Source organism: Alnus glutinosa, chromosome 6 (genome assembly GCF_958979055.1).
Source record: "Alnus glutinosa chromosome 6, dhAlnGlut1.1, whole genome shotgun sequence".
Classification (NCBI taxonomy): Eukaryota; Viridiplantae; Streptophyta; class Magnoliopsida; order Fagales; family Betulaceae; genus Alnus; species Alnus glutinosa.
The window spans coordinates 26,443,907-26,504,854 of record NC_084891.1 but is presented as its reverse complement, the minus strand read 5'-3'; the positions used below and the strand labels follow the sequence as shown (position 1 = coordinate 26,504,854).

The 60,948-nt window shown below is 36.8% G+C and overlaps 5 protein-coding genes and 1 long non-coding RNA gene across 8 annotated transcripts in view; 2 read left to right on the top strand and 4 right to left on the bottom strand.

Annotated features, from left to right (window-relative positions):
- Positions 1 to 529: 529 nt before the first annotated feature.
- LOC133871831 (alpha-(1,4)-fucosyltransferase) lies at positions 530 to 5,031 on the bottom strand. The gene is made up of 3 exons (XM_062309270.1): positions 4,245 to 5,031; positions 1,748 to 1,921; positions 530 to 1,588 (listed from the first exon to the last, which is right to left on the bottom strand). The coding sequence occupies exons 1-3, from the start codon at positions 4,716 to 4,718 to the stop codon at positions 1,019 to 1,021; spliced, it is 1,218 nt and encodes a 405-aa protein (XP_062165254.1). The 5' UTR covers positions 4,719 to 5,031; the 3' UTR covers positions 530 to 1,018.
- Positions 5,032 to 7,509: 2,478 nt separating this feature from the next.
- LOC133870555 (uncharacterized) lies at positions 7,510 to 8,993 on the top strand. The gene is made up of 2 exons (XR_009900751.1): positions 7,510 to 7,614; positions 8,644 to 8,993. It is a non-coding gene; the product is annotated as an uncharacterized LOC133870555 (long non-coding RNA).
- On the bottom strand, positions 8,643 to 15,832 carry LOC133870554 (phosphoenolpyruvate carboxykinase (ATP) 1-like). Its single transcript, XM_062307717.1, has 12 exons — positions 15,418 to 15,832; positions 14,637 to 14,830; positions 13,949 to 14,102; positions 13,730 to 13,814; positions 12,768 to 12,868; positions 11,294 to 11,592; positions 11,015 to 11,188; positions 10,821 to 10,886; positions 10,405 to 10,583; positions 10,128 to 10,297; positions 9,168 to 9,336; positions 8,643 to 9,064 (listed from the first exon to the last, which is right to left on the bottom strand). Exons 1-12 carry the CDS (start codon positions 15,660 to 15,662, stop codon positions 8,921 to 8,923), a joined length of 1,980 nt encoding a protein of 659 aa, XP_062163701.1. The 5' UTR covers positions 15,663 to 15,832; the 3' UTR covers positions 8,643 to 8,920.
- Positions 15,833 to 28,585: 12,753 nt separating this feature from the next.
- LOC133870517 (glutamyl-tRNA reductase 1, chloroplastic-like) lies at positions 28,586 to 32,788 on the top strand. The gene is made up of 3 exons (XM_062307679.1): positions 28,586 to 29,168; positions 30,553 to 30,794; positions 31,251 to 32,788. Exons 1-3 carry the CDS (start codon positions 28,931 to 28,933, stop codon positions 32,376 to 32,378), a joined length of 1,608 nt encoding a protein of 535 aa, XP_062163663.1. The 5' UTR covers positions 28,586 to 28,930; the 3' UTR covers positions 32,379 to 32,788.
- An 8,033-nt stretch (positions 32,789 to 40,821) lies between these two features.
- LOC133870627 (E3 ubiquitin-protein ligase WAV3) lies at positions 40,822 to 43,882 on the bottom strand. Its single transcript, XM_062307791.1, has 2 exons — positions 43,155 to 43,882; positions 40,822 to 43,065 (listed from the first exon to the last, which is right to left on the bottom strand). Exons 1-2 carry the CDS (start codon positions 43,485 to 43,487, stop codon positions 41,149 to 41,151), a joined length of 2,250 nt encoding a protein of 749 aa, XP_062163775.1. The 5' UTR covers positions 43,488 to 43,882; the 3' UTR covers positions 40,822 to 41,148.
- A 15,268-nt stretch (positions 43,883 to 59,150) lies between these two features.
- LOC133870433 (auxin-responsive protein IAA9-like) overlaps positions 59,151 to 60,948 on the bottom strand; it is a 5,180-nt gene continuing 3,382 nt past the window's right edge. For all 3 annotated transcript variants that reach the window (XM_062307557.1, XM_062307559.1, XM_062307558.1), the window contains 2 exons: positions 60,226 to 60,287; positions 59,151 to 59,578 (listed from right to left, as the gene is read on the bottom strand). In XM_062307557.1, the coding sequence (XP_062163541.1) occupies positions 59,541 to 59,578; positions 60,226 to 60,287 (100 nt within the window). In that variant the 3' untranslated portion in view covers positions 59,151 to 59,540. The remainder of the gene's footprint in view (positions 59,579 to 60,225; positions 60,288 to 60,948) is intronic.

The window sequence follows — 60,948 nt, the reverse complement described above, 5'->3', positions numbered from 1 at the left end:
GGACGAAGAAGAGCCAAATTCTCACTGATTTTTTTTTTTTCCCCTGGTCAAATGGTACAAAAGAACAAAACGGAGAAAAAAAGTTTAAAAACAAGAACTGCAAAGAAAAAAGCTAACAGGGGGGGGTTTAATGTCACTAATTATGAGGACCATAACGATGAGGCAGCGAAGAAATGAAAATGCTTCCACTAGTATAGTGGAGGCGGCCATAGGTTATGTAAATTGTTTGTTGTTTTTTTTTCTTTGTATTGCCTTTTCTGTTTGGGGTTTGTTGGTGGGGAGGCCAACCCGTTTTGGTTGGTTGTTTCCTTGTAACCCTTTTCTCATTATTAATTGAAAAAAAATAAATAACTAAGTTATGTACAGTCCAATTGCTTTCTCTTTTGTAATTCAATACGAATTAAATGACTTGTTTTGTAACATTACATTTAAAGGTTTTTGATTGCATGGCCTAGAATTGTGTACACCTTTTTGTTTTCCCAGTGGACAGAATCAAAGGAGAGGTAGAGAGCATTAGGGAGGCTCTTCATTGGAAAAGAAATCATTAATATGGTATTGATGAAAAATTGGTGTAGATAGAACAACATAAGCTAATTCCAAAATAAAAGAAAGGGATACATTGCTATAATTACAGGAAAGCATGGATTCAACAAATTGAATAGATTCGGGGATTTGGCTTAGGTGCTACAAGTGCTGTAGTTTTTTCAATAGTTCGAAATAATTTCTCTCTTGACGAAGCACCAAAGCTCCATTCGGCTTTATATGCTTTTGTGGCCTCCGTTTGCTGCTTACCTACAAGATGGGGCAGGACTGGCTTGATGCTATTGGCAATTAGTCTTTCTCATAAAAAAATTTGGAATTAAATCTAGATTAACATCTACTTTTTTCAACTGTAAAATCTATCTGTAATCCATTTTTGTATACACATAAAAATAACCCTCAAATTAGGATGCAAAATCCTAGGATCAACTATGATCAGGGTAAGAACAAACTCAAGAAAAACACAAAGCACTAAAATTCAATCGGCTCTCCAATTCCTCCCACCTTTTCTGCTAACAGCCTCGCACAACCGGCAAGGCAATGTGTCAAGGCTCATTGCACGGGTCCTTCCATAGTTACCCAGCACACCACATCTTCTCCAAGCATGGTACTCTGCATAGGCTGCAGGGTCATTGGCAAGGGCCTTTACATAAGAAGCCAATTCCTCCAAGGAGCTGAATTTAGTCCCATCTATGATTGAATGTGGCGGGACAAAGTCCCAGACATTGGGTGCACCAAAATATATAGGCACTGCGCCGGAGTCTAGCGCATAAAATAGCTTCTCTGTCACATAACTCTCTGTCATGGTGTTTTCAATGGCGAGAACAAACTTGTAGTGAGACATGGCACAATGTAAATGGTCCCACCATTTCGGGGCGACACTGGCATCAGTTGCACACTCGGGGTAGAGAGATAGGGCCATGTCTCGGCCCCCAACATTGTTCAAGCACTTGCCAAATGAGTGGTGAGGCAGCAAGCTCAGAAGTTGCTTGGCAAGCTGATTTCTTTGAGGAAGGCAGCGTGATGAAGACCAATATACAAGTGTATCCTTAAAACAAAGCAAGGAAATTAGTACAATATATCAAACTTGATGAAAGATCATATAGGACAGCGCTTTGTTTTTTTTTTAAAAATAAATAAATAAATAAATAATCAAGATATTATTAAAAGCGCATAGTGCAAGCATATAGGAAAGCTCAGTACTTACATTGTTCTTCAAAGAAGACACATGATAATTTCGACCATTATGAAAGAGTGCACCAGCATAGGTCGACTGAACATCATCTTTGGCGTGATAACTAATAAATAAATCCTCTACCCCTGACCGTTTCCTGCCAGCCTCAAGATCCATATATACACGAATCGGATATCCAATGCGTCTCTGACAAACATAAGAAAAAAAACCTTAATGAAGCAGGAAAACAAGTGTCCCACAAGTGATCTAAGCCATCTTGATAACCACTGATGTATTTTTTTATTTTTTGATAGATAGATAGGGAAGGGGGAAAGGGGAGACTAATCACCACAAACGGTTGACTTATAAACACCGATGTTATATTCTCAATGCAGACTCCTCTCTCTTAATTATACTCAAGCATTAGCTGGACAAGCTAATGAGCAGTCTATCTGCAGTTTTCACCTGAACATTATCCACATTAACTTCGCAGATGTTTATGTTAATAAAGGCAATCAATTACAAAATATTCCTTTATTGTTTATAACACAGGTTATTCTTATAAACACCAAAGAATGCAAAAACCTCCTAAAAAGGCCTCCCTAGCAAGGTTGAAAAACTTTTGTACTCGTGACTTAAAACTTGTACAGCAGAAATAGCATCAGTTATTATAACTTTAAAATTTAAAGCAAATAAACCCTGTAGGAAAGAGAAGAAATACTTCAAGGAGCTAGGTAGAACCAAACGAGATAAAGTATATTTAAAAGAAATAATAAAACTGCTGTAACTTTGGACAAGATAAATTCAAGGCACTTCTTTTGCACGTGGGATTTTCCTGCCAGCCTAAAAGAACATATTACCAGAAGAACCTGGGTGAAACTCTGATTATCAGAGGTCAAATCATGATAGCTATCTGAATATTCAAGATAGTAATCAATCCCTTGAACATCAAAGCTTTAAGAATGCAATCTAAGGGAGCCTTAACTTTTCTTGCTAGAAGCTCACAACAAAAAAGGGCAAATACTACTAATATAAGTTTTAAAAGGTTGCTTGTCACTGACTATATATGTATCAGCTAACATTCTCAAGATACTTCAAGATGTGTTTTCGGAAACTCTACTTCTAGGTCATAAGTAGCTTCAAGATTTTTTATTATTATTATTCTTTAAAAAAGCCTCTTTTTTTTTCTTTTTTTTTCACTCGGCAATTAACTCCTGCATCCAACAGGAATAAAACCTGCAACATTACCCACCACCCATACTTGGGGGACGAAAACTCCATCAACGCAAAGACCATTGGCCATAAGTAGCTTCAATATGAATTCCTTTGCTTTTGAAAGATCTTCCATTACTTGAAGTGTCTAGTAGGCACACATACCCATGTCTTGTGGGGACAGCTACTCTAGTGCAAAGCAAAGGATCTAGATCCAGGTATCAAAGCTTTTGCAATTTACATTACACTTAAAGTTTGTGATTCCACAATCAATTGTACTTTTCAGTCTTCTATAAACCAATATTTGTAAGGATGCAATTTCTCTGGTCATATAACCTCACTTAATAAGAGATCGCCACCTTTAAAAAAAATCTGCAACTCATTATCCTTTGTGCATTAGTATAATCTAATCATATTACGACCTTGCGAGATAAAAATGGCAGAGCATAGCTCCAACAGAATACTCACCTCCATTCCTAGGAAAAAAGATCTTCTAAAAGGCCGTTGGTCCCAATAATAACAAGACCTACCATATTTATTTTCATAATTTAGTTTTTCAATCACTAACATGGAAGACGTTATGTCATTTCAGAATCGGAGAACAAATAAGTCTCTCAATAACGTAATCTCTCATACTACAACCAAAAAATGCACTACTGTATTCTTCCCTTCATTTATTCCTCTATCCGTCCCAATCTAAAACCTTCCATTACTTTTTTGCCTTACAAATTTTGTTTCAGTAAAAGAAAAGTACATTTTTTCTTATGTTAAAACATCCAATCCAAAAGCTTAAGCTGGCAGGTGGAGATGCTCTCAAGTCCCGAACACAAACTGATCTGGAATTTATTGACACCCCTCTCACGTCCCCCCACAACCAAAACATAAACAGAGACAACTGGCCCCAATGAATCCACCAGAATCAAACTAAAAGTGATATAAGGCCATTCGAGTTTGGCACATGGATCCAAAGAACCAAAAAAAAATGGACTTTGATACCATACTAAGCACCGAACCTAAAAGCTTAAGTAGGTAGGTGAAGACTCAAATTCCGGAATTTGAAGCTGAATCGACAACCTCCATATGTAGATCACAAACACAATAAACTAAAGATAGTAAGCAGTACTCATCTAGAAGTCATATACGCAATGCTCCTCTTTTTTCTTTTTGTAGGTACGCAATGCTCCTCTTATTTGATTCATACCAGCAACCTAATCACCTAACTCTAATCAAACAAAATTTACAACAGAAAAAGAAGGCCTTTATGAATTGAAACTTCCAAATCCAATTACTTGGGCTAGACTGGCGAACAAAAGAGTACCTGAGGCGGAGGGGTAGTGGTCTCGAATAACAAGGCATCGGGCCTGTCAGCAAGAACAGAAGACTTAGTCCACAAACAGCTCAACCCGCAGCGGCACGAATACAAATTGTCCAAATTGTCAGGAATCCATGTCCACCCTTTCACCAAAACACTGACATGCTCCATTTTCAGCTCAGGGCATTCAAGTCCAAAATCTTGCAAAGAAGAAGACCCATTTGACTGAACTGGGACCAACGCTTTGTGCTTCTCCTTGAACCGAGCGCAACCCACCTGAGAGTCCCACTTCCGGAAAGCGCCGATCAAATTGGTAAATGGGTCCGGTCCTGATTTGGTCTCCGACGAACCGGGACGGTTGATGGGTTGGATGGAGCTCGATACGGATGGGAATTCGAGGAAACCGGAGAAGAAGAGGAGCAAGAGCGTGAAGCCCAACATGACGGCCACAGTGAAGGTGTTGAGAGGCTTCAATGGCATGGTGGGCGCTGATCTTGTAGTTTGTGTACTCTCTTTCTCTCTCTTCTGAAGAGAGAGCAGAGAGATAGAGAGATTCAGTCAAGAGTCAACGGATTTGATACCTGAGAATTCAGAATTGGAGACTCTGGGTTAAAAACTTTGTTTGATCAGAAATCTTCTTCTCTTGCGATCTCTGTCGCATTGATGGATCAGAGAAGTTTCAAAGTTGTTGGGGCTGTTTCGAGTATAAATACGAGAACCCCCGACTCTGACCCAGATTGATGGCGTTGGTTTGCTTTTTAAGGATCCTCCTCAGTTGGGTTCTGGACCTTCTGGTTGTACATCGGTGACTTACGGTTACAAAGACGCATTTAGTCTACCCGCATTCTTGTGTTTAAAATTGTAGTTTAGCCTTTAAAATTACAGTATCTTAAAAAAATCTAATTGTTTATGATTTCAAAAGGTAAATTTTCTACATTTAAAAATTGTAATTTTTTAAAAATGTGATTTCCAAATAATTCAATTTTTGTGATTTGATTTAAAATCGCACTTTTTGTCTACGAAATCGCAATTCCAAACACACTTTAAGTATTGGACAATCTAAGAACCGATCCAACCTGACCAGTATGATTAGGGAGCGAAGTTTGTTAAAATTTAGAAAATGCTAATAAATACTTCACCTCTATCATACCACATTTCACTTCAATCATCCATTGTTTAAAAAAAAAAAATCAAGGACTGATGTCATAGGTACTGCCACTTCAGCCCAATGGGATAAAGGTCGGTTGAGGATGTAATATGTAGCATTATTCGAAGGGTCATGCAACATAGCATATAAACATCCTACAGATATCTCACAAAGTTGATATGACAAGATCTAATAGTCCTTAGATCAATCTTCATAAGAAACAAAAAAAGGGCAACAAGACCTTTCGACATCAAATTTGTGGAAATATAGGCAAAGACGATGTGGCAAAGGCTAGTAGTCCTTGGATTAACCTTTGTAAAAAGAAAAAGAAAATATCCCAAATTATTAGAATTTGCCACATCAACTTTGTGGGATACTTGTGGAATGTTTGTGTAGTAAGTAATACTATATATCACACTACTATCTCATTACTATCTTATTATACTGATAGACATTGTCAATCTACTCTTAGATCAGTCAGTCATTATAAAAATATATAAAAAATCAATGTTGGATTGACAATGTCTTATCAACATAGTATGATAATGGTGTGGTATATGACATTTTTTCTAATGGCATGAGTGTGTAGTATATAACATTACTCTAAAATTTATGAAAACATGTTTGGATAATTATTTACATCTTGAAAATGTTTCAACTTTTAAACAACAAAAACACTTTTTTAACAATGGTGCCAAACATTTTGTACATTTCTTGTTTGAGCCGTTTGTACAATGAAATAGAGGATGAAGATTTATTCAAAATCTATATAGCCTTTCAAAATCAAAAATCCCATCATCAAAGCTAAGCAACCTAGCGCTCTCCTGAAAAAACCCCCCGAAATCTTCTGAAGGCGATCACGCCCATCCCTCTAGGGAGGAGGGAAGCTCAGAGCTTCCTTCCTCCCTTGCCCCCTCCCACAGCTTTCGCCTCTTTGGAGGCCTTTATCCCGCTAGGGATTGCTCTAGTACCCCCCGTCTCCCTAAAGACAATTTTCCCGCTAGAGATCGCTCTAGCTTACCCAGCCTCTTTGGAGGCTTTATATCTATTTCTGTCTCCAGCACCACAACCTTCAGCAGCCGATCTATTCATCCACCGTGCTTTTCGTCGGGGAAACTTAGGTTCATGGGTCGAGTTCTTAAAAACTAGATCTACGTTCCTCAGCCGTTCTCGGCAGTGCACACGCCTCCCCACTGAGCTCCCTGTTGTCTCACGTCTCTGCCGATCCCAGTGTCACAACCATCGGACCACCCCCCATCGGCGCGTGACCCGTACGCGCCAGCAAGTGCTTCTCACTTGCCGGCGCGTGATGGTCGCTCTCCTCACTTCCTTCGCTCCCCGCCACTGCTTTCGACGGAATTTGGTGGCTTGCGGTGTTTTCAGTGGGCGAGAGGTCTTCAGCCGCTAGCGCGTGTTCCTCATGTGTCGGCGCTGGCTATTCCCATTAGGCTTCTGTTGTGTTGTTTTGCTGTTTTTTCTAGCTTTGTATTTATGGGCTTTGTGTTGTATAGATTTCCCTTGTTATCTCCGTAATGATTATGAAACTGGTGTTGGGGTTCTTCGAACTCTGTTAACACCTTCAATTACTTTTCATGGGTGTTCAACTCTGATACTAAATTATACAAATTTTGGATAGAATTCATTTTTGAATACTGGCTTGCAAGGGAGAGTGCCCAAAAACTTATATACACATGCTTAAGATTGTATTTAAATCATATGTAACACTTAAGATCGTAACAATTTCACGTGTCACCGGGGGCCCGGGGCCACTGTAGTAGTGCTTTAACTATGACTACTATTGAGCTTTTTGGCGGTGGTTTCTCGCATCCGTGCGTCGAAATCTTTGGCCCGCATTTTTGAAAGCATTGACACCGCGTACTTTCGTTCTTAGGTTTATTTTCATGTATTTGCTATCTTTCCTATGGCCATTGGGTCGCCCAACCCAATTTTAATGTAATGTGATCTTGGTATCTATTAAAAAAAAAAAAAAATAGCCTTTCACTCTCCTCCTTTTGTTAAATCATCAATTGTCCTAAAAACTTGTTGATAGAAAATGATAAATTTAATTATTTAATTCAATATTCTAACACTCCACCTTGACAAGTAACCCAACACGTAAACTATTAAATTGAAATGAAAGGCGAATGATAGAGACATTGTTCGAACTAAAGACTTTTCACTCTTGATACCAATCATTACTTGTTCAAAAGTTTAAGATAATAAAAAATGGTTTAATTTTTTTACCCAAAAAACGGCCACTCGGCTCTTTCTAAAGAGAGAAACTCCAGAATCTTCTAGAGAGAGAAAGCTTCCGTTTTAGCATGCTTGCCGAGGGAGAGAGGCTCCCTGCCTTTCTCCTCCTGGTCTTTGGCCCTCCTAGCCTCTAGGAGGATTTTGTTCCTCCATGGCTCGTTCCATTGGAGGGTAGTTCTTCTCCTTGCCGTTAGGGCCGGGAGTTTTGTTTCCTCCCGGACTTGTTATGGTGGAGGTTTTGTCCTCCTAACCCTTTTGGGTTGAGGAGTTTATGTTCTTGTTTTCTTTTTTCTGACCGAAAAGGCTACATGCAGTGTTGGTTTGGAGGATCGGTCACTTCTTCTTCGTGTCTCCGGTGGATCTCTTGCCGTGCTCACGGTTTGCTTTCTGTGCTAGATCTGTTATTTTCTACTGGGTTCCTTATGACACGAGCTTCCCATCTGCATTCACTGTCGCCATCTGGTTCGGCCGACTCAAGCTGGTGGTCTTGCCGCTCGTTCTTCCCGGCGCGTGGTCTGCATGTTGAGAATGACTTCTTTCTTTGGTAGGCGCGTGTGGGTCATGCCATTTATTTCAGGCCCTAGCTGGTGGTGGTTGGTCGTTGGCAGTGGTTGTTTGCTGTGTGGGGTGCCTCGGGGGACGGCGCGTGTTTCGCACGCGCCATCTCTATTTAGGCAGTGGTCCTCTTCTTTGACGTTTGTTGTGTTGGTTTTTTGGTGTTGTATATTCTCTTGTTGCTTTGTTTTCACAGTTTGTCTATGTAATGCACAAATTTTACTAGGCTATTTGGTGTATGTGTAAGGAGAGGCTTTAAGGAGTGTCCTTGTAATTTTTGTGTATTAGTTTAGGCAGCTGCTTTTAAGTTAGACCTAGTTTTGACTTAGGATGTAGAAGTTTCTTTGTACCTCTAATCTATCCCTGTAATGCCTGATGGCTTTGTTTAGCTTTTAATGTAGCACATGCTGCATGTTCAAAAAAAAGAAAAAAGAAAAAAGAAAAAAGAAGATAAATTTAATATTCTAACATATTTACCAAATCATTTAAGAAAACAAACATAGTTATGGTCTTCCTGTAGATGCACATGAACCCTTTTCCCTCTATGAGACAGCTTAATATGAATAGATACAACACATTCACGTACCCTCTTCCCCCACCTTTTTTTCTTTTTTCTTTTTTCCTTTTGTAATACAGATAAGATTATGTAAAAATTGCAAAATAATGGTACATGAATTCTCTAATGTCCATCCGTTTCACCTTTGCTCCACCAAACACAGATTTATATTCAGAAGACGGGACCAGCTGCAAGGATCTCCTCAGTCAGCTTGTTATCCTCTCCAATCTTGTAATTCAGGAATCCCTCAAAATTCTTCTTGAACAGACCCCCTAGCTTCATTATTGTGTCCTTGTAGGCATCCTTGTCAGACCACTGCAATTCAAGAGGATCGTGTACCTCGTCAAAACAAATCAAGCGCATGCCAAAAAACATAAGCAGCATATATATATATAAAGGAAATAAAGAGCCAACTAACAGTGTTTATTGGATTCAGGATTCCTGAAGGCACGCCCTCAATTTCAGTAGGGATCTCAAGTCCAAACACTTCAGTCTTGGTGTAGCTTGCGTTCAGAAGGGTCCCCGAGTGAATGGCATCAATGATCTTCCTGGTATAAGCTAGCTTTATACGGCTACCTGATCCGTAGCTGCAGAAAAAGTAGATGTCAAAATTTACTCAGTAAAAATGAAATGCATGGGGAAGATTTTTTTTTATTTATTTATTTATTTATTTTTTTGTGTTTGTTAGGAACCGGGCCGCTACATACGGGTCTGGTTCCTAGTTGTTTAACAGGGAGCCCAATCAGAAGAAAGAGCATTCACAATCGGGTGCCATCAACCTCTCTCGATCACGAGTGAACAATTCCAATTAGCAATCGGGGTATGTCTTGGTGGTCAACGAAACCGATCGATGCGGGGATTGATCTGCTATTTAAATAGGTAAGGGGGCGCTGACAGTGATTTGACAAGATCTGACCCATAAAATGAATCTTTGGGTCATACCCTTTCAGGATCCCAATGTACAGACACGATAAGTACAGTAACATATTTTACTTAGTTATGATAATGCTGCCATAACTCATATGCATGACGGATCTAATAGTTGAGTCACCTAACTCAAGTATGGGGGAATAGCGGGGCATGGCCAGCACGGCCATCTAAAAGCTCAAGCGACTATATATACACCGGAGGAAGAATAGTAGAGAATCTTTATCTTTTTCTAAACCTAAACTCTTACAATTTCCTTAAGTTTTTTTTTTTTTGTTTTCAAACACCATCTGACTTAAGCATCAGAGTTATCTCCCGTCGGCCCGCTCTAACAAGTTCTTTTGTCTAATTTCTTTTCTTTTGCAGAGATCAAAGGCTAAAGATACCCCTTCTAAAGAGTTTAATCAAACACCCAGAAACTGTCAAGAGTGTTGTTTATAATATATCATACCTTCCACCTGACCAGCCAGTGTTAACAAGCCAACCGGTAGCCCCATGATTTTGCATCTTTTCAGCCAGCATTGCTGCATACTTTGTGGGATGCAGCATTATAAATGCTGCACCAAAGCAGGCTGAGAATGTAGCCTGTGGCTCCTTGACACCTTCCTCTGTCCCAGCCACCTATTTTCACAAGTTCCAGCAACAAAATTATGGCTAGTCCCATATATATTGGCAGCCTTGACAGCCGTATCCAATAGCAAACAACTATGCTAAATATATGCATCTACCAGAGCAGTGTAGCCGCTGATAAAATGGTACATGGTCTGAGCCAGGCTTAGCTTGCTCACAGGTGGAAGCACACCAAACGCATCACAGGCTAGAAGGATGACATTCTTTGGATGGGGTCCAACACACGGAATTTTAGCATTGGGGATGTACTCTATAGGATAAGCTGCACGAGTGTTCTCTGAAACAAACATATGTTGAATCAGCATGAAATGAGTACTGGTTTTGTGTCATTAGTACATGGAGGCAAAAATCTACATTTGATTCATATGATGTACATACACATCATTGAAATTTGTGCTAGTAATCCATTTCAAATTCAATGGTGATTTTAAAAGCCATATCAACTTTGAAAGGATAAAAAGATGGTCCATAACATTACTCATTCAGCTTATTCTAAATCAGGTGTGATCTTTACCTGTAACAGATTTGTCTGAGTAATCCACTTCTCGAGTATGCTCATCAAACACAACATTCTCTAACACTGCCAAAGACAAGCAATCATAGAGAAGAACAAGCTAGTAAGCAAATGCATATTCATTTGATGTGCCATTCTTTAAACAAATGATTTTCACCAAGTAATGTAAATGTTTTATTGAAAACTTAATGTACCAGTTCCAAACTTGATAGCGTTCCAAATATCAGGCTCCTTGTCCTTTGATAACTCAATGCACTTGGCATAGCAACCACCTTCAATGTTTGACACACCATTCTCGCTCCAGCAGTGCTCATCATCTCCAATCAAATACCTATTATGATCAGTAGACAGAGTTGTCTTCCCAGTGCCTAAGACAGACACAAACGTAGATAAGAACATCCTTAATAACAGAGCGATCGAAGATATTCTCAAATTATATATATATGTAATGGGTGCGATGATATATAGTATACCAGATAAGCCAAAGAAAAGGGCAACATCACCATCGTTGCCCACATTGCAACCAGAGTGTAGGGAGAGGACATGGCGCTGAGGCATGAGATAGTGCATAACGCTGAAGAGACCTTTCTTCATTTCCCCAGCATACTGAGTGCCAAGGATGACCATTTCCCTCCTGCCAAGATTTAGGTCTATGCTGGTAGAGGAAGTCATGTAGTGGGTGTAACGATTACATGGGAACATCCCGGCATTGTATATTGTGAAGTCCGGAGTACCAAAACTCTCCAGCTCTTCAAGAGTTGGTCGTATACACCTGTCACCCACCCCGTTTATTGTTTGTCCAATAAGCTAATAGTGTTCTACGAGAAATTCTATATAATATATTTTTATCACATAATTATATCACAATGTTGGTGTGGCAATTATAACTATTGGGACATAATGCCGCTCTCTGCGACCGCTCTAAAAACAGGCCTGTTGGGCGCGATGTCGAGGTTTATAGAATATTTGAGTTTATCTCTCTTAAAACCAATTAATTTTAGGTGGAATGGCAGCACATGCTCCAACAAATAGTATTTGAGCCAGGAAGTCATAGATCAAGTTGTGAGAGCATCATCATGAGGGAGAGATTGTTGGGACACAAGTCCGCTCCCTGTGACCGCTCTAAAAACAGGTCCGTTGGGCGTGAAGTCGAGATCCATTCCCTTAACACCAACTGGTTTTTGGTGGAATGACAACTCATAGTTCGACATTAACCAATCTTTGGATTTTTATTTTATTTTATTATTATTATATATAAGGATTGATCCAGGGGTTAGTTGAGACTTTTTTGTCAGCAGTCTAGGATAATTGTGACATAAAAATATAGTTTTTAGCATTACTCAATGCTGCTACTCCCCATGTATCCTTTTGAGTAATGCTACATATTACACTCTTATTCTTTTCGGCTGATGTGGTAGTAGTCATCAGCCCTTGAATCAACCTTTGTTAAAAGATTGTGCTTTAGACCTTATTTTTCAATTTAGTTAATTCAATACATGAGTTTACAAAGATTTTAAATGTAAGATCTCGAACCATTTTTCCCTCTCTCTTTTTTTTTTTTTTCTCAAATAAATAACAAAAAATAAAATGAAAAATACTATTATGCCTTTTTCATTAATTTTTCTTTAAAAAAAAAAAAAAATCAGACTGGGCCACCCCCTCCACCGTTGCGGCCACCTGGGGGTCTGCTTTTTTGTTTTAATGTTTAATGAGAAGGGCATAGTAGTAGTATTTTTTTATATATAATTTATTTTATTTATTTGACGGGAAAAATGGTTAGAGGTCTTAGATTTAAAATATTTGTAAACTCTGATAAAATCCAAAAAAAAAAAAAAAAAAAACACAGGAGGGTTATAAAATATTTTCCCTTAAATTAAAGAAGTCTGCAATCTGGAATAAGAGTAATATTTATAATGTGGGAAGTATTTTATTTTAATTAGTACTTACATGTTATGCATGAACAAGGAATGGTAAGCTCTGGCAGATACAATTCGGACTTTGATACGGTATTCTGGGTCCCAGTTCAAAAACTGATCATTCACATATACCTGAAACACAAATTTCAGCCTCATTATTCCTCCTAATTTTGTACAAATGATGAACATAGTCACGAAAAGTTCTAGCTGCTGGTCATTTTTTAGGATCATCTATTAATGTAAACGATAATAAGAGAATAACAGTATTTAATTCATCATTTGAAGAATAATTGTTAATTAAAGCCATTTGCAGCTATTGATTTCCCTAAAAATAACACAAATTTTAATTAGTATAAGAGCTCACTACAAAAAAAAAACCCCGGCCTTTAGGGTCGTTTTCTTTCACGTCGTTTAGCACAATACCCCGGTATCGTGGCCGAACTGAAACGTCGTTTTTTTTTCCAGATGTGTCGTCAAATGCTGATTTTTTTTTTTTTTAGTGGAGTGACAATTCGGTTCATAGGCCGGCTTACTTATTCGAACAAGTCTCGAGCAGCCGGCCAAATGAGGTGGCACCCTTTATAATAGGATGAAGCCTTGGGAATGTATGCATATCCCTTAGATTTAGGAATGGATAAAGTATCCTCAAAACTCAAACATTGAAGGAAAATTATTTGAGTTAATAAAGAAATATATACACCCCACCATTCACTAATAATACACATTTTTAAGCTGTCATAACCAGCTCATTGACACGTCCACCACAAGACCATGCATATCTGATAAGACTTGAAGCAAGGCAGGTTATGACTTTCTAATAAAAAAAAATTGGTATTTATATCAGCTGTCACCAAAAAGTAGGGTCAAATTAACAATAAAGACCAAAACTTCAAGATTGCTTTAAACTTAATTATTATATTTAGATGAATGATTCAATCTTTTGACCAAAAATAAAAATAAAAAATAAAAAAAAGAAGGGAATGATTCAAATACCTTATCCAACGAGTTTAAGTAATCCACTGCTCGTTCTCTGTTGATCAGGAAAGTTTGCTCGTCCATTTCAATATTGGGTGAGCCCCTGACACGTTTGCCGTCATTTTATAACAATTCATGTAACGTGTTTTAAGTGATTTTTTTTTTTTTTTGAAGAGATATTAGGACGAAAAGGAAGGAAGAAGGATATATGTAATATTAGCATGAAAAGTCACTTACTTTCCCCACCAAAGCTCATCCTCCGAAGTTTTCTCCTTCACTACTCGTTTGTCTCTCGGCGCCCGGCCTGTCTTTGCTCCGGATAGAGTTGCTAAAGCACCGGCAAATGTTATAAACGACCCTTTCTCATACTTGATAGCTTGCTCGTACAGTTCTGTAAACCATAATTAACATTAGATTGCGGATTAATTAGCCTTAATTAGAGTAATTACTGTCAACAGTATTAATTACTACAATTTTATTTATCACAAATTACCGTAAATACATACGTCGACGCAAGTCATTAAAATATAGACGGTTACGTGACCGTGCACGTGACGCTTATTATATTTAAAAATTGATGTGACATATGACAATTCACGTGACATTTATTTTTATAAATATGACGTCCCACATCGTTTGAGTATGAAAATGAGGATCCACTTATATGTATATTCGCAACCTTTTTAACACCATGCGTTTAAAAGCCGTGATTGCCATGAACTCAGTTAATTAGCATGCTTATGCAAGAGTAGTACCAAATTAAGTAACCTCCTGAAAGTCTGGTTCAGGAAAGTCAAAAGCAGACAATATTATTTTATTGGAGTGGTCGTTACAAATAAAATATGGAAAATCACATAAATTTATGAGAAAATATAATTAAATTGAAAATGAATAAAATTAAGTATAATGAAAATGAATGAATTACCAGCAGGAGAAAGATTGTAAAGGACGTGGGTGAACTTGAGCGCACTGTCACTGTTGGCCAGGGACAGAAGTGAGGGAGTGTAAGAGTGTTGCCCAACGTTGGTCGGCCCCCGCGGGCTCTCTGCCGTCCTTGCTGCCGGGTCCCCTCTCACCAACTTTGGCCCCGTGTCCCTCGTCAGCGACGCCAGCGAAGCACTAATTAACCAAAAATAAAAAATAAAAAAATACATGATTAAGAATTTATGAACATTCAAAGCAAATTAACTTCTGGTTCCAAGGTTGTCTTGAACTCTTGATATGTTATATTAGATTAAGAATTTGGCTCAGGCACGGTAAAAATACATGATTTTGGTCAAATTTTTCTTTCTCTTATTCAGTTTATTGAATTACTATTTATTCTAATAAAATGTAATTTTACTTGAAGACCCAAACTTTTACTAATTAGGATTGTCTATAGTTATTTGTCTGAATTTATAAGAATTTGAAAAGGTCATTGTAAGAGACCACTTATGGGACTTACCTTAAATAAAAATTAGGTTCTCTTACTACTTATCCGATCAGATGGTTTCTATAGTTATTTCCCATAATTCCCTGTCAGAATTTTTTTAAATTCGAATTAATAATTATAAACAATAATTTAATTTTTACATACGTTAAATAGATGTGTGAATTTAATAACTTAGTTGGAAACAAGGTTTTTCCATTAACTTTTGGTTCGAAGGTTGCCATGATATTTTATATTATGATCTAATTATCAGAACGTTTATTTCATGACAGCTTACCTAATGGACTGGAGTTGCTGTTTCTGGCGTGCCTCTTCGGACATAGGGGTAAAGGCACCCTGCGCTCCTCTGATCGGAGTCGTCGGCGCCGACCTCTTTTTCTGAAGGGAGTGGAGCTCGTCGATCGTATGAGCTCTCACCGGAGGCGTGCTGTCGTCGTGGCACACCTCCCAGCTGCTTGTCTGGTTCCTGGGCATTTGGATCTTCGGCAGCCCCTGATTACGTACAGGTCCGTTGTTCTCCATCTTTTTCTGTCTACGTGACAATGAAGATTGAAGATGACAAATTCAAAAATATTCTTATTCTCGACGAAAGACAGAGAAAGAGATCGAACCGGAACCTTTTAACGGTGACAGTTTACGAGATAGAACTGGAGACTTTAAGGTTCAAGGCACCAGCGCCTGGCAGAGTACGTGTGATGTAAGGGCACACAAGGCTCGCTTTTATAGGCTTCATTCCAACACCGAAGCTTAACTCGGGTTTAGCGCTTTAACCATGGTTACAAGTCCCAAGATAGATATTTTGGAAAGTTGGAACGTGAAATACACGTGGGATAGTTCAGGGCAGTGGCCGGGCACTATCAATTTTCTTTGCAAAAATGATAGTCAGACACACGTCAGCAAATTAATTTCAAAATATATAAATTTTTTAATTATTATTATTCTATGTTAATGAAGAATGAATTACCAATTACATAAATCAATGAACTAATTCTCACTTTTTTGGTGTAAAATTAGGAGCGACAATTCGGGTTATGTGTTAGCATCAGTTCGGGTCGATGTATGAGTATAAAATTATATAGGTTAATTTTAACTCGGCTCATATAATTAAACGGATCAGACCTTTCAATGTTAATTCATTAATTTTGTGTTTGTTGTATAAAAAATTGCAAGCACTGATATTTCGTGTAGGTTTTGGTAATGTTAAAACATATGTATAAGATTATGAGATATGTTAGCTGCACAACAATGCTCATGTGTCCAGCATTTTCATTTTTTTTTTTTTTAAAAAAAGAAAAACTGTTAGACACATCAGCATTGTTGTATAAAAATTGTGCAAATAACATATCTATAAGACTATATAAGTCAATCATAATTCAACTTATTTAATTAAACGGTCAAATCCCTCGACCCTAATCTATTAATTAATTAGATGGTAATTAATTTATTTAATCATATATTAAATAACTATTCCTTTTGGAGTACATAATCTATTGGTCTTACTTGCAACCTGTACCTGGGGTTCTGTGCTAGATACATGTCATTAGCAAACGACCATGTCAAAACGAACAAAGTATTTTCTTTTTTAATTGAATAAGAAAAAAAAAAGTCTTATTATTTTCTAAAAACAAATGTTTTGGGTAAAGGACACATTTTGTCCCTACTACAACGGAAGACTTTTATTTAAAAAACACAAACAAAAGAAAAAGGTACAATTGAAACAACCAACTCCCGTGAGTTCTGCGTTTGCCGTAGCTGAAAGTGTGATGGGCGTGATATGAGTCATGAAATAGAAAATTAATTATTTTTTAGGATAGCAAAATAAAGAGATAATTTCATTTAAGGATATTTAATTATCGGCTTATTTGATTTAAGGGTACTAAACTTCATAACGGCAAAACGTCTCAAACTAAAGTATTCAATTTTTCAAACGTTTCAATTACAAATATTCCGTTAGGATTTGCTGTTAAATTCTGTCAAAATTCTCAAAATACTCATTTTTTTTTTTTAGGAAAAAAAATTGCTAGGATTTAAGTGTAGGTCAGAATTTAACGAAATTTGCAAAAATATCAATGCCTGAATTTTTAAAAAAAATTATAATTTTTTTTTTTTTAAAAAAAATAAACACTTTAGTATTTTGAGAATTTTAATAGAATTTAATGGCAAATCCTAACTGAGTACCTGCAATTGAGACGTCTTAAAAATTGGATACCCTAATTTAAGACGTTTTGAAGTTCAGTACCCTTAAGTCAAATAGGACGATAGTTTAATACCCTTAAGTGAAGTTATCCTAAAATTAAATTTGAGGAAACCTAGACTTCCATATAGGGACCATTGGACCAACCTAGAGGGGCGGGAGGGGGCTTCCAGCAAAAACAAATTGTTAAAAAAGTTTTTATTTTATTTTATTGCCTTTAAGTTAGTTGTTAAAAAAAAAAAAATAGGTATATATATATTTTTTAATTTTTACTTTGAGCCCTTAAAGTTAAATTTTTAGTTTCGGCCTCTCCATTGCAGGGTAATTTGAAATATTTTTACTTTTGATTTTTTTTTTTCTTTTTATGATTATTAATGAACGTATACTAGAGTGCTTTATATAGGCTTACAAGAAATATTGGAATAAAAATAGCATACTTATCCCTAAGAGTCTAAGACTCCTAATAATATATAACCTTAATCCAAAAGAAAAAATCCATATATAACATTGAGATAATAGTCTTCTTTTTTCTTTTTTCTATCCAAAGTGAGAAAATGGGAAAATTACAATAAAATAAAAAATAAAGGAGATAGAAGCATTCTTAAAACATTTGGGAATATGTCAAATAAATGACCCGACCCATCAAATGAACAGGGGCCACCGACAAATTAAAGCGGTTCAAAAATAGGCAAAGTTTCGAAAACGGAACAAAAACTAGGATCAACAGGAGGTGTGAAGGAGCATGACTGTCTCGAGACCCTTCAATCCTTTTCGAATCCCTAATACAGAAAACACAGATAAGAACATAACCATTTAAATACCCTTCAACCGTATCCAACCTTACATCCATGTAATTTTTTCTTTCTTATCCTTATATTCCTCGCATTGGTAGCTTCCTACACAGTTTATGCTTCTCACATCCATGTTAGTCCGCAACAATTCTTAGATAGATAGACTAGTAGGCTAGTACATTTTTTTTTAAAAAAATTATTATTATTATTATTTAAATGATGAAAGGGTTGCAAAGGAATAGATTAGTATAGTTTGAACGTCCGAAATTTATTTTATTTTCTATCATAATTTTTCTCTTTTTATCACTCTTTTTTTTTTCTTTTCTTTTTTTAAATCTCTATTTTCCTTTCGTAAAAGTCATAGTAGTCTAGCGTAGTGTGGGGATCTAACCATATTAAAGCAACACACACACACACACATATATATATATATATATATATATATATATATAATGATTTATTTTTTTATAGATAAAAAAAAAAAAAATAATAATTTATTTTTTTATAGATAAAAAAATAATAATAATAATTTAGAAATGAAGAAGATCTTATCATCATAATCAGCACCAGCGAAGCCACCATGTTGGTGGACTTAATAATAGAAAAGATGGTCAAAGAAGGCAGCCACGTGGCCCACTTCTCTCCCGGAAATTGCTCCCTTTTTTTTTCTTTTTTCTTTTTTATTGGATAATTAATCTTCCGACTTTTTAATCTTTGTTTTATGATGAATGATGATCACCGCCACCAAAAATATTTGAATAAAAAAGGAGGAAATTGTTACTAAATCTTTAGGCAAAAGGCTCCAGCTCTCTCTGCATGAACTTTAAGGCTGATGGTCTATGACCAACGATAATGAGGAGGCCAGGGGGAATATGGGTGTCATTATATCCAGTTATCCATCAATGGCAGAAGGTTCATAATTCACAAGATGGACTTTCTATGTTTGCCCTCTACCTCTACGTCCAAGAGATAATTATAGCAAGCAATGTCATTATTAATTCCGATTCAATAGGGTCACATGCATTCAATATTCCGATCTCTTGAATTTTATGTCCGAATTTAAAATTTAGATAGTGATTTAGAGAAGGAATTTTGGGGTATGAGATATTCGGATAGGTCAGCCATACACTTCGAATTACTCAGATAGGCAGACACCTCGTGCCTATGAGAATCTCTATCTTATTTCCTATTCAATTTTTTTGAAATTTGGACAAAAAGTTCAAGAGTTTTAATCGGGGCATTCAAATGGATATTCAATTTAAAGTGAATAAACAAAATTTTATGAAGGACCCTCTTCTTCTTTGGAATTTTTTATACTTGATTTTGGCATAATAAATTGAAAATCGTTTCCCACATAGCCCTTTAAAAAATAAAAAAAAATAAAAAAAAAAACCAAGAAAAAAAGGGGTTGCCGGCATAGACTACACCAGTTGTTGGGCTTGGGCTGTGTTCAAGGTGCAGGTCTGCCATTTCATACCCAGCAAAAGGCCCCCAACTCAATCTGTAGTCCAGCCCATGGCTTGGGCCTAAGACTTCCATGTGCGGCCGTCACTTGGCTTAATTTGTGAAGCTTTTCGGCGATGTAGAATAGATTTGAGATCAACACTAGGAAAGAGAGCAGGGCTACCGAGATTGTCCATAGTTTTATATGGAGATGTTTGAGCGGAGGAAAAATGCTTCAAAATGAGGTACTTGCGGATTTTGTAAATACCCGAAAGTTTGTTTGACTCACTCGAGCAAAATTGCTATAAGTTTTTTCACTTGAGCGTCGCTCGAGCAAGATGCTACGGGAGGCAAATAGAAAGTTAGCTCGAGCAAATTTGTAATAAAAGTGTACGAGTATTTCAATAAAGGTCTGTTTTGTAATTTCATGCCCGCGCCCCTAGCTTCTATTTAAGCACAATAAGGGAGGTCTGGCTACTCAGTTGTTGTTAATCTTCAGTTCTATCAATTAAAAGCACTTTTGAAAGATTTTTTTTTTTTTTTTATTATTATTATTAATATTCATTATTCTCTATAATTTTAGAGTTTTCTACGATTTATAGAAAAATTATGTAAAGTCTAATATGTACAAATTTAGTTTTCCACTACCTATATTGCACTAATTGGTATCAGAGACTAGTTATAGTCCAATCTCATTCTTGTAGTCATCGTCCGATCCCAGTCTTGGAGTAATGTCATAGTGGTGACCCCAACTTCCTAGAGTCCCTATAATGCTCAGGCAAATAGTCAAAACATTAATAAAATAACTAAATTTATTTCTATCTTCTTATAGCTTAAATTTTAAAATAATTAATAATTATATGAGGTCGTCACTTTGAATCAAACCCCGACCCTCGTAGTTTTTACCTCCATTTTTCATTTCAAATAAATTATCATACGGATTCAATTCAAATTTTATTCCACTTAAACTAATTTATTGAGATATTTGGTAATTTAACGCAAATATTGCATTAAGAGGGCTGCTACACTCACCCAAAAGCTTACACCAATTTTTTACACCCTGATATGACACTCCACATTAGTTTTTTCTTTTTATTTTTTTATGATTTTCTTCTCAGGCACACAAGGAAGATCGATGCCCCCGAACCCTCCAAGACAGTCACCGCGGAGCGTCCATTTTCAGCCGAGTGTCCATTTCCGAATGTGTAACAGATATATTAGTTAATGGGTCTCCTTAGCAGTTTAATGAGCCTTGGGCCTTATTAGTTAGTGGCCTATTAGTTTAGTAGCCTTTAGGTGGGTCTATATAAACAAGACTAGTTAAATGTTTTAGGCAAGAAAATTGGTATCCAGCCTTTAGACTAAATGGAGGGAGAGCTCCTCGAAATGCTCATGGAGGTAGGCACCCTCGAAGTTACTATATCTGTAATTTTCCATTGATTCAATGTTAATTCCATTTCCGGATTCATCATCTATCTTTGATTCCATTACCTTCCTCAGTTCATCATCAATTTAATCCCATTCCAATTTCATTTTACAATTCTGAAATATAAACCCTAAATTCCTAAACAGATAATAAATCTGTTACAGAAGGCCATGGACGGGCAGCGACTGAGCTCGGGAAAATCCGGCCAGTACCCACACATACCGACGTGGGTTTGAGAGATTCGGCCAGAAAACCACGTCGTCCAGATCCCGAACAGCCTAGATCCGGCCAAGCGTCCCGATCCAACCAGAAAACCACGTCTTCCAGAGCCCGAACCACCTAGATCTGGCCGAGCGTCCTGACCCGTCATCCCAATCCCGCTGGCCTTCCAAATCCTGTCGTCCCTAGCTTCTTCGCCGGTCGGAGAGAACGAGAGAGAGAGAGAGAGAGAGAGAGAGAGAGAGAGAGAGAGAGAGAGAGAGAGAGAGAGAGAGAGAGAGAGAGAGTTTGGTTTTTAAAAAGAAGAAAACAAAAGAAGGAAAAAAATAAAAAATAATCTGATGTGGAATCAACATCAAGGTGTAAAAAATTGGATGTAAGGGTTTGGTAGTAAGTCTAGCTTTTTCCTTGCATTAAAATTGTACTTATGAACTTTCAATGCAGGCAAGATGAGGACATCAATAATCAATGTTAAATTAGGACTGTCAATTTTGACACGACCCGATAATCCGACACGAACACGATACGAAATTAGCAGGTTTGGGTCATAAACGAGTCGACCCGTTTATCTTGGCTTGGTGGGTCATGTCACGGGTGACCCGCCAGACATTATTATTATTATTGTTATTATTTTTTTAAAAAAATATTATTAATTTATTATTATTAGCTGAACGGTGAAAACACAAAAAAAAAAAAAAAAAAAACACTAACTTCTTTAAGTTCTTTCCTTTTTCCTTCAACGCCGCCTGGCCCGCCCCCCTCTTCTTCTTCTTCTTCCATTTTCTTCTTCTTCTCCCCGTCTCTCTACTGCGCCGTCGTCCTTGAAGCCCCACAGTCTCCCCAATGTTTCCGTCTCTGCTAACTCCCCTCACCGGTCGTGGTCTCTATCATCGTCGAACTCGTTCAAGCTCAGGCCCTGGTCTTCGGTCCCTACACCTGAGTCCGATCGCAACACGAAGAGCTTGGAGGTCAGAGCCACCTCAGTACCCGAAAGCACTAGCAAGAGCGCAGAATCTAGCAGCTTGTTCAAGACGTTGGAGACTTGGAGCTTAGGGCGTTGTTTGGGCTATGGTACATCTTGGTCATTTTCAACATCTACTTCAATATTTACAAGAAGCAGGTGAAGTTCTGATGGATTTTGCGATCTGATTGTCGATTTGATTTTGTTTTGACTGCTGAAAGTGAAACATTTAGTTGAAATTTGAGGTGCTGATTGTGGAATCGTGGATTTTGATTTGATTTTGAGATAATGGCTTGCCCTTAGCTTTGAATGTTCAAATGGGTCGTGTCGGGTCGTGCCGACCTGATACGACCCATTATGCTAAACGGGTTTCATGTGTCGTGTTGGGTGATCGGTGAAATTGTTGTGGCGTACCGTGTTTGGAGCCCTGACCCGTTAACATAAACGGGTTATGGGTCTTAACGGGTCGTGTCGGGTACCTGTTTTGCCAGCCCTAAATTGCTAATTAATGCTACAATAATGGTGACTAGTCACTGTCCATGTTTTACTTTTAGTTAAACTAAACTAAAGGTCGGTTTGTGAGTACGATTTTGTAGGTAAAATATTATAATTTAAATTAAATCGTAAAAATTGTATGGTTTGAAAATTACGTTTTTAAAAAATTGCGATTTGAAAATGTAATTTTTTTTTTTTTTTAAATCACAGACTAGGGGTGATTTTTTGAAAACGCAAAATTTTAAAGGTCAAACTGCGATTTTTTTCAAATGCTTAACTTCATTTTTAAAAATCACTTTTTAAAATTACACATTTTAAAATCGTTATTTTAAAATCACATTTTTTAAAATCGTAAATTCAAACAATCCCTAAGAGGCTAAGTGGAGTTTTTAATATATATTGGCCAATGGCTAATTGAGTTTTCATTATAGTCAATACATGGTCCTTACCTACTGCAGTACTAGAATGAAATGAAATTCCTTCTGTCCATTTGTCCACTAATAAAAAGTATAATGTTTTTATTGAATACATAATAGTTTGATTCTTTTCATATAAGATGTGTTGAATATATTTTGATTGGGTATGTAACAATCCAAATGAGAATAATGGTTAGTCTAAGGATGAGGAAGAATACTAGCACTAGTTTAAATTTTTTCTCAATTTAGGAAACTAAACAACTTTTTGCTTTTTTATTTAAATTCACTCCACAATATATAGCTTCCATTTTATCATTTCCCAATACCATTTAAATATTCTTTAAATTAAATGTTAAGAAAAAGAGAAAGAAAAAAATAAATCATTTGAATATTGTTTCAAATAAATGCTAGCTAGAGGAATGAGAGAGGAAATATAATTTTTTTTTTATATTAAAATAATGTTAAGGGAATTACTTTTGTTTCCCTAGATCTAGGTCAGGGTACAACTTTTTGTTCCCTTGGTGTTTCCTTAATTCATGGAACAACAAAAAAATTTAATTCAATGAATTTTTTTTCAGGAATTTTCCCTATATTTAGGGAAGAGAATAGGATTTAGAGCATTTATAGTGAAGTCGTAAAAATCTGTTGTATTTTAGCTACCTAGTTTTCAAAAGCTCTAAATACCAAACTCCCTAAATATTATCTACTTTAAAATAAATCCTATTTTTTTTTTTTAATTAACCTTTCAACCAACCAACCAACTAAAAGATCAAATCCAAACTTCTACTGGACCCAACCCCACTTCCACTAGACCCAACCTTCGACAACCAACGACTTCACAACTAGTGGAGGCTCGACGGTTGGCTGTTCATCGCGAACCGGCTTCTTCGATGACCGGTGGAGGCTCGACCTTCTCTGCTTTGACGATCGGTGGTGGCTCGACAACCAATGGAGGCTCAACCTTCTCTGCTTCTAGATTCATTGGAACTAGTTTTCCACGACGACCACCTTCTTCGACGGTTGGCATCTTCTCGATCGATTTTGCCCTCGACTGGCTTTCTACCTCTGACAAACGACCTTCGCCCGCGAAATTGAATAAAATATTGTAAAACAAGAAGAGACGATCGACTTGCCCTTGTCTCATCAAACGAGGGTTTCTGACAATCAGCAATTTCACTGTAGTGGCAGAGAGCTTGTTGGAGACGTGATTTTGAGCAAAATCGTCTGATTTTGGTGATTTCGTTTCTTTGATGACTTCACTACAAATGCTCTTAAGGAAGTTGTTATTAGTGTTTCTAAGAGTTAGGGGTGGGTATGGGTTGGACGGGCCGGTTTTTGCAATTTCCCACACCCCGCCTGCAAGTAACGGGTTTGAAAACTATGATACGCAACCCACAATCTAGGATGTTAATCCGTTAGGTGTCGGGTATCACAAGGCGGGACGGATTCTGGGCAGTGTATTCTCTGATTTCAAAGATGAAGCAAACGAAGCTGTAAAGACAAAGATGAAGCAAAGGAAGATGAAGCAAATGAAGATGAAGCAAACAAAGTCGGTCCTTGAAACTAGGGATCGAGGACTCGTGAATGAAGGACAAGTGGCTTAATTTGCAAAAGGCATTAATGAGGCGTTTAAGTTACCTAGGAAAGGTGTTCCAGCTATTAGGGGAGAATCGTAATATTTCGACATTTGTTGCTATACTTTAATTGTGGAAATGTGTTCGAGCAAACAAACAAGGAAACATAAAGTCAACTACTGCCACTACTCCTATTAATGATCTCACTTCTCCGCATTATTTCTCACTTCTCCATATTCGGCGCACACCTCAGCTCTTGATTACATGCGACAAATGCGTAACAGAGAACAAAGGTTATATACCAACCATATGCATGTGCGGGGCGGGGCGGGGCGGGAGAAATCAATTTCCACAAGCCACCCCAAGCTTGATTTCGTACGCCAAAATCTTTTGATTCAAGGTAGTTACATTTCGTAGAATCAAATGGCCAGCTAATTGAGAGTTAGTTAGAGAGAGAGTCTTCCAAGGAGTTTTGCATTGTTGGGGAGGGAGGGAGCCTCCCCCGGTAGTGATTTTGTCCCTATCTGGTGTTAACCAATGGAGGTTAGTTTTCTCTCAACCATTAGGGTTGTAGAGCTTTTGTTTCCCCCAGTAGATCCGGTGGTGGTTGATTTTCCCCTAACCCTTTAGGCTATTGTGGTTTGTGTCTTTGTGTTTTTTTGTTTTTTTGTTTTCTTTCATTTCGTTCAAGCAGGAAGGCTCAACTCAAGAAGCCCAGTTTGGGGGAGTGGCTGGCTTTTTGTGTCGTCGTCAGAGTGCTTTGGTTGATTTTTTCTTCGGAATTTTGAAGCCAGATCTACACACATCCGCCGAATTCTGCTAGACACGTGCCACCCAGCCGCGTTCCCGGTCTTCGTCCGCACCCTTTGCCAGAAGCACAGGTCACGTCGATCGTCGGAGCTCGGCGCGTGGTCTTCACACTCCAGAGAGCCTTTTGCTCTTTGGCGCGCGTGACAGCCACACTCCTCCTTTTTTGGCCGTGCACGGTGGGGAAGGGGTCTACGGTATCCGATTTGCGGTGGGGTGCTACCGGTGACAGCGCGTGTCCTCCATGCGTCGCTGTCTCCGGTGAAGTCAGCCTTGTCTCCACTACTGGCGGCTTGTTTGGGTGTTTTTCTGCTTTGTGTGTTGTATATTCCTCATATTTCTCCAGTACATTATGTCTATGTATTGCTCATATTTTATAAGAATTTTTGTTAGCTTGATGTTAGATCGACCCTCTTTTATTTTAAAGTGAGCGTTAATGTAAGAGAAGCTCAAATGTAATTCTGGTAAGATTTGTTATTTCTGCTTAGGTAGTTGTTTTTTTAAGTCAGATCCGGCTTAGAGTGTTGGAGGTTCTGTCCCTCTATTCTTAAATTGTAAGCCTTAGGGCTTTTTCAGTATTTATAATAACACATGCTATTTGTTCCAAAATAAAAAATAAAAAAATGACCAGCTAATTAGTTATTATTACATTCCCTACTTGCTACTTCAAGCAGGTGAGACCTGCACCAGTAAAGCCTTAACACTTGAAAGAATATAAACACGACTGAATGTCTGAATTTCGAGAAAGATCACGCAAACAAAGCATTAAAAAAACAACAACATGGGAAACCTAGCTTCCTGTTCACCTCGCAGAAATGTCTACATTTTTCTAAGCACATTTACAGCAAACACAATGTCCTGAGTGGTTGGAAAGTACGTAGCTTAATTTTAATTTGTGCACTAAATATATTCAACTCCTTATTATTTCTTGCATAGTGTTTGAAAAGAAAAAAAAAAAGAAAAAAAAGTAGGGCCATAGCCCAAGAAAATGTTGGGAGCAAGTTGTGCAGCAATCTTGGAATGCACACCAATCATGGGAAAAATTCAATTGAAAGATTGTCTCATTTGAAAACCCTAATTTCATTATGTTAACACAAAGGTGACAACTATTAGACACGAGTCCAAGTATCAGTCGGACATCTGCTCTAGCTTGTCTTTCTTTGTTTGTAAAGTACAATGGAGATAGATAAGAAAATGCAGCTTTTTAAATTAAGCTGATATTCTTGTAGGCAATCTTCAGCATCCCGGCAAGACTGTCTGGTTTTATTTGTTACTATGAATATCGATTTGAGGGTTAATTCTGAAACAAGTTGCCTGTTTGTCCAATTTTTCTTGTGTTTTTTTTTTTTTTTCCTCCTTATTTTGGTCATGAATCTATGATCGAGGCAACAGATCGATCATTCAATTTTTTTCTCAAGCAACGTACCCACATGAAGTAACTTGAAATCAAAATCATAAACAATGTGTTTATTATGCGCATAATAAGCGTGTTTATTAATGTTGATGGCAAATATTTTATAATTATGGGATTAATTTTATGGTTTGTCGACACAGGTATCCTATTAATTATTATCTTTTCTCTAAATACATATCGTACTTTAAAAATTAATGATATTTGTGATCTATAAATTCACTTATTTAATTTCTGTTAGAATTATGGTAATTAATGTGCATGTGCATGTGAATGTGAGTCTAGATATATAGTTATGTCAATTTCTTAATTTTCACTTAGAGAGTTAGGGGCCGGTAATTAATTATGTCGGGATATTAATTAAATAATTAAAATTATCATTTTTTTTTTTTATCCATTTAAGACTTTGAGACAAAAATTGATTTAACATAGTATCATGCATGATGAACAAATACGTACATTTACAAGGATTAAAAAGCAGTAGGCCGGAGAAACAAGAAAGAGTAAAATTAATCTTGAAAATCATATCCTGAAATGTGCGCATATTTCTTCTCCACGACCATCTCAATAAAGTTGTGGCAAACACAAGCCCTGAAATCTTCGCAGGAAATCTCTATCACATCTTCACGCCCCACCTCTCCCCACCTTATCTCTTTCTTGACTGTATCAAGTTTCACTCTTTGAGAAGCATGTATCTCTCCTCCTTACCAAAATTAGTAGAGCCTGCAGCCGGCTGCCGTGGCACTTCTCACGACCACTGGATTTGGGTTTGTCTTGATCTAAGACAGCAACAGCCTTATTATTGCATGTTGGTACTAAAATTGTTACAAGATTATTTAGTGTCGAAATTCTGCATATATATATATATATAGTGATTATATTGAAAAGGGCATCCAGACAAGTGACAAGTAAGAGATAGAATCAAAGGAACATTGATAGTTTGATACCCTTATTTGATTTTAGCTGCAGTTCATGTCATTGTCGGGCTTTGTACCCATCCATCAAGGCAAATACAATTACTCCCTAATCGCATGCATGCACCACCATTAATTAACTAATTAAATACTTAATTTCCTAAGTTTCAAATCATATTAAAGTTATCACACTATATTAGTCTCAAATTTAACTACTTATGAATAACTTTGGTATTATATATCTTTTGTCAAAAAAAAAAAAAAAACTTTTGTATTATATATCTACGACTTGACTAGATTATAGGTAGTTACTAGTTCCTAGTAACTAGTAACTAGTTGACTAAATTACTTTTAAAAAAAGAAAAAAAAAAGTTAAAAATTACAACTGCACAGTAAACTCAATCAATGAATTCTAACGCAATTAAGTACATTGTTTTAAAACACCAAACTAACCCCCATAAAGCCTAATAAAGAGGGTAATTCTCCCATGGTTCCGTCCTGGATTGTTAAGTAGTTAATGAATCCTGTTATCAATTACATAAATTAAATAGGCATAAAGATGGAGTAAAAAATAATTTGCAAAGTCAATTATTAGTAAGCAATTGGGGGTGGTTTGATTTTCCTTGCCATTCTTACACCAAAGATATTAATTAAAAAAAGAAGAAAAAAAGAGAGAGACCAAAATCCTTAATTCAATAAAGTGGGATCCAAGTAAGGTGGACAGGCTGAAATTGAGGCTGAGGGAGAGAGATAGTGGATGGGAAAGAGTGTGGATAAAACGTGCACTCCCACCCGCCAATCAGAACTCAAAGAAATCACAATCCCCCACCCATTCTCAGCCTCCCAAATCCCAAAATTCCCCCAAATTTTCTCGGATTCCCAATTTAGGTCTAGGCCAATTTTTTGGATTTAGGCATTTAGATTTAGGGCATAAGGTCAAATTTTACTTCTGTACATTCTACCCACCAAACCAAACCAAACCAAACCAAACCCCCTCTGATTGACTAATCAAACACAACGAACTCATATATAGTTATATACTACTCGTTGAACAACTCCACAGGGTCTCAATCTCTCTTTCTCTTTCTCTGTGAAATCTCGGGTTAGGGTTTGGACTAGCGGTCTCGGTGGCTGAAGCGATGGCAGTCTCGACGACGAGCTTCGCCGGTGCCAAATTGGAGGCTCCGTTCCTGAAATCTTCGTCGGCGTCGTCGTGGGCCTCGCCTTCTTCTCATCTTCCGATTCTCTGGAAGCGCATTCGGAGCAGAAGAGCTCTAATTCAGAGGGGAGTGAGGTGCGAGGTCGCTGCCTCCAATGCTTTGGTTCAGACCGATAAGCTCTCCGCTCTGGAGCTGCTCAAGGCCTCCGCTGCTGACCGTAATAGCACGCATTTCTCTCTTTTTCTGTGGCTTTGGTTCTTAGATAATTTGAATTTTTCCTGTTTTGGTTTCCACTTCTGTTGCTTTGGTGAATTGCATATCTAGATATTTCGATTGTTGTGGAATCTATGATGGTTTTTATGATATATGTATTTGTTTTTGCATGTTGAATGTTCCTCTTAAGATTGTGTGCTCTCGATTATTCTGACATAACCATCTATCTTTGCCTTCAATTATGTAGGGATCCTATTATAGGTGAGAAGTATGGAAATTGATGATTCTCTTGCATCTCAAGAAATCATAAGAATATTGATGATAGCTATGACATGCCAGAAATCATTTCCTGAGAGATTTTGTGGTTTCTAACATCGGTTTGAATCTTAATGGCTGCATCTCTGTGATTCACCGGCTCCAAAGCCTCTTCATTCGTATATATGGTTATTAGGATATTTTTGAAGTCAATTATAAGAAATTTATTCTGCCTGCAGTTTAATATGATTATGCTTTGACTTAACTTTTTACTCTTTCGTCTTTGTTCTTAGTCTAGAAGATAAAACATTATTACCATAACGTACAAAACCTCTGGACAAAATTAAAGTAGGCTATTTGCTAGTATACTTGCTTTCTGGTGCATTTCAAATGTTACTTTGCTAGCTGATGGGCATTTGGTTTCTCACACATATACCGCTTCCTCTTATGATGTTTCGTTCTTTTCAAACGGTTACACAATTTTGTTGATTATATGTTACCTTCTGCCAATGGAAAGTTGACGCTTTATTATTGTTTGAACTCTGGGTTTTTATTTTGTAAAACAATGTTGTTGCTAATTTTATTAATACTGTAGCCAATTAAATAGAGTATTATCCTGCATCCTTCTTGGTTCCTGGTGAACTTAAAAAAATGTGTTTTCTTTACCAAATAATATCTTTAGATTTAAGATTAAAGCTGGGGATGGGGGTGTGCAGAAGTAAGTTCTAAAATCCAAGAAAATTATTGTGAGCACTTCCAAAATCTGTGATAAGATTTACTAAAGACTGAGTCCCAATTCACAGACTTATGATTTTAACTTTTAGATTTTGGGGTAGTAGGACTATTATACAACATCATCTGGGCCATACCTGCAATTTTATATCCACCAGATATGATAGCTTGAGTATAAGTAAAATATAAATCCTTAATATACGATCTCTTTCAAAACAATCAATAGGGATATGGGGCCTAACTCTTAATGCACGATTTCTAGTTGTACCTATGCAACATTGATTATTTTGTTATTCTTTTAATGCTTTATTGAGGGTTCTGCAATGCTTTTGGGAATACAATACATTAAAAGCTTTTAGTAACAAAGCTTTACTGAACTGTTCAGACCTTTTTTTTTCCAGGATATACAAAAGAAAGGAGTAGCATTGTGGTAATTGGGCTTAGTGTTCACACTACCCCAGTTGAAATGCGTGAAAAACTTGCCATTCCAGAAGCAGAATGGCCTCGAGCCATTGGGGAGCTGTGTAATTTAAATCATATAGAAGAAGCTGCTGTTCTTAGCACCTGCAATAGAATGGAGATATATCTTGTAGCTCTCTCTCAGCATCGTGGTGTGAAAGAAGTGACTGAATGGATGTCAAAGGTGCTCTCCTTCTCTTGATCAATATGTGAATTGGTTTAGATGCCATTCAAATTGTTGCACCTTAGAATTTCTTTTAACTTGTCCAATAAAAGAGAATTTCCTTGCGTGATGATGTCAAACACAAAATGGATTGGTCATGTATAGAATTTTGCTAAGAAAAGTCTGCAGATGGCTTTCTGATTGAGATCTGTCATGCATGTGACCTTTTGAACAATTTATTTAACCCAATTTGTCCCAGTGGTTTTTGTTGTCCAATGATTTTACTTCTTATTATCATTTACCATTATATTTTTCTTACTCTTTTTCCTTTAGTGATTTACTGTTCAGCCATGTAGTTTGCGGTCTTTTCATTCACCAAGAGTTTGTTGATACTGTTTAGCAGTAATGTGCTCTTATCCTATCACAATTTCATGATTGTGATTGTATTAGTAAAACATTCTTGCTTGTTTTTGGCAGACAAGTGGGATCCCTGTTTCAGAACTTTGTCAACATCGGTTTTTGCTTTATAACAAAGACGCTACACAGCATATTTTTGAAGTATCAGCAGGTCTCGATTCTCTTGTCCTTGGAGAAGGTCAGATTCTTGCTCAGGTTAAACAAGTTGTCAAAGTTGGGCAAGGAGTTGTTGGCTTTGGTAGGAACATTAGTGGGTTGTTCAAGCATGCAATCACAGTCGGAAAGCGTGTTAGGACTGAGACTAACATTGCGGCTGGGGCAGTTTCCGTTAGCTCTGCTGCTGTCGAACTGGCCTTAATGAAGCTCCCTGAATCCTCGCATGCTACTGCTAAAATGTTGGTAGTTGGAGCAGGCAAGATGGGGAAGCTTGTGATCAAACACTTAGCAGCAAAAGGTTGCACAAAGATGGTGGTTGTAAATAGAACCGAGGAGAGAGTTGCAGCCATCCGTGAAGAGTTGAAGGGTGTTGAGATAATATACAAACCCCTCACAGAGATGCTGATTTGTGCTGCTGAAGCAGATGTTGTGTTCACTAGCACAGCATCAGAAACCCCACTGTTTTTGAAAGAGCATGTTAAGGACCTTCCCCCTGTTGGTCCTGAAGTTGGGGGTTTGAGGCGCTTCATTGATATTTCTGTTCCTCGTAACGTCGCCTCATGCATCACAGATCTTGAAAATGTGCGAGTTTACAATGTTGACGACCTTAAGGAGGTAGTGGCTGCTAATAAAGAGGATCGCCTTCGGAAAGCAATGGAAGCGCAATCTATTATTGCTGAGGAATCAAAACAATTTGAAGCATGGAGGGATTCTTTGGAGACCGTTCCTACCATTAAGAAATTGAGGGCTTATGCTGAAAGAATCAGAATGGCGGAGCTAGAAAAATGCTTGTCAAAGATGGGTGATGATATTCCAAAGAAAACAAGGAAAGCTGTGGAGGATCTTAGCCGAGGTATAGTGAACAAGCTCCTTCATGGGCCAATGCAGCATCTGAGATGTGATGGGAGTGACAGCCGGACCCTGAGTGAGACCCTTGAGAATATGCATGCTCTTAATAGAATGTTCAGCCTCGACACAGAGATATCTGTGTTAGAACAGAAGATTCGAGCCAAGGTTGAAAACCAGAAGTAAGCTCCCTTGACAAATTTCATTAACGGCACACACGTCTTTTACTTCCTCAAAATTGAATAAGAGGAAAAATTTCCTCACCTTGTCATTAGAGTGCTGGCACTGTTGTTGTAATCTTCAATTGGATAGATAAATGGCGTTGGTTCCTGTTGGGGCCGGGGGACCTCTATCAATTCATTCATTGGTGTAAAAGACACTTCGTCCTAACTGTTATTTGAGGTTCCTTCATGTGTCTGAGCCTGTTTTTTAGCGGCCTTTCGGCTATGTAGGATACAAGTTGAGAAATTGTAAGGTGAGCTTAATCCATGTAATGTTTGATTTCTCCATAGAGTCTATGGTATGTATCTGGAATACACTTTATCCTTGTAATTAATATACTGATTATTTCAATATGGAGATGAGCTTGTAACTAATATCGTCCTTGGATTTATCTGGTGATTGGTGAATGTGATTAAGTTGGCATCTTTCTATTACTAACTAGTCTATGGATCTTACATGGATTTAGCGAATTCTACCGAGTAGATTTTCCTTTAAATCTCAACCATCTTTTCAAATTAAATGATAGAAATTGTCAGATTAATATTTAATTACTTCATCATTTATCATATTTATCACTTCATATAGTGCATAATGAGGTAATAAAGGGTGATAAATAGTGTCGATACAGTGTGATGGCACCGGAAGAAGGCTGGAAAAAGAACCAACAGTGAGGAAGGTCAACCGGAAGTTCGGCACAACCATCTCTGATAATTAAGTTTGAATGAGTAGAAAGAAGGACAAATTGACAGAGTGAGGATGTAAAAATGACCGTGTACGAGATGATGAAGGGTCTTACCTTGTTAGGACTCTCGAGACCCTGACCAACGGGCCTCTTCCTAGCCCGTTGACTGTTGCTCATTTCGACATGCACTCGGGCCCATCGGTAGGTGAGCCTCATGGCCTCTTTAGTAACGAAAGACTTTTGGCTGTATTTGGGCCTAAGGAGCCCTTTGGTTGACGGGCCTCTGGGTCCTAGTGGTGCTGGAAACACCAATAGCCCCATATTCCTTCGAGCTTAGGTACACCAAGTAGCTAGGAAAGTGATAAATAAGCCAGAATTTCTTTTTTGTTTTGTTTTTACTAACGCTTGATAGCTTAGTGATCGAAGACCATTGTTTGAGGTTGGAGTCGAATATATCCCAAGTCATTGTAGCCCAACAAGGCAGCGAGCAGAGACAACAAGAGGTCGAATAGCGCGCTCTCGGACAAATTAAGCCCTACCATTGAGGGTCCATCTTCGCCATGAACAGGACCACCTGCATTTCCTGAAATGGTCAAATCTTGAAGGCAAAGCATCTTCTCTCTCTCTCTCTCTCTCTCTCTCTCTGTGTCTACAGTGGGTACGTGCATGGGCCATGTTTTGTCTACGGTTAACAATCATTGATAGTAAGTTGGGTGAGGACGAGCGAGGCAATTCCAATTAATTACTCTGATGCTGTATGTTGGTCCCCCATAATAATCCTCTGTACATGGATTGAGACTCGACTTCTCCAAATAGCTTCGCAGTGATGCCAGTACCCTTTGAGAAATAGGTGGGGAAGCCTCCTAGATATATTGTAGCTAGGTGGGGAATGGGGATCCCATATAAAATCGATCAGTTAAATGTTAGAAGAGATCGAGTTTGGTTTGCATCCAGTTAAAAAATCATTAATTAAGCATTTACTGTGCAAAAATAAACGGTGGAGATTGCACGGTTGAGGAAGAATCTCCAACTTTTTTCACTTGCGGTAAGCCAAACTCTTCTACTTGTATATTTTATATTATCATAAATTTGTGCAATGCATATGTTAATTTATTAAAAAAAAATAATAAAAAAAAAATAACAATATTCATAGCTAGAATATTATTAAGTTTTAATAATAATGTAAGACCTTTGGATAAATTTTGGAACTAATTAAGTTTCAACGAAATCGTTATTTCATATCTCTTGTTTAGTACTCGTTGAGAATATAATTAGTCGAAAATTCATAGTCAAGTTCAACCAAGCATGCATGGAAAGGACAGTTATTTTCTGTAATTGATCAAGCGTAATCGTTGTTTTAATATATTTTTTTTTTTATCTATTTAATTTAACTAAAATCACTAGATAAGTTTTAGGAGTATGTGAAGAAATGCAAGAAATATAATTTGAATAAATTTTCCGTAATATTTTAGCCATCCAATTATAAATTTGAATCGCTAATTAATGAATAAATATTGATAATTGATCGAGTGAGAAATTAAACTAGAAAATTTTATTAGAATCGACAAAGAATTCAACCTTCTGTGCTTAATTAATTGTCCACAAACAAACACACATACAAACAAAACATACATATAGAAAGAGAGAGAGAGAGAGAGAGAGAGAGAGAGATCACTTAAATGATTTCATTTGGATTGGAAAAACAGCCTTTATTGAAGAGACTAATCGTTAATGTCATGAATTTTTTCAGAGGATACGAAAAAGATTTTGAAGACTTTGAGGGCGACCATGCCCCTTGATTTTTATTTGGCTTTGTCCTATAGTATTACTCAAAGAATAATATTATTTAGTAAACTATACATTATAGGACTAAACAATATATATAACTTAGACGATGTAGTAGTGAAAATTGGTCACTGATAATTTTTTTTTGAGATGTGTTATTTAGTATTCTCGTGTGTCCTTCTCTTATCATTCTCTAGCTGTTGACATGACATTTTCAATCTCCTTTTAAATTAATCTTAATTAAAAAAAAGAAAAAAATCAATGATAAACTAGCAATATATACCATATCATAGGAGAATGACGACAGAAAGATAAAAAATTACAAAGTAGCATTTTTTTTATTATTTATTTATATATTTGTTGATCCAATAGTTAATTATTTTTACTCCAACATTAAATTATAAACAGTCTAACAATCTACTAATTAAACATCATTAGTCTTCTCTTAACACTTGATACAACCTGATTCCCTTTCATTCTTTTTGGCCCTTTAACTAGGGTTCCAATTTGAGCTCACTTTCTCCATCAGCATCAGAATACCCAGACAGTGCCCGCTCAACCGCGTGCCTTGACAAGGACAAATAATTCAACACTTTCAGGGAATTGGGCCCATCCACTCCCCCCATTCTTGATAAGAGAGTACTTGTTATAAGGGCTTTCTCTTCCATGCCAACACAGCATATATTTCGAGTCAAACCTAACAACCTTTTTCACGTGCCTCGGCCGGATTGGAATTCACAACAATTAACTGTCTAAATTGTTTGAATTGAACAACTATGATAAGAAAATTCAGGCGGAGATCCAGTTGTCCCGATTACATTTTAGAATGATTAGCCAATTATCCGGACAGCTTATCAATAACTGTTCAAATTACTAGCCACTATTATAAAAGAGTTCATGTGGGATCAATCGAGGGACAAATTCTAACAGCTTATCAATAACTGTTCAAATTACTAGCCGCTATTATAAAAGAGTTCATGTGGGATGGATCGAGTGACAAATTCTGAACTGTACGGCTATATATCCGGGCAGAAAAGTTTCCACACGTGAGCTCTGATCTTGATCAATAATTGATCGAATTATTAGCAATTTAGACGACTATTTGCTTGGATACCAATCGGCCACTTAGCTTCTTCACAAACGTACGTACATGTTGTTAAAGTCATGCAGAAGCGGAGCTAGCTGGTTGTAGGTGTTCCCAACAGAGGAGAAAACTTCGCAGCGTGAATGATGTACGATCGAAATGAAGATGAGAAAAACGGTCCCCGGCCCCCATATAGTCAAAGTCGACTCACAAGAGTTTTTTATCTACATTTGTGCCGGCCTGTTTGATCCAGTGGCTGTAACGTCGACGTCCCCACCGTTGGTCGGTGTAAGTTTCATTGATGTATGTGGCCCGTGCATGCCCGTGGGGCATGAGCTGGGACGTGGACTAGACGATCTCCCACTGTTTTCAGTACAGCTGAGAGAGAAAGAGAAACACAGAGAAGAAGAGAGTTTCTGATGCTACAAACATATATAGATAGAATTGCTTTTGGAATCAATCATAGATGGCGATAGATTGGACAAGTGAGTGCTGCTGCCTGCTGGGATCCCTTGTGACCATCGCTTCTGAGCGTGCATGATTTGCTTTCTTTCTTTCTATATATACTGAAACTTTTCCAGAGGTTTTAACTCTTCTATGTAACACATAATTCGGTGGTTCAATTATTAAAAATGTTAAGCTGAGTTATAGATATAATCACGTAAATTCTTCTGTCTATTTTTTTAATTGCGCTTTTTTTTTTCTTTTATATATATATATATATATATATATATATTATCTTTTCTTTCAAGAAAAGGAAAAAAAAAGAAGCTTGAGTGGTTGATGAGATTTTATTTTTTATGTTCTCTTTTTAAGATTTAAAAGTTATCAAATGACTAGGTTAACTTTTTAAGGGTGACAAGAGACACATGGTCATTTGGCCAGGTCATGTCCAATGAAAAAAAGACATGTCCATACTATTTAGTCAATTAGCTTATATTAGACACACCACGGTGAATGAGCCACGTTAGCCTAGAACTTAAGAAACAAACATGTTAACCAAGCCAAAAAAAGAAAACCATTAGCTCTTTGGGAGAAGGTGGCCAGCCACATGGCCATTCCTTTTGTTGTAGGAAGGGGTTGCCGTGCAGCACTCACCCCACCAATTATAGGAGGGATGGTCGCAGGCCACCCTCTCCCACCACGGATGGGAGTAATCACGGGGCCACCCCTTCCCCACAATAGAGGGTTAATTTTTTTTTTAGTTCTTTTTGATGTGTCCAATTTTTAAGTTTTTGGTATGACATGTCAATTAATGATGTGTGCGCGTCCAAAGTCGCGCGTGCTTAATGTAAGCTATTTGACTGGATGGTCTAATTACCACGTCTCACATCAAAAAGTTAATGATAAGAGAACGAAATGAATTATATCAAATAACGGTGCAAATCTTAGGAAGAGATTTGATGACTTTTAAATCTTAAAGAATAATATAATAAAAGTCAGCTCTAGCCATCTCTCAGGTTTCACCTCAAAGTTTGATAACTTTTAAATCTTACGGAAGGAGCGATAGAATAAAAGGTGAAACATCATAAACCATTAGAGTTTTTTTTTTTATTGGTTTATATTAGAAAAATAAACCAATTGATTAAAGTAAAAAAGAAGCAACTCCAACATAGGAACAACAAACAAGGTAACAAACACCAAATCGTATGACCATAAAAAACAAATTAACTCACCAATTAGTCCACACATAAAATTCCTGGACGTGTGGAAGGATCTGTGGGTGCCCAAATTAACTCACCAATTAATTTCAAACCACGCCAAGAGTAGGTATCCCATCACAATCTAATATTGACCAGACAATGGGATGAAAGAAAAAAGAAAAAAAGGCTAAGCTTTTATCAGGAGAAAGGATAATTTTATTCTTGATATACACTTGTTCCAAGCAACTTTAGATAATCTTATGATTTATTTGGGTGTCAGATAAAAAGGAGCTGTTTTTAATAGAACCTGCCTATGGAGTAGACCCACTTTATGGCCCTTTTTATCCCCAAGACTGATGAGCAAAGGATTTGGTTTAGTTGTTATATATATATATAAATAAAATAAAAAAGAATACAATAGATGTGTTATAGTTTTTTCAACCGTTTAAATTTAATTTTAGTTCTTTTAGTAGAAAAAAAATTTGGAACATTGAAAAAAAAATTAAGAAAAAATACACATAACCCCCTTAAACTACCACTTTATTGTCAATGTCCCTCCTAATGACAAAAACATCCTTTATAAAATTATTAAAATTTAAAAGAAACTAAAAAATTATTAAAAAAAAAAATCTAAAATAACAAAAGTTATCCCAAAAAAAAAAATGGTATTTATTTTTTTTCGTTTGTTTTTTTTTTTTTTTTAAAAAAAATATTTTTATAATTTTCAGTTTTTTTTTTAAATTTTTTGAGGTAATTATCTTTTCCCCCATGAATTATCAAAAAATGCGTGATGCCCCCATGAATTACCAACTCGACAAAAAAGAGCATCTAACTACCAACTTTACACATTTTGCCCCATTCTGTTAGTAAGACCCGTTAACATGGACGGAATATGCCGATTTTGAACGTTAATTTTGATTAAAAGACAAAAATGCCCTCAATTGATAAAAAAAAATTGCTTTATTAATTTGGTTTAAATTTATTAATAAAAAAATATAAAAACTAATTTTTTTTTTTAAAAAAAAAAAAAAGCAAAGAGAAAAGAAAAGAAAAGGGTGGAGGGTTAGGCGTGTGAGCCACCCCCAGAGGTGGGTCTGGTTACCTCTGGAGTGGCTTGCGGCCACCCCAGCCTAAGGAGTGGCTGTGCGGCCACTCTCGAGAAAAATTGGGGTGGCCGCGTGACCCCCCAAGTTGCGGGGTGGCCGTGAGCCACCCCCTCCACCTAAGGGGGTGACAGCCACCTCCTCCGGCAGCACCCATTTTTCTCTTTTTTTTTTTTTTTTTTTTTTTTTTTTTTTTTTTTTAAAGTTGAGGGCATTTAGGTCATTTTATAAATTGAGTGAGGGTATTTAAGTATTTTTACGAGTTAGGCTAATAGAGTGGGGTAAAACATGTAACTGTGGTAGTTTGATGCTCTTTTTTGGTCGAGTTGATAGTTCATGGGGGCATCACGAATTTTTTTGTAGTTCATGGGAGGAAAAGGTAATTACCCCAATTTTTTGTTTTTTTTTTTCAAGTTTTTAGTTTTTTGAATTTCCAATGACAGTTGAGTCTTCTTGAAAAAAAATTTAGGGTTATTTTTGTATTTTTGTTGGTCTTAGAAGGGACATTGGCATTTTTTTAGAGTTTGAGGGGGGACATTGACACAATTGATAGTTTTTTTTTTTTTTGGGGGGGAACATTGACAATTGAATGATAGTTTGAGGGGGTTATGTGTACTTTTTCCAAAAAATTATAACACATATATTGTAGTTTTTTTTTACAGCACCTAAGTCAAATTTATAAACAAGAAATTAACAAATGATTAAGAGTAGTTTTGCGTGTTTTAAACAAAATCACGAAAACTGTATCGTTTGTAAGTGCGCTTTAAAATCGCATGCATGGGTGTGTTTTAAAAAGATATGATTTTTAAATCCTAAACTGCAATTTTTTCAAACGTTTAACTACTCTTTTAAAAATTACGTTTCCATTAAGTATGTATTGATAATCTGTATTATTTCAAACTGGATGTTTAGAAGCTGATAAACCAACCAAAGAAAAGTTGCTAATGTGAAAAATTGTACGTCAGGCAAATTCATGGTTGGTGAATTTTAATGAGGGAGAGGCCGATAAATAAAGTGGACCGCTGTGGACATTGAATTAAAAAGTATAGTAAAATATTATAATTCTAAAGATTAAAAAATTAATCAAATCAAATATCCAATAGTTTTAAAACTTTTAAATAAATTATTAGGCCCTAAGCATAATCAGATAATCTCAAAGGCAAAAATCACTGAATATGAACCATTAACCATAATTTTTCAAGGCATTTGAATGAAGTCTCTAGGTCATTCTTTTTTTCTTTTTTTTTTGAAGGAAAGTCTCTAGGTCATTTAATGCAACAATAGCTCCATCGTTTTCCAAAAACTAGGTGCCCTGGCCTCATGTTTAAGTTTAAATAATAATTCCATATGGGTCCAATTCCCTCCATGAAAGTAGCAATCCATTGGAGGAGCAAATATATTTTAAAAAGAAAAAAAATTAAAAGAGCCCACCATATCTCTACCATGTAAGGATTTTTGAAGTTTTTTTTTTTTTTTTTTTTTTTTTTTTTTTTTTTTTTTTAATAATTTAGACAGTATATATAAGAAAGTTTAGGCAAAATCACTTGTTCAAATAAATGATAAAAACAATTCAAAATTTATTTAAACAAATAAATCTCATTTGTTACTATCAATTTGGATATGATTTGCTCATCATTCAAGTCCAACCTACCGCATCATGTTGTCCTACTCTTTTTCAAAGTTTAATCTTTAACCAAATAGTCCTTACTGGACCACCCACCAAAGAAGGGCATAACATATATGGTAAGTGGCTTAACATTATTATTACAAAATAAATGATTTTGTAAGCTAAATAATAGTTCTTAAGGTTAAATGATAATTTTATTAAATACTTAATTGTATTTGTGTCTAAACATTTTTTCAAATAAAAAATGCCCTCAAAACCCAATTAGCAACTATTTTTTTAAATTGCATATTTTAAAGTAGACTAAATCAAACAGGTGAAATGTTAGAACATCTCCTTGTATTATTTTAAAATGGCATAAATGTAATTAAAAAAATTACATTTATATCCTTTTGAATGAAAAAATTACATTTATATCATTGCACGAGAACACCAAGAAAACACAAGGAGATGCTTTAACATTCCTCGTCAATCAGAGACTTAAAAGACAACATAAAAAGTTGGTTTTACATTCAACAAACAGACAAACTCCATTAGTTACACTAGCATTTACACCTCATTTTTATGTTATGGGATGTTTGTTCATCATAAATCCCTACCAAGTACAAATGGAGTCCATTAAAGACAGGTGTCAAGAGATGTGGATTAGAATTGAATAAGCAGAAAGACAAAAAAAAGACAAGCTGCCCTTATCTCATCCTCCTCTGCTAAACCGCCGCGCCGTCTCCTGCAGCTTGTCCCTATTTATCTCCCTCTGTTACTTTTTTTTTTTTTTTTGAAAAAAAAAAAAAATATTTTTGGGACCAAAAATTATTAAAATCTGGCATTTTCAAAGCCGTGCAAGTCACTGACTCGATTCAAAGACTTCTTCATGATGGCTACCTTAGCCAGCTTCTCAGCCGCTCTCCAAGCCGATGTCGGCGTAAGCGGCTCCCCATTCTCATCCACAATATTCGCACCCATCGCGTCCCTCTCGTGCCCTCTCCTCCGTTGTAACATCATCGTCATCATCTGTTGCTGTTGTTGCTGTCTCCTCCACTGCACCTCCGCCAGCTCAGCCTCCAAGCTGCGAACGTACTCCTCAGCCGACTCCGAGCTCGACTGCAACAACAAGGCTCGAGCCGACGCGAGTAATTGGTGCGCGCTGGACAGCTCGTCGTGCTCGATTAACCGCCTCGATTCGGCCATGGCCCGGGTCGTGATGAACAAATTCCTCAACCGTTCGATCCTGGGGGTGGACGATCGGAAGCCGTGGGGACGCGGCACTAGTAGAGCCTGTTCTTTGCCGTATACCACCTCTTGGGTCGCCGGGTCCTTGTAAAGGCACCGAAAAGACATCACGTGGTGGGTACCCACGTTTGCTGACGTGGGAACCCTAAGCTCCACGAGGAGCTCCCTCTCTTCCTCGGCGTACATGTCGCCCAGCCGCACGGAGCCCGAGCCGAGAACTGTGGGCCGTCCGTTGCAGGAATAGATGGCTGAGATCTCCGCAGGGGATGGGAATCCAAGCTGAATTCTCAGATCCTGGACCACCACGCTCAACAAGCCGCCGACGCATTTGGCGAAGGAATCCTCAGCCGCCTCGTGCTCGTTGTCCCCGAACCCAAACTTATGAACAGGTATCTCAATGTGAGCAAAACGAGTGGAAGACACGTGGTTTGAAGCTTGACGTTGATTGTTATTAGCGTGGTGGACCCTCCTCCGCTCATCATGATCTTGACCGTCCGATAACAGCATGATACTGGCAACAGGGTTTCGCTCCCTCCGATCCTCGAGTACCTTGCTGGCTTTCCTCAGAGCGTCTCCCACGCTGGTCCCTTCTCTGCACACGAGCCGGTCAACGATGCGCCGAGCCGCTCGCTGACCTTGACCCGTCATTCTTCTCAAAGGCAACAGTCTCTTAGAAGTAGCCGAGAAAGCTACTATAGAGAGCCGATCAGCCGAGCCGAGCGAGGAAATTACCAAGCGCATGGCGCGCTTCAGCATGTGCAACTTGGCGCCGGTCATGCTGCCACTGACATCGAGCACCGTCACTAAATCGATGGGCGCGCGGCCCAAAGGTGCCGACGCTGCCGTATTGCGAGCCGGCGGAGCCTTCACTCTTAAAGCCACCACGTGGGTCTCGTGGGACCTACCCACCGATACTAGTGCGGACTCGGGTAATAATCTCACCCGGACGTTCCGCAAATGATCTCTGCCGCTGCTTGGTGGCGCTTCTTCTGGGTCGGAGTATGTGATCGATGAAGACGGGGGGTTGGGATTATTGACGAAGAACCCTTGAAACTCATCTTCGACGTCGTCGGCCTCGGCATTCTCATCCGCCTCGGGGATCGGGGTAATCCGAGACCCGGCAGTAGGAGAGAGAAGCGGCTCGTCGTCATCGTAGGATCTCGAATCGGAGGATGTCGGTTTCAGTTGTGTTTCAGGCTTGGGTTGAAGGGCTCTGGGTGAAGAATCAATCATCTTTTTCTCTTCGATCTTTGGTTTCGTGTCGTGGTTGTTCACGGCGACGACATCGTTTTGGTCAGGGGATTGGGAGCCGAGGGTCTTGTGGATGGCGAGCAAAGGAACGTCTTTCCAGGTGGTGTTGCAGACGGGGCAAACGAGCTTGCCATGCTTGCGCACGTGGTCGGCGATGCACGGGAAGTGAAATGCGTGAGCGCACTCCGCTGTGTAAATGGCCGTGCCCTGACCCGTCTTCACGCTGTTCAAACAGATTCCGCAGCTACTCTGTAGAAACAAAGAAAAAAACAACCCAATAAGTTTCAAACACTTGTGTATGATTTTTCGATTGCGTGTGATGGTTTAGAAGTGCTTACTCTGAATTTGAAGCTGTTCTTGAAGAGCGACAACTTGAGAGGGGATCGAGGGGAGGTTTGGTTTGAGGCAAGAAGTGCTCTTGGGCTCTTGGAGGAGGTCTTGGGAGTATTGCATTCATTGAGAGTGGGGGTTTTTGGAGTCTCTGATGTGGTTCGGCAATGCAAGCGAGGCGTGGAAGGGTTGCTGCTACCACCAGAGAAGAAGCCCAGCCTGGTGCAGCTTCTGGGGCTGGGGCTGGAACTAGGGCTTCTCTGTTGCTTTTCAGATACTGAAGAAGAATCTGGGTCTCGAGGGATCGTAGTACAAAAGGCTCTTCTCCAACCAGTACCCATTTTCAGAGACCAAATGATATCTCTCTTTTTTCCTTTTGTTGATCTTTTACAGAGACGAAGAAGAAGAAGAAGAAGAAAAATTAAGAAAGAAAAGTGGTTTTGTTTTAATCGATCTGAGGAGGCTTCCACGGAAGACAAAAAGGCAGGATCGGAGATAGCGAGAAGAGCATGGGATCAAATGAAACAAAGCATAGTGACAAAGTAGTGGGATTTTTATAGATAGAGAAAGAGAGCCCCAGACCCCTTTCTCTGTTCTCTATCTTTCTCCGTCGTTGGCTCTCATCACCCTTTTTTTTCTCTTTCTATATTGCTCTCTATTGATAGCCCCAAAAAGATCCCTGCAACAAAAAGGCTTGAGATCTACCACTCTCTCTCTCTGTGTGAGATACACAGGCGAGGCTTTTCTTGTATCTCATATTTATATTCATTGGAAAAGGTAATTCAGGAAATTACCTGGGCAACCGCCACGCGTTGGTTGATTTTTTTTGTTTTGCCGGTCAACGTTACACATCCTGTTCGTAAACTTGATATACATATATGGTCCAATGCCTCTTATCGATATTCCTTCCCCACGCGCCAGGAATGACGTCCGTGATAGAAACACTTGCCCGTTGCTAGCAAATATAATAATATAAATTTTAAATTCTGAGTCACCTATGGGTTTGGATTCCTTTGTGATGGCATCATGAGCCGTTGATTAGGTGGGGTGAAATAGGTGATGATGATCCCAATTACTTTTAGTACGTTCACGGGGGAATCTCTTAGGAGCATCTAGGATTTGCATGCACTTTGCAATGCAATTGAGGAGGGGTAGGAACCTAGGACTGAAGGGTGGTCTGGTCTCCAGAGTAGAGTGGTAATTTTGGAGTAAAAACTTGGAGTGTCAGGGTCCAGCTTTGCCTCATCACTCTCGAAAAGTAAAAGGAATTAAAAGCAAAGCAGAGAGAGGACCAGGACATCAGACGGCTCTTAGGGCTCAGACATGGAGACAACCCACTTGACCGGTCCTTTCTAGCCGTGTCAGTGTAGTTCGGAGACCACCATGCACACCCCCTCTGCTTTAGGCTTTAGGGTACGACCATGTCATGTCCCTCGAGTGTACGTCTACAGACCACTGTCTTGGAACCAAAATTCCTGGTTCATGAATGAACATATATAGGCTTATCTATAGGCAGCTATTTTTGTATTAACGAATGTACTTAATTACCTAACTCTTCTTAATTTCCTTTTCGGTTTGTAATTAACCAGTGTGCCCAAGATTTGTTTTAAGGAGACAGTCTCAATGGAGAGATGAGTTTGGTACCTTCCCGAAAAGAGAATCACAGGGGGGAGTGATATTGACAGCAAGGAGGAGGGGTTGAGTGTGTCATCAACAGTCAATAATTCCGACACTCACGTGGAGTCCTTTGTAGGTATTTCCGATTCTAACGCCATTTACTAAGTTTGAGCTCCCATGCTGACGTTTCTCAGGCATAGGGAACACCCACTGCTGAACTGGGTTTTGTCAAATGTCAACTTATACAGTGAATAAAGTATGAAAAATAATAATAACAATCTTTCCCTAATCATTATTTAATTACTAGCTCTATATTAATGTCTTTTTAGTCTAAGTTAGGCAGAATAATAAGGCCACTTTTTTTATCTTCTTTTCTCGCTAATTTCGTTTTCTTCTAGGCAATCGTTTCCGTATAGAACGAGCTAATCAATATTTTTATCCTTTGGAGGGTGAGCTGCATGCTAGCTAGAGGAAGGTAGGTTTACTGGTTTAGTGCTGTTTCACCAGTTTCTTTCTTTAATTTTCTCTTTCTTATATATGTATATATATATATATATATATATTAATGCTCGTGTTTTGGAAGATAGCACTCAATTTACGAGTATTAAATGAGACTGAGTGAGTACTGCATGTAAGAAGTCTTCAATCACAATTGGCCAAACAGCTAGGGATATCTTTATTCTTTATCCAAGACTTTTTAAATACAAAAACATGAACACCCGCTAGTTTAACTCAACAAAACCAATTCCCAACCAGTTAATTAAGGTGAGCTACAAATGTTCATTTTCTCATGTGGTCTCTAGATTAACATGTTATATTATTGGCACGTAATTCCTTGTACTTTTTTATTTATTTATTTATTTTTATTTAACCATGTGCATCTACAACTAGTACACTGTGCTTCACTTGGCAGATTAGACTTTTCTAGCATAAACTGGCAAATTTTTAATATAACTTGAAAAAAAAACAAATAGTACAAAGTTGGGTATAAAAAACAAATAGTACAAAGGGGTTGTTAAATTATCAATTACTTAATAAGTGAGACCAAACGCATAAAATGTTTAATTAAAATGGGAGGATCGAGAATGAGGTAGATAATTAAGTTCAAACTCACGAATTTTATTTTGAAATATATCATGTTAAATCACAATTTATTGCAAAAGCTTAAACTAGCTGATAATAAATAATTAATTTTATCATTTAATTAATATTCTAAAATAATAAAAAACAAATAATTTAATTAGCTATATCGATCATATTATGAAGAAAATTTCATTTTCCTTCATATATTTTAATTACAAAATTAAAATACTATTATAAAAAAAATAGAAAAATAAAAATTATAATAGTTTATACCTTATAACTCATTTAATAATCAAATCTAACTTTATATTCATGATTGATTTATTTATTAAACGAACCGAAACAAAATAGAGTATCCAAATTGGGTCAGCTTATTTGTGAGCAACTATATCCGTTTAATTAGAGCCCTAATTATGTCTTAAGCAGTTAGTTGCTACTGGTTAGACTGGTGAGTGTTGGCTCCATTTGAAAATGAAAGCTAATTATCTCATTGAAGATGGTGGGAACTTACGTATTTCATGATCAACTAATTAATGCATGCATGCATGCATGTATGGTGTTAATTGTAAGATCGAACGGATGTTGGTATGTGCTGCGTGGACCCCATTTGTTTGGCAACGTGGCGCTAACATCCCATGTGGGATGCCCAAGTCATCATCATCTCTCTGGACCTATCTCCACGTGGCACCTCGTCCTCTGTTTGGTCAAACTTGTTGACTGCGGAGAAATAAGAAGACAAAGCTTTGATAAGAAATCATGACAATTAGTTGAAGGTTACATTTCTATTCTTTAATTAAGAAGATTTGAACCTATCCAAACCTTAGGGGATGTTTGGGTAAAAATTGTTTTTTTTTTTTTTTTTTTTTTAAAAAAAAAAAAATATGTTTGAGTTGTTTTATAGAATTTAAATTCTACTCAAATTTTTTTTTTTTTTTTTTTTTTCTAATTTTGTCTTAGATTTTCTAAATCATCTAAATATAATTTCAAAAATCAAATTCTCTCAGTATTTACAATTTTAAATATAATACAAAATAGTAAAATATCATACAAAAAAATTGCACACACAAAGGAGTCCATAATTACTTCAACAATATTGATCATCACTACCAGAATTCATGAGAAAATAAGATGAGCTTAAAAAAAAAAATGTGCTCATGGATTGTTTTTCATTATATTAACTTTTTACAAAATAAAAAGACATATATATATATATATATATATATATATATATATATATATATAAAAATAAGTGGTGATTATAGATAGAAATTCACATTGTTTCCAATCTATTTTGGTTACTCAGCTCCCCCCAAAAAATTAAATTAACTATTTTTTATATATTAACTCAAACTTTTGAGATAAATTGTGATTTTTAATGTGATATGGGAGCAAAGGAGATGAGTTCAGACATTATTTCCGCATTTCATCTATCTTATTTCAATTAAATATTCTACATAATATGCATCTCTTATAATTAAGGAGAAATTTGATCGAGCACACACCGGAAGAAAAGCATTCAGATATTAATTAAACACTTAAATCAACCATTAAAATTTGAGTTTGCATGTAATTAAATTCTTAATATAAGTGGTGATTTAATATGCAATTAACAATGTCTTATAGAAATCAAATTGACCACTAACATAAAAGCATTGGGTTAATACATAATTATCCTTTGTGTTGATCATTTTACACGAGAGAAGATGATCGTCCAATGGGAAAGCGGTTTCCATAATAACATAATGGCCGAGTCCCCATCCAATTATTATCACTTTTGAAAATTCAAAGAGGTGGTCACCATATCAGCCTTGGAGGCCGTTTGGAAGCATGATAATCAATAATAGAGCAGCTCTATAGTGGGGCCGGACCTGTTGAATTTAAATCATCGGGATTCCCGATTGGTTGGGACCCTTCAATCTTCATCCCAGACTTCTTGCTCCGTTAAAGCCATTCACACATAAAAACAATACATAATGATTGATGAAAGCTCCGCAATATACATTAATATTTCCCCCTAGCTAGCTTTGTGAATATTCTAAGAGAAAAATGCATTTGCTTTTGGAAACCCCCCATGTATACATCGATCATCCATCCATCATTATATATTCATTAATTTTCTTCTTGACTGAATCGTTGTGTATATAGTTCAAAGGTCTGTTTCCCTAATTTAATTTTTAAGTTTATCATTATATTAATCTGACTTATAAACAATCATTAATGGCCTAACATGACCAAAATCTTACAACCCTTTTTGACTATCAACCTGACAGCACAACAACTTTGAAAGAACTTACAAAGTTCAATTCTAGCTGCTGGATCGGAGAAAATTCTTCTAATCGAAATCACTGTTTTTCTTCTTCACATGTTCTAAGAACAAATATCGATAAAGAGAGCCCGAATTCGTTAAAGAGTGATTCTTTTTCTTATTGAGTTTGATTTGGAGTTAAAGGAAATGCCCGTAGGCTGCAGAGCACATGATACCATTAGACACCCCATATGGAAGAGATCCATCCCATCACTACTCAAATTCAGAGTCTCCAAGTTGATGATTAATTTTAATTAAAGCAATAATTTAATAGTCGACAATTAAGATATCCCATCAAATTATTGGATGCAACATCCATTTGGATATTTTAGTAACCATTCTAATCTGCAGTCACCATGTGTTGCAGAAGGCTACATATGGGTTCCTCACATGATAAACTGTAAAATAATGTTAATTACATTATAAAGTTTCGGTTTATGGGATCCTAAAAATCTCTTAAGCCATTAGATAATTAAGATAACTCAGATTCAGTGATGTCATCAGGATTAGAGGAAAAAAAAATTGGCATTCCCCATATATACTACAATGATCATGTGGAGAGAATGGTACTCATAGCTAGTGCGCTGGCAATAGTGTGGCTTTGCCATAAGGCTGTGTCTAAATGATCATTCATTTATAATAATTAGCAGTAATGAAGATATATATGTACCCTAATGAATGATGAAAGTAACGAGAGAGGTTCAGGATAGCAAATTTATAAGTAATGATGTATATGTTGACATGCCATCTAAGACGGGCACTCCGCTTCATCTAGCTATAGTCTTATTACGATCAAAATGTTCCGAGTGACATCTACCATATATGAATCTCCCAAATTAAGAAAACTTTGCACTGACGTCTGCATTAGGACACTATCCATCTTGTAGGGCTATGTATACCTCCAAAATCAAGACACGAATCATAATCCTTCTCGAGTCTCTCAAACCGTGTAATCTTGACACTCAACATGGATAGTAAAGGGATATGACCCGTTAGATGCAATCAAACAAAATATTGTCTATATATAAAACAGATTTATTTCTATTTCAATTGATATGAAAATGATTCGATTCTAATGAGGTATTAGAAGATGGATATTTGGTTTTGTAGAGTAGTTTAGTAGTGCAAACAAATATTAATTGGTGGGTGAGCTCACATGGGAGATGTGGCAGCTTACAAATGGAAAAAGAGTTGGTTCCAAAGAGAAAGCTTAAAAAATTAGTGAGGAAGATATATAGTAATTAATGGGTTCGAAAATGAAGGCTCTTCTTCCAATGGTTGTTGAGATGTTGCCATGCATTATTGGGGCACATGTTCAGAACTGATAACTGCTAGAAACCCTAACGACCGTATATGATATTTAAATCATATCATGACTAATTACTAACATGGCCATTTCGCTTTAAATTATTTTATTGTTATTAGTCAAATAGGAGGCCTCATTTAGTCTACAACGGGGGACAGTTTGCCGTGTCAGAAAATAGGAAAGGAAAAAAAAATGTAAAATATATGTTGTATGCATCTTTGTAGATCGAATTAGTCCTTTTGATTTGAATTTCATAGAATAAATATTTGTGGTTTGTTTTAACATAAAAATATCTTTTGATCGGTCCGTGATTATTTTTAACGAAAGTTGATGACTTGTTGTCACTTAGATACGTTATCACCAATAATACATTGACACAGGAAAATTTAACATAGAGCGGTTGGCCTCATCGCTTCTTTTCTTAGGAGAAATTTGTAAGTTAGGTTAGAGTGCTGCGTGTCAACGTTTTATTGGTATTGATGTATCTAAGTGTCCATGTGTCGTTAACTTTGATAAGAAATGCTAACGGAAAGATATTTTCAACATACGAAAACAAACCACAAAGATTTATTCTACAAAGATTGACGTTTGAACGACTCGAGTCGCGTCAGAGCGAGAGTTGTTAGGACGAAGAAAGTCAACCAAGTACTGTTTTCAGAGTCTTATCAAATACAGTACCAAATTGGCCTGATCATTCAAGACGAATGATGCAGTTAATGCACACAACAGCGAGGTAACTAGTGATGTCAAATGGCGGTGCTCAGCCGGCAATTCTGCGGAATTATTTGGTCATGGGCACGCACAAACTCGAACATTATTTTGTTATCGCCAAAAGCAACAACGATAACCGAATCATGGTCGGCCTTGATGTTCGTTTCCACTATTGATGACGTGAGGTGCCTTCAGATTTATCCTATATATTTCTATCCAAACAAACCTTGAAAAAAAATAGAGAGTTCGTTTAATACAAGCAACCTGCATCTGTCCAGATTAATGGATCCCGACCTCTTTATAATTTTCTGCTCGAATTTTAAAATATTTAAAAGAAAATAGGTATAGAATTTAAGCGTCCAGACACTACGACCGTGCTGGCATGGTAGAATATATATATTTTTTGAAATTTGTTATTATGGAATTCGATTTCAGCATTAATTATAATTTATTGTAATTAATCAAATTAGATTTGAATACAATTAAATATGATTTAATTTGATTTTTCATATACTCTTCACTTGTATTGTAAATTCATCAAGTAAATAATAGCAACAATGTGGCTCTTAAGGCTTTATTTGATGGGTGTGGGCAATAAACCAAACCACATAAATTCTTGTGTCTATTTATTTATTTTGCCATTGTTTTTTATTTTCTTATACGATTATCTTTTCTTTTCTGGTATCAAAGTATTAACGCTAATCCTATCATTAATTAAATCGGTCAAATTAGAATTGACCTATATATACCTGTTTAATTAAATAAGTGAGACGAACGATGCAGTTAACCCCTAATCCTATCTTATTCTCGGTTCAAATTATAGGAAATTCGAGCTTGCTTAACACTAATGCTTTTTGGTCCTGCTATTTACTTTCCTTTTCTATTAGTTGATGTCACTTTATATTTTTCTCATGTAAAGTAAACAAAAATAAATAAATAAAAGTAAAAATGAAAGACGACATGACGTTGGGTCGTGAAAAAGTGGATAAGCTCTGCCCTTATCTACTTCTCATGGTCTCCCAGTTAGACAGGAAAAGACAACCATATGTGTCATGTGATGCGTTTCGAGAATAAGAAAGTGTTTATAGAGTAGTCCTAGACAACATATATTTATCCCATAATGTATAGATTTTATTTTATTTTTTTTGAAAAAAACAAATAATTGAAAATTTGATTGAAAATGTCTCGTCAGCATTATGAGATAAAAATATTATAAAACATATTTTTTATTCTCGGAATCATGAATTCATTTTGTTTGGAGGTTCGGATCATCTTAAAGAATTATCCTAACAATTTAAGATAAAACAACACTAGATTTGCGAGTTACAAAACGAAAATGATTTGGGGTATTACTTTTTTATCATCATTTTTATACAAATTCGAGGTGGTAATATTGGTGAAATAATTAAGATCTTAATTATTTTATTAATTATAAATTATCATGTCAATTTGTAAAAATATTTTTAATAAAAGTTATAATGACATAATGAAGTCTGGTGCACAATGAACAGTCCTGCTCCACAGAATTTAAACCTTGTCGACTGCCGAGGATGTTTGGCCCACTGAGTTTCATGTCAGTGGGACTTGGCAGCAACTCTTGCTAGAATCGGACAGAGCAAGAAATTGCAGCGTTGCAGAGGGTTGATTGAAAATTCCCATCAACTATCTATGAACCAATTTGTTTTTACCCTCTTAGGCTACAAAACTTGTGAGCACTAGATTGGTCCCTAGTTTTGCCACCTGCCCAAGGTAGGTATAAATAAATAGATCACAGCCAGTAATTGTTCAACACAAATAAAGGAAAAAAAAAGAAAAAAAAAAAATAAAAGATGGAGCTTTAATGCCAATCTACTACACGTTCAAGGACTATTGGCTCTTTGCCCACCTCCCTTTACTTAAAAAAATTGGACATGGAATTTGGGGTGGGTGCGTTTCATGATAGAGACGTGTGAGTCTCTCTCTTTGAATAACTACTAATATAAGTCCGTAAGGATTGAGTCGTGTCAAAACATAGATATAAGATTATATGTATTAATTTTAATTCGACTGATTTAATTAAACAAGTTAACCCCTCAATTCGAATCTATTAATTTTATATTAAGTTCGTAAATCGTGTCAAAAATTATCGACCCTAAATATCGCGTTCATGTTTGACACGACATAACCACTACCTAAATCCATAGGGGGGAAGACAACAACAGGTCATGTGGGGGTGTTTTTGAAAGACTGATTAGATTTGTAGGGATGGTGTCATGAAACAAGGCATGACCCCGTGTACTTCGCCAGGTTTTGGGCATCGTTTTGTTGGATATGAAGGTTTGGGGTTGAAGCTCATTACAAGGTCTCTGTCTTGCATTTCTTTCCACAACGTGTTTGTGTCACTTCTCCGAATGATGCTGCTCCCACTTAAGGCTGTCTTTACAAAGTTCAAATCCAGTACCTGTTAACAGACGTGCGACTTGCCTTCTAGGAGGTTTGGATCCCATTGGGCCAAATTCCGCTGAATTAGGGCAAGGAATGAAAGAGGGAGGATTGGGCCAGGGTACGGGTCTACTTGCCCAAGGTATTAAGGGTCACAATTCATGTTTGTAGGTTATATTTGGATCGTGTTGAAGTATGAATATAAGACAATATGAACGAATTCGAACCAAACCCATTTAATTAAACTGGTCATACCCCTCAATCCATTGAACATGCTATAAGATATTGGCACAATAATTTTCAATTATTGAACATAAACATGAAAATGAATTAAGCTACTAAAGTTATAGTCGAATATCTACGCAACTAGGGATGAGAGGGTTTTTTTTTTTAATCTTAAAATTTAGGATTTTAATTTTTTAATGGTAAAAAAAAATAAAAATAATAATTTATAAGGATTATGCGGGTCACCCATGAGTTAAGTGAGTTGACCTCTAAATTAATCCATTTCGTTAATTGTGTTGATCCTATTTGATCCGAATTATATTTTACTAAATCATAACTTGTTAATTTTGTGTTGAATTCGTATCGAATTTACAAATTGTGTCAAAAATTGTCAGTCTTACGGAACACCAAGCCCCGTACCCACTCTCTCATTCCCTATTCCATTCTAGCAGGGAATTCCCAAATATCTGGATCCTGTTTTTCTTTTTGAAGTGTTGTAAGTGGTTTATTTTATTGATAAGATTAGTCTCATGCATCATTATAGTCAATATGGAAAGGAAGAAGTTGATGGGAAGTTTGAAATTTGTGGTAAGACCAAGAATGTCTCCATACGGCCTATGTTTCATGAACTTCAAAAATCCACCAAACATGCTTAACCACTCCAACTTCCTCCAAATCTTTATAATAATTATATTTATGGGTAATTAAAAAAGGAAATTGCATATTAGCCTAACTACTAGCACTCCTTGATCATATACACTACAAAAATTTTGTCAAATTGCCACGTGCATTTTGACACGTGTACGGCACTGTACACGTGTCAAAATGTTTGCCACGAGTACGCGTGTCAGATGTGCAAGACTCTAATTGCACATTTTGACACGTGTATTGAAATACACGTGTCAAAACGTTTTTTTTTTAAAAATAAAAAATCCAAATTGAATTTTTAAAACTTAAATTTGGAATTTTTTTTCAATTTAATTTTGTTATTGTTTATTTAAATTTATTTGGGTTAATAAATTTTTGTTTTTTTTTTCCAAATTTTATTATTTTCGACGACAAAAATACAAAAAAAACAAACGGTACATTATTAGAGAGAAAGAGACGTAGAGATCCAGAGAGAGAGGGAGGCAGAGAGAGATAGGGAGAGAGAGAGAGAGAGTAGAGAGAGAGACATAGAGATACTGAGAGAGAGGCAGAGAGAGATAGGGAGAGATACACACACAGAGAGAGAGAGAGAGGTAGAGAGAGAGAGAGAGAAAGAGATAGAGAGGAAGAGAGAGAGAAAGAGATAGAGAGGAAGAGAGAGATAGAGAGAGAGAGAGAGACCGAGAACCGAGCAGAGAGAGCTGGAGAGAGGGCGGCTCACCGGCGGGAAGGGCGGATGCGCGGTGGCCGGAAGCTGGCCGCTGCGGCTGTGACGGAGAGGGAGAGAGAGAGAGAGAGAGGTAGAGAGAGAGAGACCGAGAACCGAGCAGAGAAAGGTGGAGAGAGGGCGTCTCACCGGCGGGAAGGGCTGATGCGCGATGGCCGGAAGCTGGCCGGCGTGGCAGTGACGGAGAGGGAGAGAGAGAGAGAGAGAGAGAGGGAGAGAGAGAGAGAGAGAATTCAGATCGGAAATGGGTTTCTGCTACCCATTTCCGATCTATATATATATTTAATCTATTATTATATTATTATATTATTTGAATTTTAAAAATTATATATATATACACACATATATAAGCGGGAAAGCTTTCGAAAAAAAATATAAGCGGGAAAAAACACATATAACCGGGAGAAAACACATATACACGTTCTGGCCAAACAATTGGGCATGTGTACTTAGTACACGTGCCCAATCCGGGACGTGTATTTAAATACACGTCCCTAATTGTTAAAATTCTATTTAATTTTAAAAAAATTATATTTGGAAAAAAATAACAGTTTGACACGTGTATTTAATACACGTGTCCAATTGTTGAAATTCTATTTAATTAAAAAAAAATTATATTTGGAAAAAAAATGACAGTTTGACACGTGTATTTAATACACGTGTCCAATTGGACACGTGTATTAAATACACTTGTCCAATTGGACACGCGTATTTAATACGCGTGTCCAATTGTTGAAATTCTATTTAATTAAAAAAAATTATATTTGAAAAAAAATAACAGTTTGACACGCGTATTAAATACGCATGTCCAATTGGACACGCGTATTAAATACACGTGTCCATTTGGACACGTGTATTACATACACGCCTCCATTTGTGGACACGGTACAATTAGACATGTGTATTAAGATACACGTATCTAATTGGACGCGTGTCTACAGTAATCGGTACTGTAGACACGCGTCCAATTGTTGTGATTTTTGTAGTGATATGCTTCAATTCCCTCTCATGCATATTCCTTCCTTGTCTTTTCAAATATTGTTATCTCCTCTGCTTTCTGGTCACTGGCATTGTTTCATTGACACTAGCTTTTGAGAAAGGTTTTCCACTACTCCTGCTGTCTTCTCACCCAGCATCCAACGGCTGTTTTTTTCTTCCCGGCCCATCCCTTGCTGCTTATTCTGTTCCAAGCTCTCTCTCTCCCTCTCTCTCTCTCTATCCGCTGCCACTTTTGCAGGATTTTTATACCTTTCCAAACTATTCATTGAAGGAATGGGCAGAGATTTGGAGGCAGGTAATGGGGTTTGGATCCCGGTGGATTAGATGCAGAGAAAGGCTAAGAACCGAAGTCCTTTCTCAAATGTTCAAAGTCAAAATTTGACTCTTTCATTCTCACAAATTCAATGCTACGAATCTTGTAACCGACCCACGTTCACGGCAATCCACTTTATCGACACTAACGACATGGTGATGGTGATGGACTCTAATACCAAATGATATAATTCGAAAGCTTAATTATTTACACATAATTAACATGCATGCAATAATTTGAAAAGAAGTTGAAAAGAAAAGCACATTATGGGCCAAAAGAACCAAGTACGTTTTCCCAAACTATTCTCTAATCCCATGCATATAAATCATTGAACCAATCATCAAGACTGAAAGCAAAAGCATATCCTACTAAATGATCTTGTTAAAAGTCATATCGACAAGCACCAGTGGGGAAGTTCGTCCAAAAGCTTAATCAAGATTAATCATTTTGATCATGACGAATCTTGCAGTGGTTGAAGAGCATACACACTATATATATATATATATATACATATTTTTCATGGCAAGCAGCACTGATTTCAAAAGTACTTGATCGAGGAAGAAGCACTGTATCAAAAGATAAGAGACAAATGTCAACTTAGGAGGTACGAATTTCAAAGGCCTAATCTTCCAACGACTCTGTAGGGGGGGTGGCCTAAAAAGAAAAGAAAAAGGAAGATATTATTGATATATATATATATATATATATATATATATATATATAGTATATAGGATGGGGACCGACTTATGAATGATTTATTAGTATATGATGATAATGGGTTTGACAGAGGAATGCAAAAGACAAAGTTTAAAAATGATTGCTCTCACCTGCTAAAGATCACACTTTAGATTATAGAGTTGAGTAAATTAGAATACTACTTTGCATGCGAGTGAATTTTGACTAAAAACAGAGAGCCTAGCTTTAACATACCCCATGCATTACGCAACTCAAAAGGTTGGTTCTTGCAAGAGTGGGAGCTGATCATTCGTTCTGGTGTGGAAAGGAAGCAAGAAAAAGCAAATTTCGCATCAAGAAAAGTTAGGCTCTTTAAGCATGGCTATGAGTTTTCATTATTTAAATTGATAGAAAAAATATTCGAACAATGAATAAAAGAAATGCCATTATTTTAGCAACTATAGTTAGAGGCCACGCTAGCTAACTTCCTCCAAATGGCACCAACAAATATGCACAGCTTCTTCCTTCCAAACTCCGTAATAATATGGATATGATGGGTCACTCATCATGGGTGTAACATGATCAATAATGTTCGATACTAATGAAGTGATGACTAATTAAATAGAGAGAATTCATGTCATAATATATATATATATATATATATATATTGTCACATGGTAAATATGTTTTCATGTTATTTAAAATTTTTAAATAACATAATATTATGTACACTATTAGATACAACAAAACAAAATCTGAACTATGAAATAGATTATCTTTATTTCACTATAAATGGAGAGAATCCACAACAATATGAGTTGTTAAGGAGATTGTCTTCTGCTTGTCCTAAGAGCTCCAGCTATGCAAGTATTATTTTTCCTCCTCTAGGGCTTCCATGGATGCTCCTTCAAGTAATGCCCTCGGCCCATCCTTGGTCTCTTCCAACTCTGACCCTATTGCTGATGTTTTGCCTCCCGTTAAAAAAGTCATACCATTCTTTAAGATTTACGTGACGATAACTTTAGGTTAAATTTAAAGAATGGTATTTAGATAATTTTAAGTTCAATGATTGTGATTTAGGGTTTAGGGTTTTTTTGGTATAATGTTTGGATCGAGTTAGGTTTAGGGTTTGGGGGCTTATTGGGTTTGAAGGTTTAGGGGCTTTTTAAGGGTTTTTTTTTTTTTTTTTTTTTTTTTTTTTTTAACTTATTTGAGAAAAAATCATTGGGCTCAAATTTTCCCTTTTAATATTTATCCTTTCAAAACTATAGCGGTGAGATTCTGAGTATTTAAGTTAACAAGACATCCTTAATAGATTTTTGGGCGCCAAATTTGTCACCTAGCACTGTGAATAATGTTGATAAACACAAGTTGAACAATGTCGACTCAATAAATTTCCATCTAATATTAAAAGATTAAAGATGGTAACTTTGTATTTGTTTGTCCATTTAAGATGATTTTTTTTTTTTTTAAAAAAAAAAAAAAAAACATTCACATGTAATTTTTTAAAATCAATAAGTAGGAAATTAAAACTGAAAATAGTGACCTAGAAACAATAAGAGAGAGGAAAAAAATATATAGGTGATTACCTCTAAATTTCTATAAACCAGATCTTTGTGCTTGATTATCCTTTTGAAGCTCTTCTTCTTCTTCTTCTTGTATTTTTTTTTAATTTTTTTATATTTCACATTTCTGTATTTTTCTATCGAAATTTAACACATTCTAAAATTGGATTTGGGCAGCCTGTGATAATACAAATTGGCTGTAATGAGTATATTAGATAAGTGGGCTTTGGCTTTAGTAGCTTAGTGGGCTGAGCTTAGTTTATCTTTAGTAATAATGAGCCTGAGTTATGTGTATATAAAGGCTATTACCCTAATTGAAAACGATATCAATTTAGTGATTTGTTTACTGTAGTAAACTGGAGGCTTAGTGCCTTGAATGTTCTGGAGACCGAACATCTCGAAGAGTCCATTTCATTCTATAATTTTCGTTTAAGCTTCTAAAGTTAAAGCTCACTTATCTAATATACTCGTTACATCGGCCCTCAAATAGAGGATATCTGTCAACATTAATGATGCTGTTTTAGTTCTAATGTCAGTACCCCCATACACGTGACAGATAAAATTGTTTAGTATGAGATGAGAATATTATAAAATAGGGTAAATTATACTTCTCTCCCCAAACTAATACTCTATTTGCACTTACACCCATAAACTATGGGTGTTAGTTTAGGGAGTGACAAAATGTAATTTACCCCATAAACTAATCACATTTATGGGAATGATCCCATCATCCCACTCCCATAGAACATGCGCAGATGAAATAGTGAGTGAAGGAAAAAAAAAAAAAAAAAAAGGATAAAAGATCAAAGATAAAGAAAGATTGTCACTTTCATTTTGATTTTTTTTTTTTTTTTTTTTTTTTTTTTTTTTTTTTTTTTTTCATGTTTCCTGTTTGTTTTGGTTTTACCGTGGTTGGTAACTTTCACAATGACATGAGGCAATACTAGGAAGCATTTCAGAGACAAATCCCTGCATTTACTGCAGTACAATGTGGTAGCAGCTCCTTTATCAAGGTCCACAGCTAAGCCTGTGAAGGTAAACCAACTGAACTTTTGGCATATACAATTAAAATACTAAGCAGGCATTAAATAATGCAAGGCAAGTAACAGAGCACCACATGCATGGCTCTGGTTTTCTCCGACAACAATATCCAAAGGGCAGGCAATATCTCATTAGTATAAGTAGAGACTCCAGAAATCCCATGGGCAAAATGCAATATCCATACATATTGTCGTCCTCAACGAGTGATTCCCTTGTTCAATTATGAATTGGGGCACTAGTTTTGTGACATTCAGCGTCAGTCTTTTTGTTTTCTATATCATCTGCTGCTGCCACTACGATATATAATATATGAGACATGCTTTTCATACACGCAGGTGCAAACAAAGATCTGAAAAAGGTAGTCAGGCTGACAGAAAACTTGGGAGGTCTTTTGATCATACACACATACATATAAGAGTTCACAAACAATGCAACTTTACATACTAACGATCCTGTATCAGAACAGGAACTTGGCCAGAGAGAACTGCAGTACTCCCACATATATATGTATATAGGGTCTTAGCAGTGTTACATATGAATAAACTAGAAACATACCTTAAACAGAACATTAATTCCATGGCAACAAAAAATATAAAGATGGTAACAATAAAGCCAGCTAACTCATGATCTCCGATCCAGTCCAACAACCCACCATTCATCATCCTCCAACTAATATCTGGTTAATTTCGCTTTTCTGCCGCCTTGTCATGATATCTGGTAGACTGCTCGAAGGATAGGATTAATCATGTCAGAGCTAGCTAGTTCCTGTTCCTGCACTTCTCCATGGCCCTTGGAGCTGTGCACAGAACCAAAAAAGCTCTCCATGAGAACTGAACTTGACAAATGTAAATGCATATGCGAAAATGCAACTTATACAAAAGCCAGCACTAAGATCCAAGATCAAATTACAACTGGTGTGAAACTTATATGTATAACCTTAACCTTCTACAATAACTCTGAATGGGGCCTAATGTTTCATAGGCACAACATTCGGTTACAAGCTACTCCACTTTTTCAAGATTGAAATTTATGTTGTTTTTAGATACTGAGTGAGAGGTTCCAGATTGGAAGGGTTCCGGCATTCCATCAACAAAAAACGAGGCGTGTAACATAGCTAGATCAGTTTAATTTGTTGGAGCCTTCTCTTATATATTGCAATAAACTTACTAAGAACCATTCATATGGAATGCACTTGTCATTCACCGTTTCAAGTATGAAATTAATCATTTAAGATATTGAAAAGGTATTAGTTCAAAAGCTAAGTAGTTGCATAGATGCCTTATAGTTAGAGTTAGACCCACTCTGGTTTGGGATTCAACTTCTTTGTGTCCGTTTTGAGCGATAAGCACATTAGATAAGGACAAGGGCAGTTAATACTGCTTTAGCTCATGCTGACTAGGGTTGAACGTTAGAGATGGTTATATGGATGCAAAATGTACGTACCTAGGCCAATGGCATCGGCGCTCTTCATGATTCTCAGCCTCTTGCATGTATCTGTAAACATCCTGCAAAAGTCAATAACTACATTAGATTCCACAGTGGAATTTCATATAAGCTGATAGTGATGCGAATAGCTATAAATTAGAGATGGACATCAATCAAGAGCATCGTAAACCCCAAGTAAATGGCATGTCCAAATCATAACAAACTGACCAAAATGCCGGCATCTCAGAGATCTGCAACTGTAATATACAGACAAACCAAAAAATTTTTTAAAAAAAAAACAAGACAAGAGCCCAATCATACTCCTACTCAAGAGATGCATTTTCACTTCCAGACCAAACCAATACTGCTAATCTTCTCTCTACTGTTATGGTGGATGATTCATTTTATAAACCAAAAGACTATCCAGTTAAAAAGCAGCATAATATATTAGACTTCCACTAACTTCTAGAAAAATGATAACACATGCAGGTGCATAATGTACATAAATAAATAAAATTGGATCAAACCAACTCTTACATGCCAGCACACTGTTAATAAGTATTAGATACAAAGTAAACATATTGTGGAGTTGTCTTGATCATTTAAATTGAAATAAAAAGGAGAAGTGCAATTCTCATATTTCTGTCCAAAGCAATGTTATAATATGTAGACATCACCATGACATTTTCTCCTACAGAAGAATAATGGCACATGAGATTCATTCTTGTAAGAGCACTCACA

Bases quoted from the DNA above. Each gene is read 5' to 3' on its own strand.
- LOC133870554 (XM_062307717.1), bottom strand. From the start codon at position 15,662: ATGGAGAACAACGGACCTGTACGTAATCAGGGGCTGCCGAAGATCCAA. The intron at 14,831-15,417 runs GTAAGCTGTCAT...TTGGTTAATTAG, and splicing joins CAGCAACTCCAGTCCATTAG to TGCTTCGCTGGCGTCGCTGA. The intron at 10,298-10,404 runs GTAGATGCATAT...TTGTGAAAATAG, and splicing joins TCAGCGGCTACACTGCTCTG to GTGGCTGGGACAGAGGAAGG.
- LOC133870517 (XM_062307679.1), top strand. From the start codon at position 28,931: ATGGCAGTCTCGACGACGAGCTTCGCCGGTGCCAAATTGGAGGCTCCG. The intron at 29,169-30,552 runs GTAATAGCACGC...TTTTTTTTCCAG, and splicing joins CAAGGCCTCCGCTGCTGACC to GATATACAAAAGAAAGGAGT. The intron at 30,795-31,250 runs GTGCTCTCCTTC...TGTTTTTGGCAG, and splicing joins TGACTGAATGGATGTCAAAG to ACAAGTGGGATCCCTGTTTC.
- LOC133870627 (XM_062307791.1), bottom strand. From the start codon at position 43,487: ATGGGTACTGGTTGGAGAAGAGCCTTTTGTACTACGATCCCTCGAGAC. The intron at 43,066-43,154 runs GTAAGCACTTCT...TTGTTTCTACAG, and splicing joins AGAACAGCTTCAAATTCAGA to AGTAGCTGCGGAATCTGTTT.
- LOC133871831 (XM_062309270.1), bottom strand. From the start codon at position 4,718: ATGCCATTGAAGCCTCTCAACACCTTCACTGTGGCCGTCATGTTGGGC. The intron at 1,922-4,244 runs GTACTCTTTTGT...TATGTTTGTCAG, and splicing joins CCACTACCCCTCCGCCTCAG to AGACGCATTGGATATCCGAT. The intron at 1,589-1,747 runs GTAAGTACTGAG...CTTTGTTTTAAG, and splicing joins TGTCTTCTTTGAAGAACAAT to GATACACTTGTATATTGGTC.